The sequence below is a fragment of the Oncorhynchus mykiss genome, chromosome 17, assembly GCF_013265735.2.
Source record: "Oncorhynchus mykiss isolate Arlee chromosome 17, USDA_OmykA_1.1, whole genome shotgun sequence".
Taxonomy (NCBI): domain Eukaryota; kingdom Metazoa; phylum Chordata; class Actinopteri; order Salmoniformes; family Salmonidae; genus Oncorhynchus; species Oncorhynchus mykiss.
In genome coordinates, this window is record NC_048581.1 from 47,935,889 (window position 1) to 48,000,151 (window position 64,263).

General features: G+C 42.8%; 2 protein-coding genes across 3 annotated transcripts; both read left to right on the forward strand.

Moving 5' to 3' along the window:
• The first annotated feature begins 3,057 nt into the window (after positions 1-3,057).
• Positions 3,058-35,256, forward strand: LOC110493995 (neuroendocrine convertase 1). The gene is made up of 14 exons (XM_021568647.2): positions 3,058-3,939; positions 6,245-6,349; positions 6,875-6,997; positions 13,359-13,505; positions 14,572-14,648; positions 19,149-19,237; positions 20,777-20,949; positions 21,181-21,393; positions 21,537-21,637; positions 21,769-22,002; positions 24,102-24,259; positions 32,240-32,373; positions 32,554-32,715; positions 33,525-35,256. Exons 1-14 carry the CDS (start codon positions 3,751-3,753, stop codon positions 33,948-33,950), a joined length of 2,331 nt encoding a protein of 776 aa, XP_021424322.2. The 5' UTR covers positions 3,058-3,750; the 3' UTR covers positions 33,951-35,256.
• Positions 35,257-45,092: 9,836 nt separating this feature from the next.
• Positions 45,093-49,716, forward strand: LOC110493996 (globoside alpha-1,3-N-acetylgalactosaminyltransferase 1). 2 transcript variants are annotated; one of them, XM_021568648.2, is made up of 3 exons: positions 45,093-45,437; positions 48,108-48,170; positions 48,615-49,716. In XM_021568648.2, exons 1-3 carry the CDS (start codon positions 45,404-45,406, stop codon positions 49,574-49,576), a joined length of 1,059 nt encoding a protein of 352 aa, XP_021424323.1. In that variant the 5' UTR covers positions 45,093-45,403; the 3' UTR covers positions 49,577-49,716. The 2 variants fall into 2 exon arrangements, with proteins under 2 accessions (XP_021424323.1, XP_036805888.1); XM_036949993.1 differs by lacking the exon at positions 48,108-48,170.
• Positions 49,717-64,263: the final 14,547 nt, after the last annotated feature.

The following is a 64,263-nucleotide window of genomic DNA, read 5'->3' on the forward strand; positions in this document are numbered from 1 at the left end:
CTTTGTACGCGTCTCTGTGTGTGGAGTAGACGTGGTCTAGATTTTTTTTTACGTCTGGTTGCACATTTAACATGTTGATAGAAATTCGATAAAACTGATTTAAGTTTCCCTGCATTAAAGTCCCCGGCCACTAGGAACGCCGCATCTGGATGAGCGTTTTCCTGTTTGCTTATGGCAGAATACAGCTCAATTAATGCGGATTTAGTTACAACCTTGCTCTGTGTTGGTATATAGACAGCTACGAAAAAAATTGATGAAAACTCTCTGAGTAAAAAGTGAGGTCTGCAGCTTATCATAAGATACTCCACCTCAGGCAAGCAAAACTTTGAGACTTCCTTAGATATCATGCGCCAACTGTTGTTTACATAAATGCATAAGCCCCCGCCCCGCATCTTACCAGAGGCTGCTGTTCTGTTCCCACTGCCCTCACTGGCTTTCATGCGTTTCAAATATGAGCTTGTCCGAGCAATATGTCGGACTTGACAGTTGCTATCCATTGGAGTGCTGCGATTGGTTGCCCAAAATTCCGTGATTGGGCTAACCGAAGGGTCAATTGATTTAGCTGCTCGAGAAGACAAGATAACTCTTCTCAAACGCACAATTGCATGTCAAAGAAGGGAAACACAACATCAAAAAGGACACTTAGTTTTAATACAACCAAGTGAGTTTGTCGCTATGGTCATCAAAGCCAACCTGGACTCAGGGGTAGATGTAACATAGTAAATGTAAATCCGGAACATTCCAATTAGTACGATATGTTACGTTTCGTATGGTATGTATTAATTTGTGGATGTCCATCATCCATTTCATATGATTTGTTTCGAATTAAAATGTGTATGATATTTAAGTTAAGAATTGCAATTCGTACAATATGTTATGAATTTTTAAAACGTATGATATGTTACAAATTCAAATTTATTGTTGCTAACATGAACTAAGTGGCTAACATTAGATAGGGGTTAGGGATTAAGGTTAGGGTTAGGGTTAGGAGTTAGGTTAAAGGTTAATGTTAGGGTTACAGGAAGGGTTAGCAAAGTAGCTAAAAAATAGTACATTTTTTATTTTTTTTATCCGTTATTTTACCAGGTAAATTGACTGAGAACACGTTCTCATTACTAGCAACGACCTGGGGGATAGTTACAGGGGAGAGGAGGGGGGATGAATGAGCCAATTGTAAACTGGGGATTATTAGGTGATCGTGATGGTTTGAGGGCCAGATTGGGAATTTAGCCAGGACACCGGGGTTAACACCCCTACTCTTACGATAAGTGCCATGGGATCTTTAATGACCTCAGAAAGTCAGGACACCCGTTTAATGTCCCATCTGAAAGATGGCACCCTACACAGGGCAGTGTCTGTCCTGGGGCATTGGGATATATTTTTAGACCCGAGAAAAGAGTGGCTCCTACTGGCCCTCCAACACCACTTCCAGCAGCATCTGGTCTCCCATCCAGGGACTGACCAGGACCAACCCTCCTTAGCTTCAGAAGCAAGCCAGCAGTGGTATGCAGGGTGGTATGCTGCTGGCAAGTACTAGCAAAGTTGTTAATTATCTAAAATGCTAAAGTTGTCTGTGATGAGATTTGAACATGCAACGTTTAGGTTGCGAATATATATTTTGCATAAGTAACATTCTGTCTTATGTAACATATCATACCAATTTACATTTACTATGTTACGTCTAGTCTATGAGACCAGGCTGTCAAAACACACAACACACTCCTTGCTTTGATGGGAGGGCATGGAATTAGCATTAATTGCGTGTGAGAGCATATTATAAATGGGCTGGATTACAATTAAACCAATTTTCGCCATTGTGGCTGGATGATTCATTGTGACATTAGTGTAGGTGGTTTAGGTTATGCCTATTCATGAGTTTATTTGAGCCCTTAAAGGTCCTGAACAGTCATTCTGAAAAGTACCTTTTCTCTCATGGCTAACTACCAAGAACTTTGAAAAGACAGGCTGAGTGGACGGGGAGCTTATATTCATGAGCTTGCCTTGACTGACAGCTCTGTGAAATGCCTATGTCAAGCAACTTGGATACAGTGAGCAGTGTTGCAGTAAAATCATCTCAAGCTAATTTGGTGATACATGAAGCAACTCAAACATTGAAATTGCATCAATGATATATCTTTTTTTCATATAGATCTCTCGTTTGGCATGTCTCTTGTGATGCGTTTCACAGCAGCACGGACTGATGTGTTGACTTGACAACTGTGTCAGAGTTTTCAATAACCCTTCCCCCCTTTTGTTCTATGCTGTCTGAAACACCTAGCTAGCCAGTAACTAGTTAACACCAGACACAGATGAAAGGGGAAACATATAGTATCTTTGCCATAGGCGAATAGGGTAAACTTTGAATGATAATTTCTGACACCCTACAGTCAAATTCCAAATAACATACACGACTTAGTCTACAAAATACTAATAGACTACTTAGGCTACTTCGTTAGTCTATTCTTATCATAGGTCACGGCTACATAATAGGCATGTGCCCCCCCAAAAAAGTATTATCATTCAGTATCATAAACATAGGCCTAGTATTACGTTGTATGCTCTTTAAGCCCTATGCCCTATTATACAGGCTGTTATACACTGAGTATACACAATCCGCAATCCATGTCTCAATTGTCTCAAGGCTTAAAAATCATTCTTTAACCTGTCTCCTCCCCTTCATCTACACTGATTGTAATGGATTTAACAAGTGACATCAGGAGCGGATCATAGCTTCCACCTGGATTCACCTGGTCAGTCTGTCATGAAAAAGCAGGTGTTCTTAAAGTGTTGTATACTGAGTGTATTAAGATGATAATATATGACCTAAATTCAAAGCACACAGTAAATGATCTATTTCAATCATCCATGTTTTTAACCGAAAATCATTTGCCCATATGAAACCACTTGCTTGCTTTCACCTTGTCCTCACCCAAAGAGCTGTCCAATGCGGTGGTGCTGAAATAGCGTCTACACTACCGTGACGTGCGCTGCATAAATGCGTCACCACAGTGAGCTCTCCTGCGGGGGGGGGGGGGGGGGGGCATGTAACAGATACACTTGAAGACAATCGTCAATCTGAGGTATTGAAATTAAGTCGTGCCATTATCTTACACATCTCAAACACCCACACAGTATACTGCAATGCTAAAAGAAAATAGTGCCTATTCTTGCTCTTGCATTTTCCTTGCACAATAACAACAACAAATCATAGAGATAATAACGCAATAATAACATAATTATTAAGTTTGGGCGTGCTTCAGGTGATGGTCTACTTGGCTGACGTAGTCTATGGTTAGGCTCTGCACAGACATGTTTGGTGCACATACATTACTGTTATAGTAACCTAGTATTAATTCTTATACTCCTGCAAACTTGAATAAAAAAATAGAGGGATATTTTTAGATATAACTTTTCCCTCTGACGCTCTTTCTCACCAACTGTCTCTCTCGGGACTCGAGCATAGACCCTATCCCAGGTATAGACTCGTTGACGTCAGAGACCCTTCGTAATTTGACGTGTAAACATTCCCGTCCCCTTCCACGGTTTACTCTCCGCTTGCTTTCCTTGATGGTTCAATAAGGCAATAACGCGGTGACAGGACCTCTCATTCCCACCCAGCACTTTGAAGGAAAAAAGACACGAACCAAGGGGAACCAACAGAAATTTATTTATTTAATATTACTTACATTTTCGTTTGGAATTGTCTTATATGCTTTCTAAGAGCATCAATCTAGTCGTATTTTCTCTGAGATGGAAATGAGATGTCGCCCAACAACGGTAATGTGCTGTGCTTTTGTGGTTCTGTTCTCCATCGCTCGTTCCGTGGATGCTTCATTCGGGGACAGACAGTACCTCAACGAATGGGCGGTGGAGATTCCGGGAGGACCGGACGCCGCAAGGTCCATCGCCAAAGAACTGGACTACCGACTAGTCCGCCAGGTATGTTAGCGCCACAGCAACGCCCCGAGACCACGTTTATCCTCGAGTAGTATTTGAACTATGTACTTCTCTCTTTACACTATACAATTAATATGTTAAATTTGGCTCAGGGAATATCCTTGGTCTTGGTCTCAGTAGCCTATTCAGCTTTGTTTTATCAATTATTCAGTTGGTTGTATTAATACATAGCTGTTGAAAGCTCATGGAGGGCGCCACGGCAGCCTTGTTGCTGATGTTGTAGCCTGTACAGCAGCATCCTTACTGAACTTCTGCTTCAGCCAAGATTAAAACACTACAACCATAGTGATTGGTGTATTCTGTCAATCATCTTCATTATTCTGGTCAGAGTGAGCAGGGAAATGCAATTGTGTAACCTATGAAATTTCCATTATTGTCTTTTTTTTACCATCAGTGTATTTCGGTATCACTGTTACTTTATATTAAGTAAATTGATATCATCAATCAAAAACAAATCATTTAGTCTATCAGTGTATTTGGGCAAAATATGGGGATCCAATCCATATTTTAAGACTTATTCTTTTGAACAAGTTCATTTTGTACTGTATACAATAGCCCCCTTCTGTAAATATGTCTATTGCCAATGTTGTAATTCACTGTCTACCTTGCCATGACGAGCTCTCTATAATCCACTCAGAGGAACCTAGCTCTCTGACTACACAGGTCAACAACATATGTTTCCATTCGGCCAGGGGATGGGTATGATGCCATATCAGCATTATCAATATAATAGGCCTGAACTGTGGCTTAGAATAATTTATAGGTTAGGCCTAAATCATTTATGCAATTTTATTTTAATTGTATTTTCTCCCTTGACCAAAGCACCCTCTAGTGGCCTCATGGGTGGGTGTTTTAAATATTTTTAATAATTTCATAATGAATAAACTTCTTTTTTTTAAACACAGAAAATCTGGTGTTTCTATGTCAAACGGTTTTGTTATATTTCAGTCTACTGTGATGTATATAAAGTCTAATATTGGGATGTAAACTCAAAATGCAATACATTTCAACTATATCTGACATGGTACAGGTTTCTTATTTTTTTGTGTTAGGCATATGCTTTTGTTTCAAACTAGATTTATTTAAGAATACCAAGAAACACTCTGTGTGACCCTGATTTAAAAGGTAAACAGTAATATCTGTGATTGATTCATTATTTGCACATTTGCACAATTTGTGTGATATCGTGACAAACACCTGTAGATTCCGTGGGTTCAGCTGTGTTAACCTTGCTTTCTGAGGAAATTGCTGAACAAAGCCTGCTGTAAATACAGTCAGGTCCGATATTATTTGCACCTTTTATAAAGATGAGCAAAAAAGACTGCATAAAATAAACAATACAAATACTGAGCTATAAAAAAAGTGAAAATTATATTATTGTATATTAATACAATTGCTCAGAAAAATAGATTTAATCAAGTTATATAAAAAAAAAAAATCTCCAAAATATAGGGGTCAGAATCATTGGGAACCTTTACTTTCAAACCTCCAGCACCCTCCCCTTTTTAAAAAACATTTATTCAACTAGGCAAGTCAGTTACAAACAAATTCTGATTTACAATGAAAGCCTACTGGGAAACAGTGGGTTAACTGCATTGTTCAGGGGAAGAACAACAGATTTTTTACCTTAAATAATACTTATTTTCCACCATAATCTGCTAATCAATTAATTAAACATCCTACAATGTGATTTTCTGGATTTTTTTTCTCATTTTGTCTGTCATAGTTGAAGTGTACCTATGATGAAAATTACAGGCCTCTCTCATCTTTTTAAGTGGGAGAACTTGCACAATTGGTGGCTTACTAAATACCTTTTTGCCCCACTGTAGCTCAATATATCGATTATTTATTCTATGCAGTCTTTTTTGTCCATCTTATCAAGGGTGTTAATAATTTGGGACCTGACTGTATAAGTACCAAGGAAATTGGCACGGCTATTGTGGTATCTGCCTTCCAGTCACATAAATATAATAATATAATATCAACATCTACCGACGTTTGAGAATGATCTAAGGTAGCCTATTGATTTAACAAGCTGTTCAAGACATTCAAAGTGAGATGTGTAACTGGTGTAACATGACGCAAGGCGCTTGTATGGCGATGCCAAAGGAAAATGTCCGTCCTGGGTGGACAATAAGGTTCTATTCTTTGATTCTATTCTATAATTAAAAAGGATTGCATTGATAATAACATGCAGTCCTCTGTTAGGGGATTGACAGGAAGAGGTTAATGGTGTTACACCACTGCTGTGAAATATTCAACAACCCACCACTCTCCTCGTCTGCAGATTGGGACGCTAGAAAACCATTACTTGTTCAAACACCAGACTCATCCTAGCAGGACGAAACGAAGTGCCGATCACATCACCAAACGCCTGTCTGAGGATGATCGGGTAAACAATCCTGTGTCTGTAACATTGTCTGTGGCTATGTTTGAACTTGTACCCTATGTCCTATTTAGTGCTCTACTTTTGGCCAGAACACTTGTGCGTGTGCATTAGCAACGTAAACAAAATGACAGTATGAACATAAGTCATTGACAGATTGTTTTGGCATGTGTGGTCCAGCGGTTATAGCTGCAGAACCCCGGCACGCAAGTATGCCAGAGTCGGCATACGTTTGAATCCAGCCCACTGCCCCTTTGACTTTAGCCTGGGTGCCAGTCTGTTTCTGCTATCATGCCAGCTACTTGTGAGATTGTCATGCCAACGACAATGCCTTGGCTTGACAACGACAATGGAGCAGGCAAAAGCACAAACAGATCTGAGACCAGGCGACTTTGAGTCCTCCTCCCCCTTTCTTCCCATTTCTCCAACTGTACTATCGCTTAAATAAAGCTCAATGAATATGAAATGAATGGGACTGCCCCACCCCTTGTAAAAATGTAGATTGATTCTCTCATCTCGTTGGGTGTCTAGGTATCGTGGGCGGAGCAACAGTATGAGAAGCAGCGCAGTAAGCGGGCGTCGCTGGGATCATGCCGGAACTGTCCAGTGGACAAGCTGTTCGATGACCCCATGTGGAACCAGCAGTGGTACCTGGTATGTCCTGAAGAGCCACACATTCCTTTATCTTTCTCATAGGCTAAGTCATACCCAGTTGGTGACATATTAGTTTGGATATTAAGATTGGTCTATTAAGGTTGTTTTTTGGTTGTCTGGTGGTCCATGTGGTGTTTTGGTTATTTTGGTTGTCATGGTGGCTAATAGCTGATGGCACAATGCTAGAATTCAAACATAGCTGGTGCCAGAATTGAAGTCCTACATAAACTACAGAAAATGTGTTTTCTGACCCGACCATCAGTTCAGATCCAGCTGGTGTCTTCTGCTGCCTTCTGTTTGGCCTGATTCACAAACACAATCCTAGCCTGGTCCCAGATCTGTTTGTGCTGTCTTGCCAATTCCTAATGGTCATTGTCACTAGGTATTGGCAAGACAGCACAAACAGATCTGGGACCAGGCTAACACAATCCCAGAGCCTTCTGAGATTCAGCGCTGGCAGGGATGGACAGCTCCCCAAATGCTGAGTGTGTCACAGTGCGGAGACTTTGCCTTCACAACCCTTTTGGATGTACAGTCATACATATTGTTTAGTGATGAGCTTGCAGGTCTTGTATTAGGGGTTTGAATATATGTTGTGGGTTAGTTTATATCACAATTAGCACCTGTCAAAATGAAAGGAAAACTTTATATGTGCGAGGAATACTGTGTGTGTGTGTGTGTGTGTGTGTGTGTGTGTGTGTGTGTGTGTGTGTGTGTGTGTGTGTGTGTGTGTACATGCGTTTCATAGCGAGAGAGGATGAGACAAATATCTTCAGCGATCACGCATGAATATGTATAGGAAACTTGAGAAATGTGAGACAATAGGTTTTTACTCTGTGATAAACAAATGAATTAGTAATCATCCAAAATCCCAGGCAAAGGACCCATTTGTTGAATTGAACATGCTGGCCTGGTAGGCGATTGTAAGGCAAATCAACTTCCTCCCACCTTAATCCAGTGGAACGGAATAGGCCGTCACGCATTAAGGCCCCATTTAGCGGTTATTTTAGCCCATTGAAGCCAAGTGGATGATAGTGTCACAGCTGTGTATTCCCTACCGGATACATTACAGACAGCACATTCACTTTGTCCTGTGTTCAGGATTAACCTACGGTAGTCCAATTGGACTCCTATTCCATGTCATTAGTGATGGATTTCTTTCATCGGTTATGTTTCGATAGCTTCCAATAATAGCATTTTAGCAATTATTGTGAGAGTGGAGAGAGCAGTTTGTAATGGTTGATTCAAAGTACTCGGCCATTTATTAAAAGCATTGGCCGTGTCCGGATACCTTGCGTGTAACGCTCGTCTGAAGAAGAGGAGCATGGTACGTGTTCATGATCATTTATTCAAACTGAACACTGAAACAAAATAACAAAGTGGAGCAAAACAAAACAGTTCTGTCTGGTGCAGACACAAAACAGAAAACAACTACCCACAAACCCAGGTGGGAAAAAGGCTACCTACAGTGCCTTGCGAAAGTATTCGGCCCCCTTGAACTTTCCGACCTTTTGCCACATTTCAGGCTTCAAACATAAAGATATAAAACTGTATTTTTTTGTGAAGAATCAACAACAAGTGGGACACAATCATGAAGTGGAACGACATTTATTGGATATTTCAAACTTTTTTAACAAATCAAAAACTGAAAAATTGGGAGTGCAAAATTATTCAGCCCCCTTAAGTGAATACTTTGTAGCGCCACCTTTTGCTGCGATTACAGCTGTAAGTCGCTTGGGGTATGCCTCTATCAGTTTTGCACATCGAGAGACTGACATTTTTTCCCATTCTTCCTTGCAAAACAGTTCGAGCTCAGTGAGGTTGGATGGAGAGCATTTGTGAACAGCAGTTTTCAGTTCTTTCCATAGATTCTCGATTGGATTCAGGTCTGGACTTTGACTTGGCCATTCTAACACCTGGATATGTTTATTTTTGAACCATTCCATTGTAGATTTTGCTTTATGTTTTGGATCATTGTCTTGTTGGAAGACAAATCTCCGTCCCAGTCTCAGGTCTTTTGCAGACTCCATCAGGTTTTCTTCCAGAATGGTCCTGTATTTGGCTCCATCCATCTTCCCATCAATTTTAACCATCTTCCCTGTCCCTGCTGAAGGAAAGCAGGCCCAAACCATGATGCTGCCACCACCATGTTTGACAGTGGGGATTGGTGTGTTCAGGGTGATGAGCTGTGTTGTTTTTACGCCAAACATAACGTTTTGCATTGTTGCCAAAAAGTTCAATTTTGGTTTCATCTGACCAGAGCACCTTCTTCCACATGTTTGGTGTGTCTCCCAGGTGGCTTGTGGCAAACTTTAAACAACACTTTTTATGGATATCTTTAAGAAATGGCTTTCTTCTTGCCACTCTTCCATAAAGGCCAGATTTGTGCAATATACGACTGATTGTTGTCCTATGGACAGGGGTTCCCACCTCAGCTGTAGATCTCTGCAGTTCATCCAGAGTGATCATGGGCCTCTTGGCTGCATCTCTGATCAGTCTTCTCCTTGTATGAGCTGAAAGTTTAGAGGGACGGCCAGGTCTTGGTAGATTTGCAGTGGTCTGATACTCCTTCCATTTCAATATTATCGCTTGCACAGTGCTCCTTGGGATGTTTAAAGCTTGGGAAATCTTTTTGTATCCAAATCCGGCTTTAAACTTCTTCACAACAGTATCTCGGACCTGCCTGGTGTGTTCCTTGTTCTTCATGATGCTCTCTGCGCTTTTAACGGACCTCTGAGACTATCACAGTGCAGGTGCATTTATACGGAGACTTGATTACACACAGGTGGATTGTATTTATCATCATTAGTCATTTAGGTCAACATTGGATCATTCAGAGATCCTCACTGAACTTCTGGAGAGAGTTTGCTGCACTGAAAGTATAGGGGCTGAATAATTTTGCACGCCCAATTTTTCAGTTTTTGATTTGTTAAAAAAGTTTGAAATATCCAATAAATGTCGTTCCACTTCATGATTGTGTCCCACTTGTTGTTGATTCTTCACAACAAAATACAGTTTTATATCTTTATGTTTGAAGCCTGAAATGTGGCAAAAGGTTGCAAAGTTCAAGGGGGCCGAATACTTTCGCAAGGCACTGTAAGTATGATTCTCAATCAGAGACAACGATAGACAGCTGTCCCTGATTGAGAACCATACCCGGCCAAAACAAAGAAACACAAAAACATAGAAAAAATAACATAGAATGCCCACCCAAATCACACCCTGACCAAACCAAAATAGAGACATAACAAGCTCTAAGGTCAGGGCGTGACATTGCGTCCTAAATAGTAAGCCGTTTGGGTATGCTGAAATAGAACATTTTATAGTATGTGAAATGTCAAAGATTGTGTATGTTTATGTTTAGATGCCAGGATGTCGTACTCATTTCGGCTTTTTATCTAGTGCGAATTCGCTACGTGCTACCGAGGAAGATAATTGTCTTTTCAGACCCACCTGTGTTTGACAACAGGCCTAGCTAATAATCAGCTGATAATCAGACAAGGGGATTGAATACCGAAATGAACGAATGGTGGTAAACAAAGCAATTGCGCATAAGATGACACATTCTCAGTATGGGTGAGCCTACTATGTTGATATGTGTTACTTACTGAGTATATTTTTACTAAACAGTATGTTCTAAGTAGTATGATTAACACATAGTATGTCATTTCAGTAAGTAGTAGGCAAGACATATTTCAGACACAGCCATTAAGTCACTGTTTCAAATGTCTTAATCAGTTTTCCAGTCAACACCTGTTATTTCAAAGATAGGACGTGTGTTGTCTGTCTGTTTACATGCGTCAGTGTGTGTATTTTATCGGCTCTTTCCATTTTCCCTGAACTTGATGTTATGAGTCACTCATTACAGGAAATAAGAAAATAAATCGAGATGGCCCCTTTTTACTTATCTGGGCTGATGATCCTAATTGAATTGGTCATGAAGTGCTCTCATTTACTGTGCGTCAGTAAACGGCCATGGCTGACAAACACCTACTCCCGCCCACTCACTTGTGACGGCACTCTGATTGGCCTGGGGTGTCCCTAGGGACTGTCAGTCAGGGACATTGAATAGGCAAGAAGCAACGAGACAATGTCAATGTTTTATTTCTTACATTTCTTCTATGACGGCTTTATCATTAGGAGGGCATCTACTCGACTATAGATCGGTAGATATATAGAAAGAAAGAAAGATAGATAGAAAGAAAACAGTAGTAATAACCAAGAAAATAGAGATGTGAGGGAGGGGTGGGTGGGAGGAGATAAAAGGAGGGATAGAGGAAGAGAGAGCAGCAATGAGACCGTAGTTATTGAGAGGATAGAGTGATCGTGAGAGGAAGGGAGGGGAAAATGAGTGCGTAGAGAGGTAAAGGGATGGCGGGAGGGATGGAAGAAGAGGACATGGACAAAGGTATGGCTGTACTGATGGACAGCAGAAACGAAGGGAGGTTGAGTTAGGAGCAGAAGGAAGTGAGGGAGAAAGACACAATTGAGAGAGGGAGAGATGGAGAGAGTGATGTGGAGAGAGGAAAGATGGAGGGAGAGATAGTGACTGCGTGCAGGGAGAGTGTCTCTTTGTGTCCCAGGAGTGGGTGACTGCCTGATAAAGCAATCAAAGGAGTGACTCATAATAGATTGAGATTCCTAGCTCCGTCATGGGCTGTGTGTGTGTGTGTGTGTGTGTGTGTGTGTGTGTGTGTGTGTGTGTGTGTGTGTGTGTGTGTGTGTGTGCGTGTGTGTGTGTGTGTGTGTGTGTGCGTGCGTGTCATGCGTGCATGCATGCTGATCTCAGGTCTCAGTTTGTGCGCGTAAGCGCATGTGAATGCCGATGTGTTTGTTTACCGCAAGTGTCCATTCTAAATATATGCTTGTGCGTGCGAGCTGGGCTGTTTGGAGACAACAGGTTATGTGCCAGTCAATAGATGAGTCATCCAATAAGATACCAAGACAGAAGAGCTACAGAAGCCATCAATAGGACTGCACAGCTTGATTTCTGATATCTCCGATATGCTGCCACATTCATACGTTTTATCATATATGTCATATATTCCACTGTTTTGTCAACCGTCCCTGTAGCAGAAACGTATGGTGTGGCATCTGTGTGGATGGATGAATAGGATGGTTTTAAAGATCATTCTAAACAGAGACAGTCTCCCACAACCACCCTGATCCCTTCACTTCCTCCAGTAGCCAGAGGGAAACAGAGAAAGGGGGAGCTGAAGAGGAGAGAGGGTAGATGGGCAAGTGAGAGAGAATCATTGGGGAGGAAATGGAGCAGGGGAGAGAGAGAAACAGAAAGACAGGGTCCAAAAGAGAGCGCAAGAAGATGGAGAGACCGGGGTGAGAGGGAGCAAGAGGAGAAGAGAAAAAGAAGGCGAGAGAGAGAGAGAAAGAAGAAAAGGAGAAAGGATAAAAAAAGAGTGAGAGAGAGTGGCGTTCCGCAGTGTCTGTGCATAATGCGGAAGCAGAGCAGCTCCAAAATGTTCCTAGTCTTTTTTTTTGTCCTGTCTCCTGCTCTGAATCATCCCATCTGCCCTCAGGGAGGACTGCTGCTAGCACGGCACTGCTGTACTCTTACTCCCCACTGATTAGCCAATTAACACTAGTTGGGCGCCCCACACATATACACACTCATTACATGCATTAAAGGGACCACTGATTATTAGATAGAGGATTGGTAGAGGTGACAGAGGCTTAGCCTTGCACTATGACACATAATCATGACATATTATCATTTTATTTTCACATCACAAGATTCACAACCTTAGCACGGTCTTCAGTGAACCACTTATATAAATAATTTAGTTCTGGGCTGAAATATTAGTCTGAACACTCTACATAACAAGGTTTTCTACCGTAAGCAGTCAAGAGAGCCAGGACAAAGCAACATATTAATAATGAATTGCTAAAGGTCCATGTGGGACATGACTGTCTCCATTAGCGAAGATGGAGCTTGTGTAGCCCGACGGCCGTCTTAGGTTGACCTTTCTCCATTCTTTTCTTAATACTTGATTTTCACAGAGGCAATTTAGGTGAAGTACCTCATTCCTTAATTGTTAGAATGTCTTTTTTTTCCAGTTTCAGTATAGGTGTGCTACTTCCTGTATTTAAATTCTGTGCCAATGTCATGCGTATGTCAATGAGCTTATAAGCTCTATGAACACTGTATATATGCTTTAGGAATAGGGTTCAATAGTTCAACAATTGTCATGAAAACCGCTCTCTCTCCTTCTCTTCCAGCTTATATGACCTTAATGTATGCTTTAATGCTATATGTACTGTAAACATGATTTAATTACAAATAACTAAAACTACTCTCTCTCCTCCTCCTCCTCCTCTTCCTCCCCTGTGTCGGCCATTCCAGCAAGACACTCGGACGTCGTCCTCCCTGCCCAAGCTGGACCTCCACGTAATTCCCGTGTGGAGGAAAGGGATCACAGGGAAAGGAGTGGTCATCACCGTGCTGGATGACGGTCTGGAGTGGAACCACACCGACATATACCCCAACTACGTAAGTCCACATTTCCATGGCAACAGAAATCACTAAGGGAGACCGTTCCCATAGCAACATCGGTGACACTTACACAGCCATCCATGAAGCACTAATAAGCAGTAATAAATTGCAATATGATAGGTGGCGATGACGGTTGGTAAGCGTGCATAGATTATAGAACTGGAAATCAATAATAGGTGGAATTATTATGGTCCTGGATTATTTTTTTGTGGTTGTGTTGACAGGAACTACAGTATAGGTGGCTTGGAGGCAAACAGTTATTTCTCTATGAGACACAAGGCATTGGGAGACAGCCCTAGGGTCTTTCTAGAGAGGCAGAGAGAGAGAGAGAGAGAGAGAGAGGAAGTATGACAACAAGGCTGATAGAATCGACTCTGACTATAATTAACGCGACTGTGATTAATCAAAGGGACTTAATCAAGCGAGACGCTTATCCATCTTCACTCAAAGTCTCGAAGCAGACCTGTTTCAGTGATTCTGATGCAGTGTAGGTATAAAAGTGCAGCCTGACCTCAGAGCCATACGAAACATACTATACACATTTTTCTGCATCGCCAAGACTTATGATATGTACTAATCGTGTAGTTACTTTAGACAGAAACAAAAGTAGGTAGGTAGGTCCGGGGAGGATGGGTGGGCGTATACCTCGAACCGACTAGCGATCCAAAGGTTGCATCGAGTCGCACAGGGGACAACTGTGGCATTTTAGGTAACCCTTCCCCTAAACCTTTTTGTGTTTCTTCGTTAATAAATAGAAGAATGTCTTCACATCACGCTGCGCCTTGGTCTCTTCCATTCAACGAACGTGACAGTAGCAATAAACCTTTCAGACGAAGACATATTGACAAATGTTCGACATTCCTCTTTCTCAAAAATAATGGCTTTGTTTCAGCCCTAAATAATTTCCTACCTCGTCCTCTTGTCTGGTGTTCAACCATCCATGTAATTTACAGTCCCTCTCAGTGACAGGTCCCCGGTGCGGTCACCTAAGTGGGTTAAGTGGGTTGACAGATTGGGTTCTGGAGCGTATGGTGATTTTCCCTTCTCTCTCTTTCTTCTCCAGGACGCAGCAGCCAGCTACGATTTCAATGACAACGACCCTGACCCCTTCCCCAGATACGACTCCACCAATGAGAACAAGTAAATGTTCTATTTATTTTAAGGATATGCCTGCTATCATGTTTTTGTTGTTGTGAGAAGCGTGTAGCATTTTTCACACACATTTGTCTCTTTTCAAATCCTCACTTGTATATTCAATTTTTACATGCATTGGCATATTACTTATGTGGGCTATGTAGCATAGTAGCCAATAAAAATTATCTTAACATCCAGTACTAATGGAAAGTACATGTTCCTCATTGTTCGGGTCCCTTGCAGTCTGGTGACCACTATAAAACCCATGTAATCCTGTTCCTAGTTACAGCATCCTCACTGTCGATTACACAACTAGATAAGAAGGGGAGCAGCCAGCTATCCTGCTAGACACACACAGGTCACACTCGCTGGAAATGGGCATATCTGGTACACACAGATGGAGCTGTTGATGTAACAACAGTTATGTGTGTATATATATATATATATATATGTATATTTATTTATTAAATTTTTTTTTCCGCAGATTCCCAAGGAATTTATAGATTTACAATTTTTCTACATTTAACGTAAAATACAGTATTTATTGTACTACATACAGTGAGTATAGAAAGTCATCAACCCTTTTCAAAATGTTCACCCTTTGTTGCCTTACAGCCTGAAATGAAAACACATCAAATCAGACGTTTTTCGGCTTTATTTACAATATCCAAAACATAAAAACTCTGAACATTAATTACAATGAAGACAGTAAAATACCGTATTTGGATAAGTGATCAACCCCCTGAGTTAATACTTGGTGGAACCACCTTTTGCTTGAATTACAGCCATGGGTCTCTTTGAATAGGTCTCTACTAACTTTGCACACCTAGACTGTGCAACATTTGCCTACTCTTCCTTGCAGAATTCTTCAAGCTCAGTCAAATTGCATGGTGACCGCTCAAGGACTGCACTCTTCAAGTCATTCCAAATTCTAGATGGGATTTAGGTCGGGGCTCTGACTAAGCCACTCAAGGACATTCACCTTCTTGTCCTTCAGCCACTGTATGGTTGCTTTGGTGGTGTTCTTTGGGTCATTGTCATGTTGAAACGTGAACCATCTTCCCATTTTCAACTTCCTGGCAGAGGGCTGCAGGCTCTCCTCAAGAATTTGTTGGAATTTTGCACTATCCATTTTCTCTTCTATCCTCACAAGTGCTCCAGTCCTTGCTGAAGAGGTCTTGGAATTTGTGATTTTTGGAAAATCTCAAACAAGACTTGATGTGGCTTTTTTTGAGGAATGTTTTTTTTCTCTCGCCACCCTCCCATAGAAGCCAGATTTGTGGAGCGTTTGTGATATTGTGGTCACATGCACACATTGACCAGTCTTTGCCATAAAGGCCTGAAGCTCCTTCAAAGTCGCCATTGGCTTCTTGGTAGCCTCTCTGATCAGTCTCCTCCTTGCCCGGTCATCCAGTTTGGAGGGACAGTCTGATCTATGCAGGGTCTGGGTGGTGCCATACTCCCTTCTACTTCTTAATAATGGTATTAACTGTGCTCTGAGGGACAAAGCCTTTGAAATCTTTTTATATCCATCCTCTGACTTGTGCCTTTCCACAACTTTATCTCGTACATCTTTCCGCCCATAGTGAATTCTTTGCTTTGAATTGCACTACTAAGCAGTAGAGTCCTCTGTGAAGAACTGCTTTTAATCTGACCTAATACAAATCAGTACAATTGATCACAGATGGATGCCAATTAGCTTGATTTGTGATCTGGAAGGTGGTCGGTTATGCCTCAGAAAGTTTGCAATTGCAATTGTAAGGAGGGGTATTCACTTATCCAAATAGGTTATTTTACATTTTTTTCAAATTTGATATGTTTTCATTTCAGGCTGTAAGGCAACAAAAGGTGAACATTTTGAAAGGGGGTGGTGACTTTCTATACCCACTGGACAAGCCCATAAGATTGTAGCCTGGGAGCCATATATGTTGTACTGTAGGTTAGTGTTTGAGACAGTAAAATTAGTGCCAGAATGACATTCAGACTGGAAAGATTTAGTTGATAGCCTATCTCCTATTGTGCTTGTTAGCATTAATTAGCTTGTGGTAGATCCCATAGATGTAGAATTACAGAATTACAGATAGTAGAATTATATTAGTTATATGTCTATGCGTACAGTGGCTTGCGAAAGTAATCACCCCCTTGGCATTTTTGCTATGTTGTTGCCTTACAACATGGAATTAAAATAGATTTTTGGGGGGTTTGTATGATTTGAACCTGTTAAGGATATGGCAGACATATGCCCCCTTTGGAGAGATTGGGTACCCCTAGTAAACTGAAAAAAAATTAACACAACATGCCTACCATTTTGAAGATGCAAAATATTTTTTCTTGTGAAACAAACAAGAAATAAGACAAAAATATGGAGAGCTTGAGCATGCATAACTATTCAACCCTCCAAAGTGAATACTTTGTAGAGCCACCATTTGCAGAAATGATAGCTGCAAGTCTCTTGGGGTATGTCTCTATAAGATTGGCACATCTAGCCACTGGGATTTTTGCCCATTCTTCAAGGCAAAACTGCTCCAGCTCCTTCAAGTTGGATGGGTTCCGCTGGTGTACAGCAATCTTTAAGTCATACCACAGATTCTCAATTGGATTGAGGTCTGGGCTTTGACTAGGCCATTCCAAGACATTTACATGTTTCCCCTTAAACCACTCAAGTGTTGCTTTAGTAGTATTCTTAGGGTCATTGTCCTGCTGGAAGGTGAACCTCTGTCCTAGTCTCAAATCTCTGGAAGACTGAAACAGGTTTCCCTCAAGAATTTACCTGTATTTAGTGCCATCCATCATTCCTTCAATTCTGACCAGTTTCCCAGTCCCTGCCAATGAAAAACATCCCCACAGCATGATGCTGCCACCACCATGCTTCACTGTGGGGATGGTGTTCTCAAGGTGATGAGAGGTGTTGGGTTTGCAACAGACATAGCATTTTCCTTGATGGCCAAAAAGCCCAATTGTAGTTTCATCTGACAAGAGTACCTTCTTCCATATGTTTGGGGAGTCTCCCACATGCCTTTTGGGGAACACCAAACGTGTTTGCTTATTTTTTTCTTTAAGCAATGTCTTTTTTCTGGCCACTCTTCCGTAAAGCCCAGCTCTGTGGAGTGTATGGCTTAAAGTGGTCATATGGACAGATACTCCAATTTTCGCTTTGCAGCTCCTTCAGGGTTATCTTTGGTCTCTTTGTTGCCTCTCTGATTCATGCCCTCCTTGCCTAGTCTGTGAGTTTTGGTGGGCGGCCCTCTCTTGGCAGGTTTGTTGTGGTGCCATAGTCTTTCCATTTTTTTATAATGGATTTAATGGTGCTCCGTGGGATGTTCAAAGTTTCTGATATTTTTTTATAACCCAACTCTTCTCCACAATTTTGTCCCTGACCTGTTTGGTCTTCATGGTGTCGCTTGCTTGGTGGTGCCCCTTGCTTAGTGGTGTTGCAGACTCTGAGGCCTTTCAGAACTGGTATATATATATATATATATATATATATATATACTGAGATCATGTGGCAGATCATGTGACACTTAGATTGCACACAGGAGGACTTTATTTAATTAATTCTGTGACTTCTGAAGGTAATTGGTTGCACCAGATCTTATTTAGGGGCTTCATAGCAAAGGGGGTGAATACATATGCACACACCAGTTATTTTTTTCACTTCACTTCACCAATTTGGACTATTTTGTGTATGTCCATTTTATAAAATCCAAATAAAAATCAATTTAAATTACAGGTTGTAATGCAACAAAATAGGAAAAATGCCAAAGGGGATGGATACTTTTGCAAGGCACTGTATAGCCAACCATAGCAACTCAAAGCAGTCCATTTGACCTCTGACAAAATGCCACATCTTTGGAATCTCTCTTTCTCATCTCTCTCATCTCTCTCTCCCTCTTTCTTTCTTTCTGGGCCTTTGTCTCACAGACAATACCTGTAAATGATGACTCACTCTAAGCCAGCTGTGAGGGTTACACAAACACACAAACACACACAAGCCCCCCTTCCCACCCCTGTTAGTGCACTCTTTTGTTGTCAATGTACTCTGATCACACACTGTATAATTTAGACTCCAGCAGTAGGCTGTTTATTGTCTCCTATAGGCATGCCCGAATTACATGAAACCAAAGGGCCTTCCATTTTTGGTTGACAAGATTCTCCCTCAATATCAATATTTTCTATGGCAAGCACATAATTATAAGAAGAATCTTACATAACCACATGCAACTAATTGAGGGACACTGGCACTCTTTCAAGAGGTTTTATAATGGATTCAATCTGTTTTTGAGATTTTTACGTTTACTGTTAACAATACTGAGATATACTATAAACCAGTTTGTAAAGGTTCCAGATCAGACTTGTTTATTCTGAATTCACTGCTACATGTATATGAAATTAGAACTCAGAATATTAGAAATTAGAATTTTGTCAGTTAGTGGGCCAGTTTGTAAAGAAAAAAGCAGTTATGTATAGTTAGTTGTAAGTGTGTGTTCTGTTTCTGTATGTACTCAGGCATGGAACCAGGTGTGCCGGTGAGATCGCCATGCAGGCAGATAACAATAAATGTGGAGTTGGGGTGGCGTACAACTCCAAGGTTGGAGGTAAGCGATGTAGCTAGCAACGTGCATGCCCCACCCACCTGATGATCTTTCTTTTTCTATTTCTGTGTTTGAGGGCTGCAAAATCCCCTATTCACTTAAATATGCCTAGATTAATTGCTTGAATTTGACTCTGGAGACTCCTTCCCACTCTTGCTTGTGCCACTCGTTTTTTCATGTTAATGTAACTACCGTTGTAATGACGTGTCAAACACTCCAATAATGGCTGAAATGGGCTCAATGGAAAAACATTGGCTTTCCGTTGCACCTATAAGAATGTTAATGTCTCAACACTTACATCACAACAAAGAGAAGAAAGATAACTTTATTTTGGTGTGTGTAGATTTTTTGTACAATTGATATAAAAATCCATGATTTAATGTAGTTGAAATGATTATAAATGAGATGTGCTGAAATGAAAGCAACTTTTGAAAAATAACACTCAGATTATAGTGACATTATCTCTAATCTTACAAAAAAGGTATAGTACAGTATGTACAGATAGGTGTTATCTAGAGCCAAGCGTTTTGATTTTAAATCGTGTGGCTATCCTTCTCTTATGCAAGAGAACATGACAATGACAGTAGTGAATTAATCATTAATGAGGAAGTCTAGACAGCACAGGTGAACACAGGTAGGCCTAGACAGAGCCCGTTTTTGGTGGTTGCAGGCAACTTGCAGCCCTTTACATTAAGTGATTAATGTATGCAAATACACCCAGTGTATATATGCAAATGAGGCAGATATCATTTTCTTTATTTTATCCCAAAGTATTACCTGATATACTAAGAAAGAAAATATGTATGACTGCATAATAATATTTTTGTGGGACATTTTACAATAAATTGAATACCTGAACTCCCACCAAAATGCCTTAATTTATTTATTACAGAACAATCTTTTATGTACTATAATTCAGTCAATATCTGAGCGATTTGTGTGTGTGTGTGTGCCGGATTATCAAACGTGTCCCGGAGGTCGAGGGGCACCCAAATAGCATATGTGTAGAATTGCATGAAATATGCTTTCAAACTGCTACATTTTATCTCTGCCCCATGGCAAAAAGTGTAGAATTGCAGGAAATGTGTTTTAAAACTGCGACATTTTCTCTTAACCTCATGAAAAATGTGCAGAAAAGCATTGTGAAACTACACATTTTTCTTTCTGTATATATAAAAAATGGGGGGGTGGTGGGGCCCCTCAGAGGTTGGTGCTCCAGGGCTCCAAATGCTGTAGTCCGGCCCTGTGCCTGCTGGTTTGTGGGACCTAGACAACAGCTGGAAGATGTCCTGGTGGTGGCCTACTTTTTTGAGCGGATGATTACGCAATACCACTTAACCAAATGACTGAGCAACAATTGGGCATCTGTTCCTCAGGGGGCTAAAACATAGCCACAGAGGAGGCAGCTCATATATAATATTAAAATGAGAAAATCTATTTGGGGGCACAAGACCACTCTACTTTCGAAGTATGACTTAAAACACTTCAACTGCAGTTAAAAACAACTAGTTGCTGAGGATTTTCATCATGTTGACCCTGCAGGGATCCGCATGTTGGACGGTATCGTGACGGACGCCATCGAGGCCAGTTCTATTGGCTTCAACCCAGACCATGTGGACATCTACAGTGCCAGCTGGGGACCCAACGACGATGGCAAGACGGTGGAGGGCCCCGGTCGCCTGGCGTCAAAAGCCTTTGAGTACGGCATCCAGAAGGTAACACACCACAGTCCTCTCTTTTTTACCCCCCCAAAAAACATATTCATTGTCAAATTTACTCAAATTATTATTTACCTACAAAGCAGTCAAAACAAACTGAAATCCAAACAAATGGCCTATCTAAATACATTGAAATTGGATAAAAAGGGAAGATAGAAAAGGGACCTAGGCTAAAGGCTACTAAAAACAAACTTAACACTAACTCCTCACCTGTCTCCTTCCCCTCAGGGCCGCGGCGGGAAGGGCTCCATCTTTGTGTGGGCATCGGGGAACGGGGGCCGTCAGGGGGACAACTGCGACTGTGACGGCTACACGGACAGCATCTACACCATCTCCATCAGCAGTGCCTCCCAGCAGGGCCTGTCTCCCTGGTACGCTGAGAAGTGCTCCTCCACCCTGGCCACCGCTTACAGCAGCGGAGACTACACCGACCAGAGAATAGTGAGTTAAAGTGAACTCCACACCACACCACTGGATAGTGGAGATTGGTATTGTGCTACATTTTGTTATGGTACATTGCGTTTTTAACTTGACTTTTCTTTGCTGTACCTGTGGTTTCTTTGTTTACTTCTGTGTCCCTGCAGACCAGTGCTGATTTGCATAACGAATGCACCGAGACGCACACGGGAACCTCCGCCTCCGCCCCACTGGCTGCTGGGATATTTGCCCTGTCGCTGGAACAGAAGTGAGGCAACAATCTTGACTTAAACAATGTCAATGGAATATGTGTTTAGGACTCTCCGTCATAATGAAACATGTGTGCAGGACTTCCTATCTGATTTCTTATTTGTCCATCCCCACTAACCCCTCCCCCAGCCCTGAGCTAACATGGAGGGATCTGCAGCACTTGGTGGTGTGGACTTCTGAGTTCGACCCGCTGGCCAACAATCCCGGCTGGAAGAGGAACGGGGCAGGCCTGATGGTCAACAGTCGTTTTGGATTTGGCCTGCTCAACGCTAAGGCCCTGGTGGACCTGGCCGACCCGGCCACCTGGAAACACGTCCCCGAGAAGAAGCAGTGCATCGTCAGGGACGACTCCTTCCAGCCCAGGTACAAATACACTGCACTAGTCTAGTAGATCAGAAACATCTAATCCTCCTGACATAACATACATGTTGTATTGTTCACTTCAGACTAATTCTGGTGGGCAAGCAAACTTAAAGTGTACCAGTAATTCCTTTATGGACAGAGTCCCGTGTCCTAAGATGTCCCTGTGTTTTGGCTCTTCTATTGACGCAGATCAAGAGCTCTTTGATAAGACACTATCTCTACTTTTGACTAGTTTCCGATATGGAACAATATATCAACAGTAAAATGAAAGCTAGAGGTTTGTGTTTGCTCAAGTGTGTTTTTGTGTATTTCATGTTTATGTGTATGTGCGTATGTGCACATGGTCCGTATTGGTAGGAAAGCTGGGATTCCGGCTTTGATTTCTGTAACGGAGGGCTCAAAAAATCTTTGGAGAAATCTTTCATTTGTTAAATCACTTTAGGTTTTTAGGCTTTAGGATAAGCTAAGGCTAGCTGGTAATATTGCTATGTCAACATTTATCTCCAGACTAAATCTGTTCCCGGAGGAAGGGATTTTTTTATCTGAGCAGATGTTTAGTGCACTAACTACAATAGGTTAGCCACCAAGGCTAGGCTACATCATCTAAATTACCTTCATCTTAAAGGATAGGTTTGGTATTTTAGAGCTTACGGTTATACGGTTCCTTACCCTGGCATTAGTTTACAGGCCAGGAGAGATTGTATTTCATGGTTAGGATTTTCTTATACAGCCACTACTAGCCTCCGCTAACCCCAACAAATCTATGGGAGAGATGAGGACATCTGCACAATGTTAAACATTTAAACGCCAAATCAACTGAAATCACCTCAATGATTTGGTCACCTTTACATCACTTAAAGGTCCAATGCAGCCCTTTTTATATCAATATCAAATCCTTTCTGGGTAACAATTAAGTACCTTACTGTGATTGTTTTCAATTAAAAAGTTCAAAAATAAACAAAACTTGCTTCTTAGCAAAGATATTTAGCAAGCAAGAATTTTGCTAAGACAGTGGGGAGGGGGAAACTGCAAACTAGCTGTTATTGTCAAGGAGGTTTGGAACTCTCTTTCTTATTGGTCTAATAACTAATTTACCGCCTAGTGATGTCACAATTTCACAGTATTATTCCAACCTCAGTGTGGAAATATATATAAAGCATAGGAAAATCATGTTTTTTAATGCACTGGGCCTTTAAATGAATAATCTGTAACTATCTTTTGGTATTTGTTTCATTGGCCCACTGTTGATACAGTCCCGAAATGTTTTGCATGTCAGCAATCAAGTTATCAATATATAGGACTTTCAAAAAACGAAATGTAACTTGCCACATCATCACGATGATGCGCTTTGCATCATCATGATGATTTAACATGTTAAAATATGTTTTTTGAAAGTACTATATAATCTACAAAAATGACATGAAACGGTTTCCCAATCTGGCCCATTGATTTGTGGTTAGTGAATAAAAAGTTAGTAATGGCTGTTTAAAGAATTCCCTGGCCCGTAGACTACTGTCAGTATGAGGGACATTATAACTGTCAATTCTAAAATACCAAATGCATCATTTAAGTTTGCTATCATCTCTAGCTAATAACTCAATTATTGATTATGTCCCTATTTTATTTTTCCTTTATATAACCAGGCAAGTCAGTTAAGAACAAATTCTTATTTTCAATGACGGCCTAGGAACAGTGGGTTAACTGCCTGTTCAGGGGCAGAACGACAGATTTGTACCTTGTCAGCTCAGGGGTTTGAACTTGCAACCTTCCGGTTACAAGTCCAATGCTCTAACCACTAGGCTGCCCTATGCCAGGCAGCTTGGGTTAAGCGACTCAGTGGCATTGACACCCAGTTTCCCCTTTACCTAGGCCATCATGATCATGCCATCTCAGCATCTCAGGAGGATTTAAGACTCCACTTGTGTCATTGCTCACTGGACTGCAGCCCGCTTCCTCCAGTCCTGTATGCCAGATTGTTGTGTTTGACTGTATTCGTTAATATATGAATAATGACCATTATATGTTAAGCTAAAGGTTTGGTATGTTGTGCTGTGTTGCAACCACAGTACTGATTTCTCTGTGCTGTGTCTTTCTGCCAGGGCATTGAAAGCAGCAGGGGAGATCACCATTGAGATCCCCACCAAGGCCTGTGCCGGCCAGAACAACGCTGTCCTCTCACTGGAGCATGTGCAAGTGGAGGCCAGCATCGAGTACACCAGGCGAGGAGACCTACACATCAAACTCACTTCCCCATCAGGTTCGTTAGACACACGCACATGCACGCATGCACACACAAAATCTAGATGTATACAGTACCAGTCAAAAGTTTGGACACACCTGTTCATTCAAGGGTTTTTCTTTATTTTTTTACTTTTTTCTACATTGTAGAAAAATAATGAAGATATCAAAACTATGAAATAACACATTTGCAACCATGTAGTAACCAAAAAAGTGTTATTCAAATCAAAATATATTTTATATTTGAGTTTCTTCACAGTAGCCACCCTTTGCCTTGATGACAGCTTTGCACACTCTTGGCATTCTCTCAAACAGCTTCACCTGGAATTATTCAGGTTATACAGTCTTGTCAGTTAGTCTTGTCCAAGTGAAGGAGTTCCCACATATGCTGAGCACTTGTTGGCTGATTACAGCATATCGCTGCAGAATTCTGTGGTAGCCATGCTGGTTAAGTGTGCCTTGAATTCTAAATAAATCACAGACAGTGTCACCAGCAAAGCACACCCACACCTCCTCCTCCGTGCTTCACGGTGCGGAGATCACCTAATCTGCGTCTCACAAAGACACATGAATTGGAACCAAAATATCTCAAATTTAGACTCATCAGACCAAAGGACAGATTTCCACTGGTCTAATGTCCATTGATCGTGTTTCTTGGCCCAAGTCTCTTTGCAGCAATTCGACCACGAAGGCCTGATTCACGCAGTCTTATCTGAACAGTAGATGTTGTGGTGTGTCTTTTACTTGAACTCTGTGAAGCATTTATTTGGGCTGCAATTTCTGAGGCTGATAACTGTAATGAACTTATCCTCTGCTACAGAGGTAACTCTGGGTCTTCCTTTCCAGTGGCGGTCCTCATGAGCCAGTTTCATCATAGCGCTTGAGGTTTTTTGCGACGGCACTTGGAGAAACTTTCAAAGTCTTAAAGTAATGATGGACTGTAATTTCTCTTTGCTTATTTGAGCTGTCCTTGCCATAATATGGACTAGGTCTTTTACCAAATAGGGCTATCTTCTGTATACGTTGTCAAAACACAACTGATTTGCTCAAACATTAATTAAGAAGGAAATAAATTCCACAAATTAACTTTTAACAAGGCACACCTGTTAATTGAAATACATTCCGGGTGACGACCTCATGAAGTTGGTTGAGAAAATGCTAAGAGTGTGCAAAGCTGTCATCAAGGCAAAGGGTGGCTACTTTGAAGAATCTCAAATATAAAACATTTTTTTGATTTGTTTACCACTTTTTTGGTTACTACATGATTCCATATGTGTTATTTAATTGTTTTGATGTTTTCACTATTATTCTAAAATGTAGAAAATAGTAAAAATAAAGAAAACCCCTGGAAAAAACCCTGGGTTGTCCAAACTTTTTACTGGTACTGTGTGTGTATATATATATAAAGCTCTGGAAAAAAATAAGAGACCACTCCAAAATAATCAGTTTCTCTGGTTTACTATTTATATGTACAGTTGAAGTTGGAAGTTTACATACACTTAGGTTGGAGTCATTAAAACTCGTTTTTCAACCACTCCACAAATTTCTTGTTAACAAACGATAGTTTTGGCAAGTCGGTTACGACATCTACTTTGTGCATGACACAAGTAATTTTTCCAACAATTGTTTACAGACAGATTATTTCACTTAAAATTCACTGTATCACAATTCCAGTGGGTCAGAAGTTACCATACACTAAGTTGACTGTGCCTTTAAACAGCTTGGAAAATTCCATAAAATTATGTCATGGCTTTAGAAGCTTCTGATTGGCTAATTGACATCATTTGAGTCAATTGGAGGTGTACCTGTGGATGTATTTCAAGGCCTACCTTCAAACTCAGTGCCTCTTTGCTTGACATCATGGGAAAATCAAAAGAAATCAGCCAAGACCTCAGAAAAAAATGTGTAGACCTCCACGAGCCTGGTTCAGCCTTGGGATCAATTTCCAAACACCTGAAGGTACCACGTTCATCTGTACAAACAATAGTACGCAAGTATAAACACCATGGGACCACACAGCTGTCCTACTGCTCAGAAAGGAGACACGTTCTGTCTCCTAGAGGTGAACGTACTTTGGTGCAAAAAGTGCAAATCAATCCCAGAACAACAGCAAAGGACCTTGTGAAAATGCTGGAGGAAACAGGTACAAAAGTATCTATATCCACAGTAAAACAAGTCCTATACCACTCAGCAAGGAAGAAGCCATAAAAAAGGCAGACTACGGTTTGCAACTGCACATGGGGACAAAGATCTTACTTTTTGCAGAAATGTCCTCTAGTCTGATGAAATAAAAATTTAACTGTTTGTCCATAGTGACCATCGTTATGTTTGGAGGAAAAAGGGGGAGGCTTGCAAGCCAAAGAACACCATCCCAACTGTGAAGAACTGGGGTGGCAGCATCATGTTGTGGGGTTGCTTTGATGCAGGAGGGACTGGTGCACTTCAAAAAGACAAATCTGCCTGATACCAGCCTTGCTGAGCACCCCCAGATCATCACCGATCCTCCACCAAATTTCACGTAGGTGTGAGACATGGAGAGGCCTACAAGCCACAGAGTCTCCCAAATCCTTATTAATCTGAAACACAATACCCCTTAATGACAAAGTGAAAACAGGTGTGTAGAAATTTTTGCAAATGTATTAAAAATAAAAAAACAGAAATACCTTATTTTCATAACTATTCATACCCTTTGCTATGAGACTCAAAATTGAGCTTAGGTGCATCCTGTTTCCATTGAACATCCTTGAGATGTTTCTACAACTTGATTTACCACCTGTGGTAAATTCATTTGATTGGACATGATTTTGAAAGGCACACACCTGTCTATATAAGGTTCCACACTTGACGATGCATGTCAGACCAAAAACCAAGCCATGAGTTCGAAGAAATTGGTCCGAGACACCGAGACAGGATTATGTCTAGGCACAGATCTGGGAAGGGTACCAAAACAATTCTACAGCATTGAAGGTCCCCAAGAAAACAGTGACCGCATCCATTCTTAAATGGAAGAAGTTTGGAACCACTAAGACTCTTCCTAACAGCATCATGTTGTGTGGATGTATTTCAGCGTTAGGGATTGAGAGACTAGTCAGGATTGAGAGAAAGATGAAGGGAGCAAAGTACAGAGAGATCCTTGAGGAAAACCTGCTCCAGAGCACTCAGGACATGAGACTGGCTCGAAGGTTCACCTTGCAACAGGACAACAGGATTAACTTCCGGCACCGACAGAGATGGCCGCCTCGCTTCGCGTTCCTAGGAAACTATGCAGTATTTTGTTTTTTTTACGTGTTATTTCTTACATTGGTACACAAGGTAATCTTAGGTTTTATTACATACAGTCGTGAGGAACTACTGGATATAAGAGCCAACGTACCATCATTACGACCAGGAATACGACTTTCCCAAAGCGGATCCTGTGTTTTGCCCACCACCCAGGACAATGGATCGGATCCCAGCCGGCGAACCAAAACAACGATGCCGTAAAAGGGGCAGACGAAGCGGTCTTCTGGTCAGGCTCCGGAGACGGGCACATCGCACAACGCTCCCGAGCATACTACTCGCCAATGTCCAGTCTCTTGACAACAAGGTTGATGAAATCCGAGCAAGGGTTGCATTCCAGAGAGACATAAGAGACTAACGTTCTTTGCTTCACGGGAAAACATGGCTCACTCAAGACACGCTATCAGAGTCGGTACAGCCAGCTGGTTTCTTCACTTATCATCCCGACAGACACAAGCATCTTTCTGGTAAGAACAGGGGCGGGGAGGGGGGAGTGGGGGGGGGGGGGTATACCTTATGATTAACGAGACGTGATGTGATCATAACAACATACAGGAACTCAAGTCCTTCTGTTCACCTGACTTAGAATTCCTCACAATCAAATGTCGACCGCATTATCTACCAAGAGAATTCTCTTCGATTATAATCACAGCCGCATATATTCCCCCCCAAGCAGACACGTCGATGGCCCTGAACTGACTTTATTTGACTCTATGTAAACTGGAAACCACTGTAGCGGTATTTATTAGAGAGGGGTAAAGAAAGATTTTGTTCGGGCGCCAGGCAGGTATTAACCATGCCGAAAGGAAAAGAGTAGAATAGAGAGTACCACTACCAGACCCACACACATCAGCAGAAGAGACTGCCTAGAGGATAGCCTGTTTCCCAGATAGCCAGTGGAGAGAAAAAAGAATACACACCATATAAAACCCACATCACAGCACAGGGGTAACCCAAACAAGAATACCTCATACAATAATACTAATACTAATAATGGCAGAGCAATTCAACAGAAACTTCATACAAGAACGAACCCAGTCATCAACATAGGATTTGCAATAATCTGTATTATTTTCTAGTGGATGAGTGCAGAGGGTATGAATGTGGGGGGGTGTTCATCAACACAACAAAGGCCTTAAAAATGTCCAGTCTTCTCGGCCACATGTCATTAGTATACCACAATACAGTTCACATAACAATACACAACTTGCAAGCAACCTCCCTTTTAACTAAAATGTCCAAATACTTCTGGCAGGGCAATAATAGTCCAGCTCTAATGAACTTCAATGGGAAGTGCATTGGAAAAATAGAGAGTCTGTTGCATGGTAAAGCACTGGAATGATAGAGGGAAGAGAAAAAGAGAAAGAGAACAAGAGAGATCTTAGCTGTGGTCTTCAGGCGTGCAGGTGTACTGTCTGACTGTCCGATGGTTTGTTGGTTTGTATGTTAAAGCTTCGCAACAATGTTGCTACTAATCCATGCGATCCATAACGGGCGTGGTCCCAAACGAAAACAACCATGACCTAGAGCGATTACACCGATGGTTGAGTTAAATACTCTATAAACTACACACGCTGAAAACAAACAAAACTTCTGCAGCACACACAATCAAACTGTCGCGCCACCAAAGAGCTCCTCCCCAAAGAGCTGAACGAGCTCTCTTTATTTCCTCCTTCCTTACTGCTCATGCGCTCTTAAAGTGGCAGTGCACGGTGAAGGCTCCGTGCAGATTTCGCCACACCACATATCCTGAGGCTGCATTCATTGTAGCTGGGGATTTTAACAAGGCTAATCTGAAAACAAGACTCCCTAAATTCTATCAGCATATCGATTGTGCTACCAGGGCTGGTAAAACCATGGATCATTGTTATTCTAACTTCCGCGACGCATATAAGGCCCTCCTGCGCCCTCCTTTCGGAAAAGCTGACCACGACTCCATTTTGTTGCTTCCAGCCTATAGATAGAGACAAAAACAGGAAGCTCCCGCGCTCAGGTCTGTTCAACGCTGGCCCGACCAATCTGATTCCACGCTCAAGATTTCTTCGATCACGTGGACTCGGATATGTTCCGCATTGCGTCAAACAACAACATTGATGAATAAGCTGATTCAGTGAGCGAGTTTATTAGCAAGTGCATCGGTGATGTCGTACCCACAGCAACTATTAAAACCTACCCAAACCAGACACCGTGGATTGATGGCAGCATTCGCACGAAACTGAAAGCGCAAACCACTGCTTTTAACCAGAGCAAGGTGACCGGAAATATGACCGAATGCAAACAGTGTAGCTATTCCCACCGTAGGGCAATCAAACAAACTAAGTGTCAGTATAGAGACAAAGTAGAGTCTCAATTCAACGGCTCAGACACAAGAGATATGTGGTAGGGTCTACAGTCAATCACGGATTACAAAAAGAAAGCCAGTCCCGTCGCGGACCAGGATGTCTTGCTCCCAGACAGACTAAACAACTTCTTGGCTCGCTTTGAGAACAATACAGTGCCACTGACACGGCCCGCTACCAAAACCTGCGGACTCTCCTTCACTGCAGCCGATGTGAGTAAAACATTTAAACGTGTTAACCCTGGCAAGGCTGCAGGCCCAGACGGCATCCCCAGCCACGTCCTCAGAGCATGGCTGATGGCTGATGTGTTTACGGACATATTCAATCAATCCTTATCCCAATCCCAGTCTGCTGTTCCCACATGCTTCAAGAGGGCCACCATTGTTCCTGTTCCCAAGAAAGCTAAGGTAACTGAGCTAAACGACTACCGCCCCGTAGCACTCACTTCCGTCATCATAAAGTGCTTTGAGAGACTAGTCAAGGACCACATCACCTCCTACCTGACACCCTAGACCCACTCCAATTTGCTTACTGCCCCAACAGGTCCACAGACGACACAATCGTAACCACACTGCACACTGCCCTAATCCATCTGGACAAGAGGAATACCTATGTGAGAATGCTGTTCATCGACTACAGCTCAGTATTTAACACCATAGTACCCTCCAAACTCGTCATCAAGCTCGAGACCCTGGGTCTCAACCCCGCCCTGTGCAACTGGGTCCTGGACTTCCTGATGGGCCGCCCCCAGGTGGTAGGTAACAACATCTTCACCCCGCTGATCCTCAACACTGGGGCCCCACAAGGGTGCATTATGAGCCCTCTCCTGTACTCCCTGTTCACCCACGACTGCATGGCCATGGACGCCTCCAACTCAATCATCAAGTTTGCAGACGACACTACAGTGGTAGGCTTGATTACCAACAACGACGAGACGGCCTACAGGGAGGAGGTGAGGGCCCTCGGAGTGTGGTGTCAGGGAAATAACCTCACACTCAACATCAACAAAACAAAAGGAGATGATCGTGGACTTCAGGAAACAGCAGAGGGAGCACCCCCCTATCCACATCGACGGGACAGTAGTGGAGAGGGTAGTAAGTTTTAAGTTCCTCGGTGTACACATTACGGACAAACTGAATTGGTCCACACAGACAGCGTGGTGAAGAAGGCGCAGCAGCGCCTCTTCAACCTCAGGAGGCTGAAGAAATTTGGCTTGTCACCAAAAGCACTCACAAACCTTTACAGATGCACAATCGAGAGCATCCTGTCGGGCTGTATCACCGCCTGGTACGGCAACTGCTCCGCCCACAACCGTAAGGCTCTCCAGAGGGCCATGAGTTCTGCACAACGCATCACCGGGGGCAAACTACCTGCCCTCCTGGACACCTACACCACCCGATGTCACAGGAAGGCCATAAAGATCATCAAGGACAACAACCACCCGAGCCACTGCCTGCATCAAAGCAGGGACCGAGAGACTGAAAAACAGCTTCTACTAACATTGAGTGGCTGCTGCTAACATCCTGACTCAACTCCAGCCAGGAAAATGTATGTAAAAATTGTATCAGTAGCCACTTTAAACAATGCCACTTAATATAATGTTTACATACCATACATTAGTCATCTCATATGTATATACTGTACTCTATACCATCTACTGCATCTTGCCATCTTTATGTAATACATGTATTACTAGCCATTTTAAACAATGCCACTTTTATATGTTTACATACCCTGTATTACTCATCTCATACGTATATACTGTATTCTATACCATCTACTGCATCTTGCCTATGCCGTTCTGTACCATCACTCATTCATATATTTTTATGTACATATTCTTCATCCCTTTACACTTGTGTGTATAAGGTAGTTGTTGTGAAATTGTAAGGTTAGATTACTTGTTGGTTATTACTGCATTGTCAGAACTAGAAACAGAAGCATTTCGCTACACTCGCATTAACATCTGCTAACCATGAGTATGTGACAAATAAAATTTGATATGATTTGACAACGACCCTAAGCAAACAGCTAAGACAACACAGGAGTGGCTTCGAGACAAGTCTCTGAATGTCCTTGAGTGGACCAGCCAGAGCCTGGAGTTGAACCCAATCGAACATCTCTGGAGAAACCTGAAAATAGCGATGCTCCCCATCCAACCTGACAGAGGTTGAGAGGATCTGGAGAGAATAATGGGATAAACTCCCCAAAATATAGGTGTGACAGCTTGTAGCATCATACCCAAGAAGACTCGAGGCTGTAATTGTTGCTTTGTTGCTTCAATTCAAGGGGTCTGAATACTTTCCGAATGCCCTGTATATAGATAAATCTGAAAACTGGAGTTAAACAACTCTATATTGTACATTATTTTCTCCCATTAGGCACCAGCACAGTCCTGCTGGCGGAGAGAGAGAGGGACACGTCATCTAACGGCTTTAGGAACTGGGACTTCATGTCAGTTCACACATGGGGAGAGGACCCCACTGGCACCTGGACCCTTAAGATCACTGACACAGTGAGTCCCAGGGCTGGAGAACACTTTGGCTGTTTCACAAGTTTCATATATTTTAAGGGATATTTCCAATCTAGTATTTTCCAACAAATTTCGAACCACAGAAAATGTAGCTGGTAATTGCATCAACATGTTGTCTAAACAGGGTGATTTTTACACTCTTTTTCAATTTCCCTCTGTCAGTCGGGGCGAATGGAGAACGAAGGTCAGATCCTAAGCTGGAAGCTTATTCTCCACGGCACGTCAGAAAAGCCTGAGCACATGAAGAAACCCAGAGTGTACGTCCCCTACAACGCTGTCCAGAATGACCGTAGAGGAGTGGAGCACATGGATGACATGATAGAGGTGAGCTTGATAATTAAAGTGGCAATTCACTTCTTTTTAACCTCCTATTCATTATCTCCAGAAGCATACCTGTTTCTACATACAGCAGCATACCACCCTGCAGCCCACTGCTGGCTTGCTTCTGAAGCTAAGCAGGATTGGTCCTGGTCAGTCCCTGGATGGGAGACCAGGTGCTGCTGGAAGTGGTGTTGGAGGGCCAGTAGGGGGCACCATTTTCTCTGGTCCCAAAAAATATCCCAATGCCCCAGGGCAGTGATTGGGGACATTACCCTGTGTAGGTTGCCATCTTTCGGATGGGATGTTAAACGGGTGTCCTGACTCTCTGTGGTCACTAAAGTTCCCATGCCACTTATTTGTAAGAGTAGGAGTGTTTACCCCAGCGTCCTGGCTACATTTCCAATCTGGTCTTCAAACTGTACCATCATGGCCACCTAATCATCCCCAGCTTACAATTGGCTCATTCATCCCCTCCTTTCCCCTATAACTATTTCCCAGGTTGTTGCTGTAAATGAGAATGTGTTCTCAATCAACTTACCTGGTAAAATAAGGGATAAATACTGTATGTGATGTATGTATGTATGTATGTATGTATGTATGTATGTATGTATGTATGTATGTATGTATGTATGTATGTATGTATGTATGTATGTATTGTCTGTTGACTGACCAGAAATTGAATTCGGTGTGGCTACATTAAACACCTTATCCACTGAAAATGTGCAGAACTGAGGAGTTAAATCAACTCCTAGGTAGAAGCTACCTCTAAACCATTTTCTGACTTTCTGTTCGTCCTTCTCCCTGTCATATAGGAGCTGCCCACCCAGGCTGAGATTCACCCACCACAGAAGACCCAGCCCCCTCCTCCTGCCACCCCTGAGAGGAAGGAGACTAGACCCTCCTCCTTCCCCCCCTCCCTGGCCCTTCTGAGTCTCCTCCAGACGGCCTTCAACAGACAGACCCCAGCCGCCCTGTCCCAGTCCCCAGCCAAGGCCTCTAGCTGGGGAGAGCAGCACACGGGCAGGGCCCCCTCCCTTCCATGGAGAGCAGGCCCTCATGTCGCTCCACAGAAGCTGTACCAGGCCCTGGACAGGATCAACCAGTACCAGCAGGGTGGGCAGGACAACAGCCTGTATAGCGACTACAGCGACGGCTTTTATAGCACCAAGCCCTACAGACACAGAGATGACCGACTGCTCCAGGCGCTCTTCGACATGCTCTCTGACGACAGGCAGTGAGGAGGGAGGATATGGGAGGAGAGTGGGTAAGGCAAGGGCGGAACTCCAGTCCTGCAGTGTGTGTAGGCTTTTGTTCTAGCTTAACAAATCCGGCCCCCGAATCCCAACTTGAGTCGAGTTAGGATTCGGGGCCAAATGAACACACCCGATTTAACCAAACACGGTCTACATTGAAGACCTCCTTCGTTGACTACCGGTAGGTGAATCAGGTGTGTATGTGCTGGGCTAGAGTCTGCACAGCCCTGCCATTCTCCTTGGTCAAGATTGGCCACCCATGGGGTAAGGGGTGAGAGAGAAAATGTGAGGAGGTGGGAGCTGGGCATGGAAGGAGAAAGCGAGGGAGGGGGAGAGTGAACGCCAGATAGAAACTCTTCCAGCCAATTGTGATGTTGTTTTTCCAAAACGCTACTTTTCTTTCCTTGCAGCATTCTAGCCTGTCTGTCTGTAGTTTTGTCTTTCATTCTGTACAGTTAGTTGTAAGTCGGTTGCATCTCAATACCCACAAGTGGCTTCCTTTCCTCCTCCTCCTTCCTTTCCTCCTCCTCCCCCCTCCTCCTGATGTATTGAAGTCTAGCTAACCCATAGACCATAGATCTCTTTCATATTGCTTCAGTCTTTTCAGATCAATATGCAGGAAGGAAAGGAGACAAGGAAAGGGAACCCCTGTAGCGTATTTAAATGAATCTGTGATTGCATTCCACCCCTCCTCCAGCCATCTATCCAATAGTCTTAAAGTGACAGTTAACATCAAAGTCAACGTTCAGCCGATGTTTTCAGCCCCCCTGAGTCCAGGCCCCACGGCATCTGTTTTGTAGATCCAGCTGTATCCCTCAACTCCAAATTAATGAAAAACATAGCCACTGCGCTGCTAAATGCATATAGGGGAAATGCTGCTCTATTGGCCACCTATACCTGTCAGTCGTATTGAAAGTAAGGAGACAAGAGAAGGAGAAAGAGATGAGGAAAGGATGTTTTTAAGACTTTTGGGACACAGCCCTATTCTCCCTTCACGGCACTACCTGCTTGAGCATGCTATGTACAGTACCTTTAGAATTTCAAGTTCATAATTGAATTATGACTGACACTATTATCTATATATTATACAAAGACAATGAATGTAATGTTGTTTTTACACTGAACAAAAATATAAGCGCAACATGCAAACATTTCAATGATTTTACTGAGTTACAGTTCATATAAGTAAATCAGTCAATTTAAATAAATTCCTTAGGCCCTAATCTATGGATTTCACATGACTGGAAATACAGATATGCATCGGTTGGTCATAGATACATAAAAAAAGGTATGGGCGTGGATCAGAAATCCAGTCAGTATCTGGTGTGACCACCATTTACCTCATGCAGCGCGACACATCTCCTTCACATAGAGTTGATCAGGCTGCTGATTGTGGCCTGTGGAATGTTGTCCCAATTTTCTTCAATGGCTGTGCTAAATTGCTGGATATTGGCGGGAACTGGAACATGCTGCCGTACACTTCGATCCAGAGCATCCCAAACATGCTCATGGGTGACATGTCTGGTGAGTATGCAGGCCATGAAGGAACTGGGACATGTTCAGCTTGCATCTGTGTACAGATCCCTGCGACATGGGGCTATGCATTATCATGCTGAAATATGAAGTGATCTGTGGCATTGTGTTGTGTGACAACTGCACATTTTAGAGGGGACTTTTATTGTCCCCAGCAGAAGGTGCACCTGTGTAATGATCATGCTGTTTAATCAGCTTCTTGATATGCCTCACCTGTGAGGTGGATGGATTATCTTGGAAAAGGAGAAAGGCTCACTAACAGGGATGTAAAAAAAATGTGTGCACAAAACTTGAGAGAAATAAGCTTTTTATGCGTATGGAAAATGTCTGGGATCATATATTTCAGCTCATGAAACATGGGACCAACAATATATGTTGCGTTTGTGTTTTTGTTCAGTATAAATATACTTGACCTCTAAACTAACCACCTCTCTAAACTCCAAATATGAAATCTGTATTTAATATTTATATATTGACATATTTATTTTGGCATATATTTGTTTTTTTGCAAGAGTAGACGTACTCACTGTGCTACTGTATCTCAGCCCCAAATCCTGATTTGGGGAATGTGATTTTGAGGTATATTCACAATTTCAATTTAGGATTCCGACCATACTTTATTATGCATAAAAAAATGCAATCCCCTTACTGTTTTTCAAACTGAAAACTATTTTATGCTGTTCTATTGAGAAAAAATGTGTAGTAAAGTTCAATTCTTTGCGATTTTCTTTTATAATAGAAAAAAAAGAAAACAAGAAATGGGGACAATAAATGACCAAGAACCAATTGGTTGAGTAATTCTTATGGAGGTTATTCGACCCTCGAGATCTATAGATATAATGAATATGATTAAAGCTTTTGCAAATTGGTCATGTTGAAACCATTTGAATAATTATTTAAACTGACAATATAAAATAACTCTAAAAGGAAACATTTCAAATATATATATATATATACAGTATAACTATATACATATATATATATATACTACACATGTTGTGTAATTTGATTTATTTTAGATTCAAAGTACAACGCTGCATTAAATGAAATATTTTTCTAGAAATTCATCAGTTTCTAAAAAATGATATACGTATATATAAATCCCTTAATTCATTCCGTTTATATTACAAGTGGTTTTAGTTGACATTTTCAGTTAAATTCTAGGTTTAAATTAAAACAAAATAAATGGAATTATGAATACAAATGAACATTGCCAAACTGTTGTGCTGCCGAAGAAAAATAGCTTTTCTGTGTTTGGGTGATTGTAAAACAGGCTTGGATGTCGTTGCTTCATTTACAAACTCATGTTGACACAACTACCTAGTTACATGCAACACATTGGATATCTTCATTTCTACTCTTTGGTATTAGTGGACCTATCATCATTCAATCCAAGTATACTTTAGTAAACTGTATACTGGTAATACTTTAATGTAGGAGCTTTACACTAAAAGACTATAACACATTTATAAGCTATATATTATACCTTCATATGCCCTACATAAACGTTCACATTTATGCTCTCAACTGCAGGTCGGTAGATGTCACTGCATATCTTATGTCAACTTGCGGTTGTTAGTCTTAGCTGACATTTACATGTATAAATGCTTATGTAGTGCTTATGACAGTGTAATATACTGCTATGAATGTGATGTTTCCCTATGTATGTAGAGCCCCATACATTACAGTGTTAAGTAGCCCCTATTTTCTGTGGTATTGGCTCTAGCCCTGCTCTCTGCCAAACAAGGTGAAAGATTGAGACGACAGATGAAGAACAGTTTACATGCATCCTATAATTATACATCTTTCAATGTAGCCAGTGTTGTTCTAATGTTTGTTTATATTTTGGATTTAAATCGATGCTTCTGTCCAAAATTGTTTACAAAAGCTGAAATATTCTGTATGGATGTACAAAATTAGATTTATCGTAATAAACTGCAAAGTGACTTTGTGAGTGTGTCTGAGTTGTTGGGATTGTGACTGATCTGCCACTTGAGTTCATATAGACATTTCTGTTCATATGGCCATTTCTGTTCATATGGACATTTCTGTTCATATGGACATTTCTGTTCATATGGTCATTTCTGTTCATATAGACATTTCTGTTCATATAGACATTTCTGTTCATATAGACATTTCTGTTCATATAGACATTTCAGTTCATATAGCGTAGACATTTCAGGTCATATTACCTTTCCAAACAAGCTATTGTTTCTTCTGGCCTTGCTGGGAACATTTTGAGTTCCATCACTGATTAATTGCTGTGAATATGGATATTGGAATAGAACAAATATGTGCAATGGCTGGGGGTTCCTGAGGACTAGGTTGGCCTATGTCATACTTTGTCATTTGAAATTCCTAGTCATGTCATATGCCAATTTCATGTTAAATACCACCACCTTGTGGCTAAAAACACAATAATACACAGTGGGGGGATAAACAGTGAACGCTAAACCATTGGGAGAAATCTGCCAAAAATGAATAGCTACCCTTTTTCAACGCAGCCAACCAGTATATTACAGTTCCAACACAACTGGACGGGTGAAAGCATACTCCTAGCACCACATCACTTCCACCTATCCTGTATTTTCAGATTGGTACAGTAGATGAGAGATGGGTGCAAAAAGTATTAGCCTTTTTTTACTTTTCAAAACATGAATTAATTTATACACGTTTTTACAAAGTAACTTGAAGTAATGTTCAACCTATAGGCACTGAACAATAAACAAACACATTACTAATCAAACCTTAACTGTAGAGATACAGTATGTCTGTGCACTTGAAAAAAAAAGTAGAAATGTTGTGGGATAAATATGGTGTAGTTCTCCTTGTTTAACTTCTTATGTCAGGGGGCAGTATTGAGTAGCTTTGATGAATAAGGTGCCCAGAGGTGACAAAATCTTTGCAGATTCTGAAACTTCAGAGTGTTTTCTTTCCAAAACTGTCAATATGCATAGTCGAGCATCTTTTCGTGACAAAATATCGCGCTTAAAACGGGAACGTTTTTTATCCAAAAATGAAATAGCGCCCCTAGAGATGCAACTGGTTAAGGAGAAGTGTATCTGAAGTTCCATGTATAACACTTGTATTTTCATCAACATTTATAATGAGTATTTCTGTAAATTGAGGTGGCTCTCTGCAAAATCACCGGATGTTTTTGGAACTACTTAACAGAATGTGCCAATGTATACTGAGATTATTTGATATAAATATGAACTTTATCGAACAAAACATACATGTATTGTGTAACATGAAGTCCTATGAGTGTCATCTGATGAAGATCATCAAAGGTTAGTGATTAATTCTATCTCTATCTCTATTTCTGATTTTTGTGATGACTACTTGAGCGACCACCCCGTGAGAGCCCTCTGTGGCCAAGAAACAGTGGGGTTATGACAAGCTAACCAGGGTAGGCCCAGCACCACGGGATACGCAGGAGAATCAATAAGGAAAAGACTAATCTTTCCCCCCTGCGTTACCATACTCAAAGGAGCGGTGGACTCCCTGATAAACTCTGACCCTAATGGTCGACTATCTAAGGTGTGAACGGGGAAAAACACATCGACAGGAACAATGGAGATCCCTAAACTATGAGCTAATACTTAATTAATGATTTTCCCAGCCGCGGCTGAATCTACTGGCGACTTATGCTGGGAACGCGGGGAAAATTCAGGAAAAGTGACAGAGACAAACATATGTGCAACAGAGGGCTCTGGATGAGAATGGTGCCTACTCACCTGGGGTGACGCCAGAGTGCCCTGTCTGCTACCTCGATTCCCAGAGGAACCAACCCGGCACCGACCAGCAGTGTGACCTCTGCAACCACATATGGTGCAGGAGCGGGAACCCCCTCCGGTCTGCCTGCGTTCCATCCCTCCCAGCTCCATGGGTATCGGAGAGTGTGTGCGGGAGGATGGAACAACCAGACCCCGATCTGGACGTCTGCGAGTAGCCAGCAGGTTGTCCAGCCGGATGGACAGGTCTACCAGCTGGTCGAAGGTGAGGGTGGTGTCTCTGCAGGCCAGCTACCGACAGTCGTCCCCGCGTAGACTACAGCGGTAATGGTCGATCAGGGCCCTGTTGCTCCATCCAGCGCCGGCAGCCAGGGTCCTAAACTCCAGCGCAAACTCCTGGGCGCTCCTCGTCTCCTGCCTTAGATGGTAGAGGCGCTCACCCGCCACTCTACCCTCGGGTGGGTGGTCGAATACTGCCCGGAAACTGCAGGTGAACTCCTCAAATTGGTCCAAATCTGCATCTCCCCCTCCACATACAGCGCTGGCCCACTCCAGGGCTTTCCCGGTGAGGCACGAGACGAGGGCGAAACTCTTCTCACGGTCCGATGGAGCTGGGTGGACAGTGGCAAGGTACAGGCTTAGTTTGAGGAGGAAACACTGGCAGCCGGCAGCATATCCGTCGTACCCCTGTGGCATGGATAGATGGATCCTGCTGGGTTCAGGCAGGAAAGGAGCACTCAGAGGAGACCCCGGTTGTGCTGGTGGAGGCGCTGGAAAAACTCCCTGTGTCTCCCAGCGGTCCATATTCTGGACAACGCGATCCATGGCGGCGCTCAGATTGTAAAACATCTCCGGGACATGTGCAGCTGTGAGGAGGAGGGTTTATTCTCCAGGTCTTTCACCGTTTTCCAGAACTTCTTAGGGTTAAACCCACAGAGCAAGAACTGCTCCTTAAAGTAACAATCTTTAGCCTTTCGCATTGGCGACCCATCCTGACCCACACCTGTTTTGAGACCCACATTTTTAGCAACAAAAAATATATATAAGTATCATTGAGATAATAAAGCAAACATGGTCTATTTTATGTTTTCTTGAGTAAGGTTTCTCCAAAATGCAGGTGTTTCAGCCTAGCTCAGTGCTTTCTGTTGTGGTGGGGAAAGCCAGCAGAAAATACGGAGCGTTGCGCCGTGATTGGCTCAGTGTTCTGTCACTCATGGGGACAGTACGTCACCGTCAAGTCTAAGGGTAGAGCTACAAAATTCTATCCCCATGGATGCTGCCTGAGTTACATTAGAAGTGCCCATCCAAGAAGGCTCAAGGTCATTGGCCATAGAAAAAATGATATCAAATCACATTATATGTACAGTAGCTTTGATTGGACTGATCATGTCAACATCATACTTTCAAAATCTTAGCTAGCAGTCATCATCATGAATCAAGTTGAGAATCTACTGGCAAATCCTTTTTAATCCTTGTCATATGAAGAGAAATAATGAAGAGAAATTATAGATAAAACGTATTGGTGCTAATCACCCATTGGACATAAACATTACAGAACAAGTTGGAAATCGCAAATTCAACAATGAGTGGTTTGGCAGGAATCAGTGACAGCGGTTAACTGCAAGCATTGCAAAGCAATCACTAGCCTGCTATTCAGTGGAGTGGCTATGAGGACCCAAATCTGGGATTACGGGTCTCTTTTCCAAGTTTAAAATGATAAACACTCAACATTGGCCATGCTGTTGTCACACCCTGATCTGTTTCACCTGTCTTTGTGAGTGTCTCCACCCATCTTCCCCATTACTCCCAGTGTATTTATTCCTGTGTTCTCGGTTTGTCTGTTGCCAATTTGTCTTGTCTTGTCAAGCTTACCAGCGTGATTTTCCAAGCTCCTGTTTTTTCCTAGTCTCTGTTTTTTCTAGTGCTCCCGGTTCTGACCTCTTGCCTGCCCTGACACTAAGCCCGCCTGTCTGACTATTCAGCCTGCCCTGACCTCGAGCCTGCCTGCCGCCCTGCACCATTTGGACTCTGACCTTGTTTATGAACTTGTGCTTGTCCTCGACCTGCCTCTTGCCTGCCCCTTGTTGTTTAATAAATATCAGAGACTCTAACTATCTGCCTCATGTGTTTGCATCTGGGTCTCACCCTGTGTCAATATAGCTGTCAATGAAGCATGATTTGTGTCTCGCTCAAAACAACAGTTAATTCGGAAATGCGAAAACTGGACGTTGGGAATAAACGAGCTCTGAAAATAAGTTTTGCACGGTCATCCAACTCGGAATTGTAAATTCGGGCTCTTTCTAGAGGTACGACCTGAAGATCAATGACGTCATCATGATCAAACCTTGTTTTTTTAAAGTTCCAAGTTGTTTTGAATGCACCATAAATACAGAGAATGCCAGACTTTCATGACAAAATTTGCCCACGAAGGACCACAGCACCACCTTCTAATTCTAGTGAGCACAGCACAAGGTGAGTCCAAAAATGTATTGTATGCTGCTACATAAATGATGTAATATACCAGGTAGATATGTATACCGTAGCTAAGAAAGTAATACTATGTGTATGTTGTGTAGAAAGATAGTTAGTAGCCCATGTGCCTCAGCCTAATAATTTGGTATATTTACCCCTCTCAATTTCACCTACTGTTCTGACTTGGTGGTGCACATGTAGCCTATAACCTGTTTTAGAGAAATGTAATCATCAAATATTGTAAGAGCTTTCATTGTCTGCTTATATACCCCCTTTATTTATCCTATGGTTCTGACTTGGTGTACAAGAAGAATACTGTAAGAACGGCCCATGTTCTGAATTCTGTCGCTGTACATTTCAAAGGTGCTAAACAAATAGTTATATTGACTATGTCCGTCCTAGCTGGCTAATTAATGTCTTAATTGAAATTACGTCCCCTTATGCCATAGTTTGTACATCTCAATTGTCACTAGAAACCACATTTGTTTAAGCAAGTCAGCCATATCAGCTACAGTATGTTTTTTTTAAAGGCAGTAAATGAGGCTGAATGAACTATTTCGCTGCCAGACAAGGCTCTGCTGATAGCCAGGTGTAGCAGTGGTAAGATGTCGGGACTGCTGTTGGGACAGCTTTATGTATAGGCCCTAACAGTTTATGGCCACTGTTAGTCACCGTTTTAGGGCAATTAATTTATTGTTTATTGTTGTGTTGTGCAGTGGGTTTGCTGGCATGCATCCCACTTGATGTATTGTTTGCCCCACCAAGATTTACATGTTAAAATCGCCACTGGCCTTTCGGACAGCCTGAGTGCACTTATTCTCCTTTGCCTGAAATACAGCCAGTCAGCATGAGTATGTGTGTGCCGAGCTTTTTGCCAAATGGAATTCTTGAGGTGGAGTAACTCTGCCTGATCGCGGTCGAACCAGGGGCTGAACCTGTTTTTAATTCTCTTTTTCTTTATGTTTTGTCTTTTGTGTTTGTTAACAATACCACTGAAAATGCCAAACCGAAGGTCCAAGCGTATTCGACAGAGGGGATCAAGCTTATTCTATACCAATTTACAGAGGCCAGGTCATGAAGGAAGGCTTGCTGATTCATCTCTGGAGAGACCTGAAAATAGCTGTGCAGCAACGCTCCCCATCCAACCTGACAGAGCTTGAGAGGATCTGCAGAGAAGAATGGGAGAAACTACACAAATACAGGTGTGCCAAGCTTGTAGCGTCCTACCCAAGAAGACTTGAGGCTGTAATCGCTGAAAAAGGGGCTTCAACAAAGTACTGAGTAAAGGGTCTGAATAACTATGTAAATGTGATATTTCCGTTAGTTTTTTGTTTTGTTTTCGGCAAAGATTCCTAAAAACCTGTTTTTGTTTTGGTATTGTGTGTAGATTGATGAAGGAAAAAAGAAACAATTTAATCCAATATAGAATAAGGCTGTAATGTAACAAAATGTGTAAAAAGTCAATGGGTCTGAATACTTTCCGAATGCACTGTACCTGTTTAGCTGAAATGACAGCGGAGAACTAACATTAGGCAGAAATATTAGGCAGATGGAAAGTATGAGGTGATGTTCAACCGTATTGGTAACATTGAGGAGAGTCTACTTCCATAACCTGGTTGAGGAACGTACACTGTACAGTAAAGATGGTGATGAAATTGTTGAAATAATATTACCCAGTTATACATTTTCATTGCTGACATCCTCCACTTGTTTATCGCTCTCTTCCAGTAGGTTGTCCTTCTCTGCCAGTCTGTGGCTCCTGGCTTCTAGTTTAATGTATTTTTCCTGCAGTAGGACTCTAAAGTTATCTACTTGGTTGTTCTTGTCCTGCAGGTCCTTCCCCAGTGCCTCCAGTTGTCTCTTACTTTTCTCCACCTCTTTAATAGTGTTTTCCAGTAGTCTCCCATTCTCTCTCACTTGCTTGGTCATATCATCCAGTTGCGTGTCTTTCTCCTGAAGGTGTTTGATGTCCTCATTCCGATGCTTTGTGGTTTTTTCTAGGCTGCCCTCTGTGGCCGTAAAGATGCTTTGTGGTTTTTTCTAGGCTGCCCTCTGTGGCCGTAAAGATGCTTTGTGGTTTTTTCTAGGCTGCCCTCTGTGGCCGTAAAGATGCTTTGTGGTTTTTTCTAGGCTGCCCTCTGTGGCCGTAAAGATGCTTTGTGGTTTTTTTCTAGGCTGCCCTCTGTGGCCGTAAAGATGCTTTGTGGTTTTTTTCTAGGCTGCCCTCTGTGGCCGTAAAGATGCTTTGTGGTTTTTTCTAGGCTGCCCTCTGTGGCCGTAAAGATGCTTTGTGGTTTTTTCTAGGCTGCCCTCTGTGGCCGTAAAGATGCTTTGTGGTTTTTTTCTAGGCTGCCCTCTGTGGCCGTAAAGATGCTATGTGGTTTTTTTCTAGGCTGCCCTCTGTGGCCGTAAAGATGCATTTTCTAACGTTTGTGTAATTTCAGCCAGTAGTTTTGAAAGAGGTGTTCACTAGCCAAAACGGGTCCCTGTTTTTTGTATACTACGTCATCCAATTCTGTACTCCATCATCCATTTTGTGTGATATGTTACGAATTTTGCAATTTGTGTGATATGTACAAATCCAATTTGTGCTACACATTACGAATTTGTTGCGCTTAAGATTCTGGCGTGCATCTTTCAATTATTTATCTCCTCCACAGTTGTGTTCTTCTCTTTTAGCTTCTCTTCAGATTCACTCGATGCCTTCCTCTTCTCCTCAAGTCTGTCGTTGTCTTCTTATTTCTGGCAGCCTGTCTGTCTCATTTAGTTCTTCTTCCAACTTCATCTCTGAGGGAGAGCAATGAGAATCTTTAGATTTTTATTGATCACTGATAATTGTGATGACCATCTTCATGTTATAAAAAGGATTAACCTGATACTATGAAGTAAAACAGAAAGGCTTTCTTGATCCTCCATTATCCAAGATGGAAAACCATGAATAATAATAACAAGACAGAATGTATTCGTTATTATCATTATGAAATTACCATCTGTCACATTATCCAATCAATTGGCATAAGTAATGGCACATTCTTTTGAATTTCAGGAAATTAACTTTAACTGCAACACAATCTGGCTTAGGGCCCCCAAAAGGCTAGATCTCTGCAGCTCACTGGAATTCAGGCAGGCAAACCTCAGGTTACTAGCCCACCTCTCTTATCTTAAGACTACCACAACCTTTATGCATTTGTTTTCTTGTAAAGAATTAAATGAAGGCCTCATGTTGTATCATTTGAAAGCACCCTCCACTCTAATTTCCCCTCTTCCACTCCTTCTCGTCTGCTTTCTCTCCATATCTTATTTCCAAACTCATCCCATCTGCCCAGATTCCCAAAACATCTGCTTGCTTTGGGCATGCTCCAGATGAGAAGCCTCCAGAATCCTGAAGCGGAAAGAGTGAAAAGAGAGGGGGAGAAAAGAAAGAGAGGAGGAAAGACAAGGGAGTGGGATATGAGAGAGGAAAACACAACGGAGAAAGACGACTGAGAAAGACAATATTGATATCTTAAAAAGTGCTAGACGTAGAGAAAGAGATATATATATATATAGAGAGAGAGAGAGAGAGAGAGAGAGAGAGAGAGAGAGAGAGAGAGAGAGAGAGAGAGAGAGAGAGAGCGAGACAGAATAGGAGTATCCTGGCAGCTATCCAGGCCTCAGCCCAAAGCCAGGTCCTGCTGCCGCTTCTTGTCTGTCCAGAACATGGTGCTGTTCCCACTCTGCAAACTGCTCTCAGGTCAGTCCAACTTATCCATCAAGGCACCTTCTCTTCTTCTTTTCATCTCTCTCTCCCTCTCTCCTTATTTCTCTCTATACCTCACTTTCCCCTCTCTGTGAATCCTCACATCGCAGGCAATTGGTAAACAGGTCATGGTTTTTCCAATTGCGAAATGGAGGAGAGTGAGAGATGTTTTTTTGGTTCATGTTTTAACCTCATACTGTTTTATCCAAAGCAATCAACCTGTTCAGTAGAAACAGAAGAAACAGAAGAAAACGCTGCAAAACAGAGTGAAACAGGAGACCCAAAAAGAAACAATTGTTTTCATTTTCTATTGCAAAAGTTTTTCTACTGTGTCCCCGAATGAACACAATCCTGGTGTCCTGATTTTATATTTTGGATCTAACACAGTTGTTTCATAGATAAGATCTTGGTAGCTCACTGACTACAAGACTTTCAGGACACGATGGTAGGCTTACATGAAGCAGGCTCATTTAGAAAGTAGCCTTGGGTGACACAGCCTACAAGTTCTGTAATGGTACCGAGAGAGACTTTCACTACTAAAAGAATTGCAAGTTGTCACGGTTCCAAAGTGTAAGTGCATTCTTCTCATTCCCAACCTGGACTTGTAACATTTCTTCCCTCATCAATGCTTCATTTTCAGAGCCACTGAGACATTTGTAAGCTGTGTACATAAAGGCCCAATGCAGCTGTTTTTATCTCAAAATCAAATCATTTCCGGGTAACAATTAAGTACCTTACTCTAAAATAAGAAAAATTGCTTTTTAGCAAAGAGAAAATAACAATTTCTTAAACAAGAATTTTGCTAGGACTGTCTGAGAGTGTTCTGAGCAGGGAGGGGAAAACTGAAAACTAGCTGTTATTGGCAGAGAGTTTTGGAACTATCTTCTATCTTCTTCTACGTGTTTCTACAAATGCATTGCTTGCTGTTTGGGGTTTTAGACTGGGTTTCTGTATAGCACTTTGTGACATTGGCTGATGTAAAAGGGGCTTTATAAATACATTTGATTGAATTATTGATTATTGGTCTATTAACTCATTTACTGCCTGGTGATGTCACCAGGCTGCATTTTCAGGTAGGCTGTTCAAACAACTGTTACACTAAAAGGGCATTATCATAATTTTCACAACTTCACAGTATTATTCCAACCTCATAGTGTGGGAATGTATATAAAACACATTTTTGACTGCACTAGGCCTTTCCTGCAGTGAAATTACCAAATCGCCATCTAGTGGCCTCATGGGTGGAATGTTATTAATATTGTTCATAATTTCATAACTAATCAACATTATTTCAAAAACCTGCTTAAAATCTGGTGTTTCTATATAAAATGTTTTTGTTATATTTCAGTCTTCTGTGATCTATATACAGTTGAAGTCAGAAGTTTACATACACCTTAGCCAAATACATTTAAACTCAGTTTTTCACAATTCCTGACATTTAATCCTAGTAAAAATTCCCTGTCTTAGGTCACTTAGGATCACCACTTTATTTTAAGAATGTGAGTTGCAAACCGTAGTCTGGCTTTTTTATGGCGGTTTTGGAGCAGTGGCTTCTTCCTTGCTGAGCGGCCTTTCAGGTTATGTCGATATAGGTCCCGTTTTATTTTTGAATCTGTTTCCTCCAGCATCTTCACAAGGTCCTTTGCTGTTGTTCTGGGATTGATTTACACTTCTCACACCAAAGTACGTTCACCTCTAGGAGAACGCATCTCCTTCCTGAGCGGTATGACGGCTGCGTGGTCACATGGTGTTTATACTTGCGTACTATTGTTTGTACAGATGAATGTGGTACCTTCAGGTGTTTGGAAATTGCTCCCAAGGATGAACCAGACTTCTGGAGGTCTACAATTTTTTTCTAAGGTCTTGGCTAATTTCTTTTGATTTTCCCATGATGTCAAGCAAAGAGGCATTGAGTTTGAAGGTAGGCCTTGAAATACATCCACAGGTACACCTCCAATTGACTCAAATTATGTCAGTTAGCCTATCAGAAGCTTCTAAAGCCATGACATCATTTTCTGGAATTTTCCAAACTGTTTAAAGGCACAGTCAACTTAGTGTATGGTAACTTGTGACCCACTGGAATTGTGATACAGTGAATTTTAAGTGAAATAATCTGTCTGTAAACAATTGTTGTGTCAGGCACAAAGTAGATGTCTTAACCGACTTGCCAAAACTATAGTTTGTTAACAAGAAATTTGTGGAGTGATTGAAAAACAAGTTTTATGACTCCAACCTAAGTGTATGTAAACTTCTGACTTCAACTGTAAAGTATAGTGTATAAAAATTGAATACATTTCAACTCTAGATCTGACACGGTATAGGTGTTTTCTTTTTTTTAAGCCCATAACCATGTGTGTGAAGTGTATACTTTTGTTTCTTAATAGATTTGTTTAAGACTACCAAGAAACACTGTGTGACCCTGATTTAGCCCACTGCAGTAAATAAGACAGGAATGTATGTTCTCACTCTTTGACTCAAAAGGGCCACAGATCCATTACTGTGTATTCTAGGCTGATGGAACCAGTGTGGTAATTTTGTTTGTGTGTGTGTGTGTGTGTGTGTGTGTGTGTGTGTGTGTGTGTGCGTGTGCGCGTGTGCGTGTCCGTACACACCAGCCCCAGGTCAGTTAACCAGTAGGCTACTATGTTGTGTTATATCCAACAGGGTCAGTCAGAGTGACCAAGAAGCAGCTGGTCCTGTACTGTCTGCTCCTATCTCTGCTCGTATGTGAGTGTTACATCAGTATTTGTTCTCTCGTCACATTCTGTGCTCAGGAAGTGGAGAACGCTTTTGTTTTTGTCAGGGTACCTTTCGTGCTGTAACCTCATTTGCCCTGACTGGTGTCTAAAAGTAGCTCCCTTCATTTCAGCCATTTTCAGCAGTCTGCTAAGAAAATACGATACTGACAAACAATTTGGTGACACGTCTTTCCAAACATTCTGTGGTAATATGGACAGATGAAGATAATTAAGACCAACTCAATACATTCTAAACTTCATTAGAAAAGTGCACTGCTCCTATTGCTTCACATTGTAATAGAACCACTCACACTAAATATTTGATTTGTTCCTATCGTATAGTTGATGTGTTTCTATGTAATTCATCTGTAAAAGTGAATAAATTGCACGTTATGAACATGGTTGACAAATTGTTGACTTTTTTTCTCCTCAGACTTTTTCAGATGGAGGAGAGCAGTGCTCAAGGTGGACACGCACCCTCTTCCTCTTTCTCTGGAGGCGGAATCAGTAAGTGTGGTCAGAGACATAGTGGTGGGCAGTGTGGAGGAACAGCAACAGCGCCTCCCGCTGGAGACATCCTGGGGCGCTCCTCTGGTGTGGGGCGACTCTGACGGCTCAGCGTGGCGGAGGGCCGAGTTTGCCCACCGCAGCGTCCGCACAGGCCTGCTGACGCTCGCCGTGGGGCCCTACGGCCACTTCCTACGCCGCTTCCTCTCCTCGGCCGAGCTCTACTTCCTGCCCGGTAACACCGTGGTCTACTACGTCCTTACGGACAGCCCTCGCGCCCTGGATCCCCCGACCCCGCTGGGCCCTGGCAGAGAGCTGAGGGTGGTCCCGGTGGCAGAGATGCCCGGCTGGGAGCGTCTGGCCCAGGGCCGCATGGCCCTGCTGGCGGCCGCCATTAAAGAGCCAGTTAGGCACGAGGTGGAGTACATCTTCTGCATGGACGTGGACCAGGAGCTGGTGGCCCCGGTGGGAACTGAGATCCTGGGGGAGCTGGTGGCTGCGCTGCACCCGGAGCTCTACGGCATGCCCCGCCACACCTTCCCGTACGAGCATGAGCCCGCCTCGCTGGCCCACGTGGAGGAGGACGAGGGCGACTACTACTACACGTCGGAGCTGTACGGGGGTCTGTGCGCTGATGTGTACGCCATGGCCCAGGCCTGCTCCCAGCTCATCCTCCAGGACCAGGAAAAGGGGCTGTGGGCTCGTGGACTGGAGGAGAGCTACCTCAACCGCTACCTGATCAACCGCAGGCCCACCTGTGTCCTCTCGCCCGAGTACAGCTGGTGGGACTCAGCCCTGGCCGCCGACGTGCCCACAAGAAGGGTGGTGTCCCTGGGGAGGCAGTGTGACTCCCTGGAGCCACAAAAGAGACAGGAGCAGGACTGCTGAGAGGGTTATTTCTTTGCTTTGTCATAGAATTAGAACAACCATAAAATGTAGACAAATTCAAAAAGCAATTTTAAGGCAAACACAAGGATCCCTAGGAATCTGTTGATGTGTCAGTAAATAAACTAATGGCAGCAGACCCATTGGAGTGAATACTGTGTGTGTGTGTGTGTGTGTGTGTGTGTGTGTGTGTGTGTGTGTGTGTGTGTGTCTGCGTGCGTGCGTGTCTGCGTGCGTGCGTGCGTGCGTGCGTGTGCGTGTGTGTGTGTGTTTGCACCAGACAAAAAAAAAGAAAGAATGAACCTGTCTCTTTAGACACAGGCCTATACCATTAATGTCAGCTTGGAGATACGACTCCAAAGGCTTTTGTGGTTTCCAATAAGAGTCAACATTGTAAGTGCCCACTTTCACTGCACTGGCCAATCATTAACTGGTGGAGCTGCCGTTTCAAGGTCTTTAAATACACAGCAGTGGGATGCTGCTTCCCCACGTGCCATGTTGGCCTTTGTGTTCAGGGCTGTGTGTGTGCAGAACTAGAGGACGCTAGGCAAAGTTTTCCCATTGTCAATATAATAAGTATCCTCTTTCTAATACTGCTTACGAAAATGTTTATTCCCCAACCGGGCGTTTACAGCACGTTCGGTCCTGGGTGAAAAAGAATATGCACTCGGCATATCAATATAGTGACAGGTGCTTAGGAAGAAACATGAGAATACTGAAAATTCCACAAAAAGACCCGCTATAACTCACCAACTTTTTAAACGCACAATTGTTTCAATATCTTCCTCGGGGGAAGAGAAGCTTAGCGATATCCATCTCATAAGACACTCATTCTTAGTTTTATGTATTTAATAAAATTTTACTTTTTTAGGTTCTTTAACATGTTCTGGCATTACGCTCTCTCTCTGTTTCTCTCTTGCGCTCTCTCTCCACCCATTCTTGCATGCTACTACTCTTCAATGGGAAGGCTAACACAGGCAGATGGCTTTTTCCCACTGCCAAAAGTGGCTGTCTCCAGGGCCAAATCGCCACGTGTAGTCATTCTTCAGTTTTTACTGTCTCACAGTCCCAGTGAACTCTTAACAGTCTTGGTCACGCTTCCACAGTAACACTTCCTTTTGATAGAACACATCTGTAGAGGTTCAAACTATCCAAAATATCCACAAACAAGTTTTGGGATATTTATGTCATTTGCATAGCTGTTAGCTTAAAGGGCAACTCCGCCACTTTTCAACCTCATATTCATTATCTCCAGCACCAAACCAGTGTCTACATATGTGAAAACTTTGCATTTCTACATTTTGTAGAAAAAAATATAAATGTTAAAAAGTTCTACCCAGTGACCTCATCAAAAGTTTTTTTTAAATGTGCACCTGATCTTCAAACACTATGAGATTGTGATGTGGGCAGCAAGAAGATACGCTCTCTCTGGCTAGAAAAATTTTCAGGTTTGGAAAATCACTGTTTTTCTTACTTTTAATCCTACCATGTGAAGTCACAGAGAAGCATTTTTTTAGGCCCTTTCTTCTAATATTTTTGACCACAGATCATAGAAACGCACTGTTTTCACATGTATGTAGACATTGCTTTGGTGCTGGAGATAATGAATATGAGGTTGAAAAGTGGCGGAGTTGCCCTTTAATTGTCACAAATATGCATCCTCATCTTTAGTGCAAGTCAACAGAAAAGCAAGCTCAAACTTCAAATAAACCACTACGTTTCATCTTTATACACCGATATTAACTTTAAACACTGATAAAAGGAATAAGTGATTTTCTCATGCTACTTGAAGAATGCTAACAGAGGTCCTACCGCTTCTTTTGAACTCAATAATTTTAAGCTGTTACTTAGTAAACAAATGTAGGATCACTGACTCTCTGGGTCCATAGCAGACTTTCATGTTTCAATAAGAGTTCAACATTATTATTATTTTGTAATCTTTATTTAACTAGGCAAGTCAGTTAAGAACAAATTCTTATTTACAATGACTGCCTAGGAACAGTGGGTCAACTAACTAACTGGTGATGCCTCGTCGCAATTGGTTATTCCCTATCATTTCCTACAATGTCAATGAGCATCATCACAATTTTTCATTTGCGGTACCTCAAAATGTTGTGATTACCAGCTGAGATAAACTTTTATGAGTTTGTCTGGGCAGTGTCTTAAACCTTTTACTGCAGTGGGCTAAAGCAGGGTCACACAGAGTGTTTCTTGGTATTCTTAAACAAATCTATTTTGAAACAAAAGTATACACACATGGTTAAAAAAGAAGACACCTGTACCATGTCAGATATATATGGTTGAAATGTATTCAATTTTGAGTTTGCATCCCAATATAACATTTTAGATATAGTACCAGTCAAAAGTTTGGACACACCTACTCATTCATGTATTTTTACTATGTTCTACATTGTAGAATAATAGTAGAGGCATCAAAACTATGAAATAACACATGTGGAATCATGTAGTAACCAAAGAAGTGTTAAACAAATGAAAATATATTTGACATTTGAGATTCTTCAAAGTAGCCCGCCTTTCCCTTGATGACTGCTTTGCACACTCTTGGCATTCTCTCAACCAGCTTCAACTGGAATGCTTTTTGAGGGAGTTCCCACATATGCTAAGCACTTGTTGGCTGCTTTTCCTTCACTCTGTTGTCCAACTCATCCCAAACCATCTCAATTGGGTTTCGGTCGGATTATGACCTGGCCAAGAGTCTGAACAATCTGGAGGGCCACAATTTTAGAATTAGCCAGAATTAGTGTTTCACTTAAACTTTTCTGGGGTGCGGCTTATCAAGTGGATTTCTTCCAAATGCTATTTCTAACTCAAATTTAAATTTGTGATAAAAAATCAATATTCTACAAATGACCTAAATTCTGGGGCATAACACATTCATTAACAGGGCCTCTGAGTATTGGCAAAGGAGGAAGAGCATCTTTATCTCTTTGTGTACTGATTAGAGGCTTTAGGGGCAGTCCAGTGAGCATGTGCTGTTGATTATCACCGATGAGGGAGCCTGTCCAAATAGCACGCTGATTAATGATTGACTTTTTTTCTTGTCGTTCAAAATAGATTCAGAGGTGGGAGGAGAGTCTGAGTGCCAGACAGGCAGAGCGTGTATTGCAAAATGAATGGAAATTATAAGAAGTGAGTTCTTGTACAATATGCATATGGAGATAGGCCAGAAGATATGCATATGGAGATAGGCCATTTCCCCGCTGTCGAGAATCCCTGTGCTGAACCTTACCTACGGGTATTCACAATGCAATGTGATATAAGCCTAATGAATCCAAAGAAGCCATTTCGGAATAAAAATGGACACTTAAGGCTTTACAGTGCCTTCAGAAAGTATTCACACCCCTTTGACTTTGTCCACATTTTGTTTTGTTACAGCCTGAATTTAAAAATGGATCCAAATTAAATGCTGTTTCACTGGCCTATACAATGCCCCATAATAGAAGAGGAAGGAAACCACTCAAGGATTTCACTATGAGGCCAATGGTGACTTTAAAACAGTTATAGAGTTGAATGGCTGTGAGAGTAGAAAACTGTGGATGGATCAATACCATTCTACTTACTCCAGAATACTAACCTACATGACAGAGTGAAAAGAAGAAAGCCTGTACAGAATAACAAATATTCCAAAACATGCATTCTGTTCGCAATAAGGCACTGAAGTAAAATTGAAAAAAATGTGGCTCAGATATTAACTTTATGTCATGAATACATTGCGTTATGTTTGGGGCAAATCCAACACAACACATCACTGAGTCCCACTATTCGTATTTTCAAGCATGGTGGTGGCTGCATCATGTATGGGTATGTTTGTCATCAGCAAGGACCATATCATTTTTGGGGGGATAAAAATAAACGAATAGTGCTAAGCAAGGCCAAATTCAAGAGGAAAAACCTGGTTCAGTCTGCTTTCCAACAGACACTGGGAGACAAACTGTCACACCCTGACCTTAGATTCTCTGTTTTCTATATATTTTGGTTAGGTCAGGGTGTGTCTAGGGTGGGTACTCTAGTTGTTGTATGTCTAGGGTTTTTGTCATCTAGGGTTTTTGTATGTCTATGTTGGCCTGATATGGTTCCCAATCAGAGACGGCTGTTTATCGTTGTCTCTGATTGGGGATCATATTTAGGTAGCCATTTTCCCCATTGTTAGTTGTGGGATCTTGTCTATGTTTAGTTGCCTGTCAGCACTATTTTGTATAGCTTCACGTTTCATTTGTTCTATTTAGTTGATTTGTTCAGTATTAATTTATTAAAATAATATGTATGCATACCACGCTGCACCTTGGTCCGATCCTTTCAACGAACGTGACAGAAGATTCCACCAAAAATGAACCAGCAGCATGTTCAAGAGGAGCAGGGATCCTGGGCCCAGGAGAAAAGTGAGTGGAGGACATCCTGGACCTGGGAAGAGGTAATGGCAGGGGACAAGACCCTGCCATGGAAGCAGGCAGCGGCAGCGAAAGAGGAACGTCGATGATACAAGGGGACACGGCTAGCAGGGAAGCCCGAGAGGCAGCTCCAAAAAATGTTTTGGGGGGTGGCACACTTGAGATTGGCGGAGGTAGGGTTTAAACCTGAGCCAACTCCCCGTGCTTACTGTGGGGAGCGGGTGACTGGTCAGGCACCGCATTATGCAGTGATGCGCATGGTGTCTCCAGTGGCATTCATAGCCCGGTGAGCTCTATTCCAGCTACCGCATTTGCCGCGCTAGAGTGGGCATCCAGCCAGGACGGGTTGTGCCGGCTCAGCGCTCCTGGTTTCCAGTACACCTCTTCGGACCAGGATATCCTGCGCCAGCTCTACGTACTGAATCGCCAGTAAGCTTTCACAGCCCAGTGCGTCCTGTGCAAGCGCCCCGCACTTATCGAGCTAAAGTGAGCATACAGCCAGGACGCATTGTGCCAGCTCTAAGCTCCAGGTCTCCAGTGCGCCTCCACAGTCCAGTACGTCCTGTGCCTCCTCTCCGCACTCGCCCTGAGGTGCGTGTCATCAGCCCGGTGTCACCTATACCGGTCCCACGCATCAGGTCTCCAGTGCGCCTCCACAGTCCGGTAAGTCCTGTGCTTCCTCTCCGCACTCGCCCTGAGGTGCGTGTCATCAGCCCGGGTGTCACCTATACCGGTCCCACGCATCAGGTCTCCAGTGCGCCTCCACAGTCCGGTAAGTCCTGTGCCTCCTCTCCGCACTCGCCCTGAGGTGCGTGTCATCAGCCCGGGTGTCACCTATACCGGTCCCACGCATCAGGTCTCCAGTGCGCCTCCACAGTCCGGTAAGTCCTGTGCCTCCTCTCCGCACTCGCCCTGAGGTGCGTGTCATCATCCCGGTGCCACCTGTACCGGTCCCACGCATCAGGTCTCCAGTGCGCCTCCACAGTCCAGTACGTCCTGTGCCTCTTCCCCACACTCGCCCTGAGGTGCGTGTCATCAGCCCGGTGACACCTGTACCGGTCCCACGCATCAGACCTCTAGTGCGCCTCCACAGTCCAGAGCTTCCGGTGACAGTTCCCAGTCCAGAGCTTCCGGCGACAGTTCCCAGTCCAGAGCTTCCGGCGACAGTTCCCAGTCCAGAGCTTCCGGCGACAGTTCCCAGTCCAGAGCTTCCGGCGACGGTTCCCAGTCCAGAGCTTCCGGTGACGGTTTCCAGTCCAGAGCTTCCGGCGACGGTCCCCAGTCCGGATCCTCCGGCGACGGTCCCCAGTCCGGATCCTCCGGCGACGGTCCCCAGTCCGGAACCTCCAGCGACGGTCCCCAGTCTGGGGCCTCCAGCGACGGTCCCCAGTCCGGAACCTCCAGCGACGGCGGAGATGACCACCCGGACCCTCCCATATAGGTTCAGGTTTGTGGCCGGGAGTCCGCACCTTTGTGGGACTCTGACCTTAGATTCTCGTTTTTTCTATATATTTTGGTTAGGTCAGGGTGTGACTAGGGTGGGTACTCTAGTTGTTGTATGTCTAGGGTTTTTGTAATCTAGGGTTTTTGTATGTCTATGTTGGCCTGATATGGTTCCCAATCAGAGACAGCTGTTTATCGTTGTCTCTGATTGGGGAACATATTTAGGTAGACATTTTTTCATTGTTAGTTGTGGGATCTTATCCATGTTTAGTTGCCTGTCAGCACTATTTTGTATAGCTTCACGTTTCGTTTGTTATATTTAGTTGGTTTGTTTCGGGATTCATTTATTAAAAGAATATGTACGCATACAACGCTGCACCTTGGTCCGATCCTTTCTACGAATGTGACACAAACTCACATTTGAGCAGAACAACAACCTAAAACACAAGGCCAAATATGCACTGGAGTTGCTTACCAAGTTGACATTGAATATTCTTGAGTGGGCCTCCCGGGTGGCGCAGTGGTTAAGGGCGCTGTACTGCAGAGTCCCTGGGTTCGTGCCCAGGCTCTGTCGTAACCGGCCGCGACCGGGAGGTCCGTGGGGCGACGCACAATTGGCCCAGCGTCGTCCGGGTTAGGGAGGGCTTGGTCGGTAGGGATGTCCTTGTCTCATCGCGCACCAGCGACTCCTGTGGCGGGCCGGGCACAGTGCGCGCTAACCAAGGTTGCCAGGTGCACGGTGTTTCCTCCGACACATTGGTGCGGCTGGCTTCCGGGTTGGATGCGCGCTGTGTTAAGAAGCAGTGCGGCTGGTTGGGTTGTGTATCGGAGGACGCATGACTTTCAACCTTCCTCTCTCCCGAGCCCGTACGGGAGTTGTAGCGATGTGACAAGATAGTAGCTACTACAACAATTGGATACCACGAAATTGGGGAGAAAAAGGGGGTAAAAAAATAAAAATAAGAATATTCCTGAGTGGCCTAGTTACAGTTTTGACTTAAATCGGCTTGAAAATCTATGGCAAGACTTGAAAATGGCTGTTTAGCAATGATCAACAACCAACTTCACAGAGCTTGAATATTTTTTTTACGAATAATGTGCAAATATTGTACAATTCAGGTGTGGAAAGCTCTTACATGCTGCCAACTCCGCTCGCGTCGCATTCGCGAGCGTTGCAAAATAAAGTTACACCTACATGTCATTTAATCATTGCACCCAAACTGCTCGCACGTGCCAACAAGCGTCTGTGTTGCCAAGCGCTAAAATAGAAGTCAATTATATTTGTGACGCTGAACGCGGTGCAAGTCCTGCCTCTCCCTTCTCATTGGTTTATAGAAGCAGATAACCAATGAGGAGCTGGGACATGGGTATACCCACGTGGGTGATTGAAAGATGAACTGAGGTCGGTCGGTCGTGGTAATAGACCTTATTATGCGTGCGGTTTGAGCATGGTGTTACAGACTTACCCAGAAAGACTCACAGCTGTAATTGCTGCCAAAGGTGCTTTACAAAGTATTGACTCAGGGTGTGAATACTTATGTAATTTAGATATTATGTAAATGAGATTCAATAAAATGGCTACCCTGTCACATCCTGACCTTAGTTCCTTTTTTATGTCTGTTTTAGCTTGGTCAGGGTGTGAGAGTTGGGGTGGGCATTCAATGTTTTTGAATTTTTTTTTCTGCTTTTGGCCTGGTATGGTTCCCAATCAGAGGCAGCTGTCAATCGTTGTCTCTGATTGAGAACCATACTTAGGTACCCTGTGTTCCCACTCTGATTTGTGGGTAGTGGTTTTCTATTTAGTGTATGTCACCTTACAGAACTGTTTTGTTTCTTCCATTCACTTTGTTATTTTGTTTTGTGTGTTCAGTGCTAATAAAGTAACATGGACACGTACCACGCTGCGTATTGGTCTGATCCTTCATACTCGTCGTCTGACGACGAAGAGATCCGTTACATACCCAGACTATTTGCAATGCCCCACCCCCCTCTTTTATACTGCTGCTACTCTCTGTTGTTAACATCTATGCATAGTCACTGTAATAACTCTACCTACATGTACATAATACCTAAACTAACCGGTGCCCCCGCACATTGACTCTGTACCAGTACCCCCCTGTATATAGTCTGGCTATTGTTATTTTACTACTGCTCTTTAATTACTTGATACTTTATTTCTTATTCTTATCCGTATTTTTTAAACTGCATTGTTGGTTAGGGGCTAGCTAGTAAGTAAGCATTTCACTGTATGGTCTACACTGGTTGTATTCGGAGCATGTGACTAATAAAATTTGATTTGATTTTTATTTGAATTCCGGCTGTAACACAGCAAGCCTTGGAATAAGTCAAGGGGTATGAATACTTTCTGAAGGTACTGTAGGTAAATGTCATGATCACTTTCACTTTAAAATCAGCCTAAACAAAGGGAGGTGTACTCAGTACTCAATCTAATGTATTTCTTTGTCTAACATTATGCAAATGTAAATAAATAGGGCACAAAGTGACTTTCTTCAGTGACACAGGTCTTAAGACCCTGTGTAGTGGATGCTTTAGGATATGTTATTGATATATTAGTGAATTAGCCCAATCACATCCGTTGCGCTTTATGTGCCCAGCAGGGTGCCTGGCTTGAATAGGAGCACAGTCTTGAGGACCTCTTCTGTCACCCCACTCAGTACTGACAACCTCAAACAATGAGCACTTGTGTCAACAAAGAGGAGGCATGCTACAGAGGAAATGTCATCATATGAGATGACATGAATCTGTGAAGAAATCTCACTGTTATTATGCAGTAATTGTTTCAGGTGTGTGTTTGTGTTAGAGAACGACAATATGTATTTTTTTCAGGACCGATATCGATTTTTGGGGGTCAAGGAGGCCGATGGCTGATATTTTTGGCAGATATTCAATGTAATTACATTTGAAACTGTTGACGACAAAATCTATTCAGTGAAAATGGGTCCAACGTAACGTCATGATTTGTGATCACTGATGCTTATGAAACTAGTATTTTTTGTCATTTTCTGTGATCGGGAAAATGTCATTTTTTGGGGCTGATCAGAACGCATCTCTGCTAACAGAACAAAATTAGAAATTAGAAACAAATCAATTGGCTAGTTCAGCTATCTGTCAAGACACGGTGTTGTAACTTGATCCTACTGTTTTCGATTAGATAGAGCGAGGCTGTAACTCCTGTCCCTTTCAAATCTCTCATATCGCTTGCTGCCATTTACTGCTACTATGAGAACTCCTGTAGCTCAATGGTGATGAAATTTGTTACCAAGCCATAAATGTGGATAATATCTAACAAGGAGAGCGAGGGTATGCCTCTGAATGCCTAAAATCTGCTCATAGTTTGATAAGTGAGAACGCAAATCAAATTGTATTAGTCACGCACCCATACATACGAAACAGGAACACATGCTCTTTCCATGAGATAATCTGACCAGGTGAAAACTATGATCCCTTACTGATGTCACTTGTTAAATTAACTTCAATCAGTGTAGATGAAGAGAGGACACAAATTAACTAAGGATTTTTAAGCCATTCGTGTGTGCCATTCAGAGGGTGAATGGGCAAGGCAAAATATTTAAGTGCCTTTGAACTGGGTATGTATGGAAGTAGGTGCCAGGCGCACCGGTTTGAGGCTGTCAAGAACTGCAACTCTGCTCTGTTTTTCACGCTCAACAGTCGTATCAAGAATGGGCCACCATCCAAAGCACATCCAGCCAACTAGACACAACTGTGAGAAGCAATGGAGTCAACGTGGGCCAGCATCCCTGTGGAACGCCTTTGAAACCTTGTAGAGTCCATGCCCGATGTATTGAGGCTGTTCTGAGGGGAAAAGTGGGTGCAACTCAATGCTAGGAAGGTGTTCCTAATGTTTTGTACACTCAGTGTATTTTGCAGATGTTATCGCAGGTGCAACAAAATGCTTCTGTTTCTAGCTCCAACAGTGCAGTAGTACCTAACAATACAAAACAATGCACACAAATTTAAAGACAGGAATGAAGAAATATTTAGAACAAGCAATGTCAAGAGTCCTGAATATAAATACATTCATTATGTATATGAATAGAAAATGTGTATACAGCAGTAGTTATATAGGATGAGCCTGGACTAAAATACAGTTTATACATATGAAGTGGGTAAAACAGTATGTAAACATTATTAAAGTGACCAGTGTATAATGACTATGTACACTGCATTCGGAAATTATTCAGATGTCTTTACTTTTTCCACATTTTGTTATGTTACAGCCTTATTCTAAAAATATACACTGCTCAAAAAAATAAAGGGAACACTAAAATAACACATCCTAGATCTGAATGAATGAAATATTCTTATTAAATACTTTTTTCTTTACATAGTTGAATGTGCTGACAATAAAATCACACAAAAATGATCAATGGAAATCAAATTTATCAACCCATGGAGGTCTGGATTTGGAGTCACACTCAAAATTAAAGTGGAAAACCACACTACAGGCTGATCCAACTTTGATGTAATGTCCTTAAAACAAGTCAAAATGAGGCTCAGTAGTGTGTGTGGCCTCCACGTGCCTGTATGACCTCCCTACAACGCCTGGGCATGCTCCTGATGAGGTGACGGATGGTCTCCTGAGGGATCTCCTCCCAGACCTGGACTAAAGCATCCGCCAACTCCTGGACAGTATGTGGTGCAACGTGGCGTTGGTGGATGGAGCGAGACATGATGTCCCAGATGAGCTCAATTTGATTCAGGTCTGGGGAACGGGCAGGCCAGTCCATAGCATCAATGCCTTCCTCTTGCAGGAACTGCTGACACACTCCAGCCACATGAGGTCTAGCATTGTCTTGCATTAGGAGGAACCCAGGGCCAACCGCACCAGCATATGGTCTCACAAGGGGTTTGAGAATCTCATCTCGGTACCTAATGGTAGTCAGGCTACCTCCCAAAGAAATGCCACTCCACACCATGACTGACCCACCGCCAAACCGGTCATGATGGAGGATGTTGCAGGCAGCAGAACGTTCTCCACGGCGTCTCCAGACTCTGTCACGTCTGTCACATGTGCTCAGTGTGAACCTGCTTTCGTCTGTGAAGAGCACAGGGCGCCAGTGGCGAATTTGCCAATCTTGGTGTTCTCTGGCAAATGCCAAACGTCCTGCACGGTGTTGGGCTGTAAGCACAACCCCCACCTGTGGACGTCGGGCCCTCATGGAGTCTGTTTCTGACCGTTTGAGCAGACACATGCACATTTGTGGCCTGCTGGAGATCATTTTGCAGGGCTCTGGCAGTGCTCCTCCTGCTCCTCCTTGCACAAAGGCGGAGGTAGCGGTCCTGCTGCTGGGTTGTTTCCCTCCTACGGCCTCCTCCACGCCTCCTGATGTACTGGCCTGTCTCCTGGTAGCGCCTTCATGCTCTGAACACTACGCTGACAGACACAGCAAACATTCTTGCCACAGCTCGCATTGATGTGCCATCCTGGATGAGCTGCACTACCTGAGCCACTTGTGTGGGTTGTAGACTCCGTCTCATGCTACCACTAGAATGAAAGCACCGCCAGCATTCAAAAGTGACCAAAACATCAGCCAGGAAGCATAGGAACTGAGAAGTGGTCTGTGGTCACCACCTGCAGAACCACTACTTTATTGGGGGTGTCTTGCTAATTACCTATAATTTCCACCTGTTGTCTATTCCATTTGCACAACAGCTTTTGAAATGTATTGTCAATCAGTGTTGCTTCCTAAGTGGACAGTTTGATTTCACAGAAGTGTGATTGACTTGGAGTTACATTGTGTTGTTTAAGTGTTCCCTTTATTTTTTTGAGCAGTGTATATATATATATAATATTTAACATTTATTTAACTAGGAAAGTCAGTTAAGAACAAATTCTTATTTACAATGACGGCCTACCCCGGACAAACCCTCCCCTAACCCTGATGACTCTGAGCCAATTGTGCGCCGCTCTATGAGACTCCCGATCACGGCCGGTTGTGATACAGCCCGGGATCGAAGCAGCGTCTGTAGCGAAAACAGGTTTTTAGACATTTAAGCAAATTCATTCAAAATATTAAACAGAAACACTTTATTTACATTAGTATTCAGACCCTTTGCTATGAAACTTGAAATTGAGCTCAGGTGCATCCTGTTTCCATTGATCATCCTTAAGATGTTTCTACAACTTCATTGGAGTCCACATGGGGTAAATTCAGTTGATTGCACATGATTTGGAAAGGCACACACCTTTCAATATAGGGTCCCACAGTTGACAGTGCATGTCAGAGCAAAAACCAAGCCATGAGGTCGAAGTAATTGTCCGTGACAGGATGGTGTCAAGGCACAGATCCGGGGAAGGGTATCAAAGAATTTCTGCAGTATTGAATGTCCCCAAGAACACAGTGGCCTCCATCATTCTTAAATGGAAGAAGTTTGGAACCATTAAGACTCTACCTAGAGCTGTCCGCCCGGCCAAACTGAGCAATCGGGGGAGAAGTGCCTTGGTCAGGGAGGTGACCAAGTACCCGATGGTCACTCTGACAAAGCTCCAGAGTTCCTCTGTGGAGATGGTACAGTAGAACCTTCCAGAAGGACAACCATCTCTGCAGCACTCCACCAATCAGGCCTTTATGGAAGAGTGGCCAGACGGAAGCCACTCCTCAGTAAAAGGCACATGACAGCCCACTTAGAGTTTGCAAAAAGGCACCTAAAGACTCTCAGACCATGAGAAACAAGATGTTTTGGTCTGATGAAGCCAAGATTGAACTATTCGGCCTGAATGCCAAGTGTCACGTCTGGAGGAAACTTGGCATTTAAATTTTTATTTATTTATTTAACCAGGTAAGCCAGTTGAGAACAAGTTCTCATTTACAACTGCGACCTGGCATCATCCCTATGGTGAAGCATGGTGGTGGCAGCATCATGCTGTGGGGATGTTTTTCAGCGGCAGGGACTGGGAGACTAGTCAGGATCGAGGGAAAGCTGAATGGAGCAAAGTACAGAGAGATATTTGATTAAAACCTGCTCCAGAGCACGCAGGACCTCAGTCTGGGGCAAAAGTTCACCTTCCAACAGGACAATGACCCTAAGCACACAGCCAAGACAACACAGGAGTGGCTTCGGGACAAGCCTCTGAATGTCCTTGAGTGGCTCAGCCAGAGCCTGGACTTGAACCCGATCGAACATCTGTGGAGAGACCTGAAAATAGCTGTGCAGCAACGATCCCCATCCAACCTGACAGAGGTTGAGAGGATCTGCAGAAAAAGAATGGGAGAAACTCCCCAAATACAGGTGTGACAAGTTCGTAGCGTCATACCCAAGAAGACTCGAGGCTGTATTCGCTGCCAAAGGTGCTTCAACAAAGTATTGAGTAAAGGGTCTGAATACTTACGTAAATGTGATATTTCATGTGTTACCATTTCTAAAAACCTTTTTATTTGTTGTTATGGGGTATTGTGTAGATTGATGAGGGGGAAAAACAACTGATTCAACTTTAGATTAAGGTTGTAACGTAACAAAATGTGGAAAAATTCAAGGGGTCTGAATACTTTCCGAATGCACTGTACATCGGGCAGCAGTCTCAGGTGCAATGTAGAGTACAGGATGGTAGCCAGCTAGTAACAGTGACTAAGTTCAGGGCAGGGTACTGGGCGGAGGCCGGCAAGTGGTGACTATTTAACAGTCGGATGGCCAGTAGATAGAAGCTGTTTTTCAGTCTCTCTGTCACAGTTTTGATGCACCTGTACTGTCTCCTCCTTCTGGATGGTAGCAGGGTGAACAGGCCATGGCTTGGATGGCTGAGGTCCTTGATAATTTTCTTGGCCTTCCTGTGACACCGGGTGCTGTAGAGGTCCTGGAGGGAAGGCAGAGTGCCCCCGGTGATGTTTTGGACAGACCGCACCACCCTCTGGAGAACCCTGCAGTTGCGGACGGTGCTGTTACAGTACCAGGCGGTGACACAGCCCGATAGGATGCCCTGAATGGTGCATCTGTAAAAGCCAAGTGAGGTTGAAGATGCACTGTTGTGACTTCTTCACTGCACTGTCTGTTTGGGTGGACCATTTCAGGTTGTCAGTGATGTGCACGCCGGGGAACTTGAAGATTTTCACCCTCAACACTGCAGCCCCACATGGACGTGCGCTCTCTGCTCTCCTGAAGTCCACGATCAGCTCCTTCATTTTGTTGACATTGAGTGATAAGATAATTTTCCTGGCACCACTCTGCCAGGGCCTTCACCTCCTCCATGTAGGCTGTCTCGTTGTTGTTGGTAATCAGGCCTACCACTGTTGTCATCTGGAAACTTGATAGTTCGAGTTGGAGAAGTGCGTGGCCGCACAGTCAGCACACACATACACGCTGATCTACAGCTTTCTTTGTCCATAAACATGCAGAAAGATTCTTAGGTATCTAAACCTATCGCCAACCTTTATTTAGGAATTTTAAAACACTTATTTTCCTATTATGACAGTCATCTAATCCGACTATCAACTGTCAATTTAAGGATATGATTCTCGCTGGTCAGATCAGCACACCAGTAAATAGCTAACGTTACACCGCAAGTCAGATGTCTTGTTGCCAAAAATGGTGCTTGTTCAAAATGATAACTAGCTAACGTTAGCTAGCTACGTTGGTTATTATCTCCTATCTGATATCTTAGCACCATGTTTATCTAGCCAGCTAGCTAGTATACTAGCTAATATAGCTAGCTAGCTAACACCACAGATGAAAGGGTTAGGTATTGTAATCTTTGCTAACAGGTTACATAGCTAGCTTATGTATTGCATTTACATCATGTGTGTGTGTTAAAGAACAGGCACGTCAACACAAGGCTTATTAATATTTGCAACAGGTGTTAAA

Excerpts from the sequence above, each read along its gene's own strand:
- LOC110493995 (XM_021568647.2), top strand. The coding sequence starts at position 3,751 with ATGGAAATGAGATGTCGCCCAACAACGGTAATGTGCTGTGCTTTTGTG. Across the intron at positions 21,394-21,536 it reads ACTACACCGACCAGAGAATA|ACCAGTGCTGATTTGCATAA; the intron begins GTGAGTTAAAGT and ends GTGTCCCTGCAG. Across the intron at positions 21,638-21,768 it reads GCCCTGTCGCTGGAACAGAA|CCCTGAGCTAACATGGAGGG; the intron begins GTGAGGCAACAA and ends CCCCTCCCCCAG.
- LOC110493996 (XM_021568648.2), top strand. The coding sequence starts at position 45,404 with ATGGTGCTGTTCCCACTCTGCAAACTGCTCTCAG. Across the intron at positions 45,438-48,107 it reads ACTCTGCAAACTGCTCTCAG|GGTCAGTCAGAGTGACCAAG; the intron begins GTCAGTCCAACT and ends TATATCCAACAG. Across the intron at positions 48,171-48,614 it reads GCTCCTATCTCTGCTCGTAT|ACTTTTTCAGATGGAGGAGA; the intron begins GTGAGTGTTACA and ends TTTTCTCCTCAG.